Genomic DNA, 72,089 nt, shown 5'->3' on the forward strand with positions numbered 1-72,089 from the left:
AACAAAGGGACAGCATAAAGTTCACTATAATGGGATAGAGGGAAGGAGGAGGATTGAGGGACAGAAGGTCAGAGGAGGCCAGAGATGAACCTCAGACTCCTCACCAGTGTGAAACTCACAAATTTTGGGGGGGTGCACATGATGAGAGATTAGGATCAAGTGCTGGATTCTCCCTGACACCCTCTATGGAGGCCATTTACAAGGCTGTGAAGATCTGTGCCTAGTGTAGGCACATATGCCCCAGCCCTTAACAATGCAAAGTCCAATGATGACCCTATACTAAGGCCAAATTCGAATGCCGCCACCTCTGTCAGGCCACCTGCTCACAGCAAAGGATGCAATCTCTCCACTTATTCATCATCTCACCATAGTTTCAACTGTGTTTCTTGGAACCCATGAGAGTCAGGAGGGAGTCCCAAGAAACTCCTTAGTGAAAGGGTAGAGGGCTAAAAGGGGAAGGGATCCCATTACAGCTCAAACATAACAACTTCATTTTTGCCTATTACATATATCATGGTCCTTCTTACAATTACATTTATTTATGTATGTGTTTTTTTGGGGTTTTTTGTTTGTTTGCTTTTTTACCATACCCACAGGGCGTGGAAGTTCCCAGGCTAGGGATCAGATCAGAGCCAGAGCTACAACCTACACCACTGCTATAGAAATGCAGGATCCTTAACCCACTGTGCCACAGCAGAAACTTACAATTCCATTTAAAAAGAAAAAAAATTTAAAACTAATGTATAGTGAAATATCATTATTACTGGGCCATTCATCCCAGATAATCCAGATGGTGTCAATTTAGATACATGTTGTCCCATTGTCAGATGACATATCAGAATATGTGTCCCTATTTGGCATTTGGAAACATCATGGAGTTGATGACATTTATCATATATTGTCTTATATTACAGTTACTTGTGTGTTTCTTTATCACTTCTACAAATTTTAAACTGCGTAAGTGCAGGAAATATATTCTTCTTTGCATCCTTTAGAGTACCTGTCACTGTGCCTTACACTTTGGTGTTCAACAAATGTAAGTTGTATAACAATAAGAATGTTAGGTCACATTCCATAGCCAGCAGATATGTGCAGCAGGTCCTGAGAGTTACAACATAATGGAATGAATGTGCACAATTCTTATCTTTGCTTTCTAGACAGATTCACAACTAGAAACAATTTAAAGATAGGACTTTACAAACCAAAAAGGAAGTCTTAGACCACTCTAGGATCTGAGATTTTAATATATGGTCACAAAGGAATTAGCTACTTTTGAAAAAGAACAGCTCTCAGTGTCCATTTGTGTAAATTGCACAGCATTTCTGGGCTTAGGTACAAGCACAGGGTTACCATGTGTTGATTTTTGTGGGTACTTAATTTGCATAACGTGTCCTTCTGCTCAGACGAGTGACTAGACCACAGTCACTCATCTAGATGTCCAGTAAGGTTAAGATGAAGGCCTTTAGAACATTCTTTTTATATGCAGTCAAGCAGGTTTAGAAAAAACGAGAGAAAGGAGTTTCTGGAGTTTCTTGATTTTCTGAGAGCAGTGCCAACATTATTGGCCCAATTCCTTGGCACAGAATGGGCCCCCAACAAATACAGGTTGAATGTGTGAAATTGCACCACTCCGCTCGTCCTCCAGTTTCTCCTCCAGTTTAGTCAGTAGTCAGGTAACTCAAAGCACTCCCAAGCGAAAACATCTACCTATTTTCCTCCTTGAAGAAAATACCACAACCATTGTTTCTAGTGCATTGAAGACAAAGGCTAACAAGCAGGCTTCAGAGTATCCACAATGCCAGGTGGGAGAGGTGTGCTTAGAATCCAGTCCATCAGCAGAGTGAGCCATAAATAGTAAAGTGAGCCCAAGACTGAACCTAAGCCTAAGCGACCTCAGAGCCCTAAAAGATTATCGTCAGATGTGCTTTTCAAACATCCTTATGGAATGTTCTCTGTGAAGTAAATGTAAGAATAGCCCTGGGTGTCCCCCATCGCACATTTTCTGATTTTTGTGTAGGAGTCCAAATTAAGTGACCTGCAATAAATCCCTCAGGAGTCCTTTATACACAGGGACTTCTGACATTGGGTAAAACAAGAAAGGTGGACACAAGAAAGGCAGAGACGGGGAAGACGTCATGTAGGAGTCGGCAGGAGAGGAGTATGTTTGGTACATGTGTTGTGGGGAGGCATATGGGTACCCGCTGTCCCACGTAAGTGTATGAATGCATGTAGAGAAGAGGAGAAACGGGGTATCATTGCAGACCTCTCTCTTCCCCTCTCTTTTCTCATCTTGTCTCTCACTAGCCTAGAACATTAACAGACATAATCTTACTGCCTGCTCCTCTTATAATCATTGTCATAGCTCTATAATGTTCATTTTGGCAGGTACAAAATTGGACGAATAAAGAAACTTTGACAATAGAACAGTCTGGATTTGCTACTGGGTATACAAATGAAAAGGGGTCAGAGAAAGAATTTGCGGAGATTGAAATCTATACAAAACAAATTATCACTGTTTGTGTGACCTTGAATGAATCACACACCCTTCTCTAGTTCATTCCTTACAGTACTGTTTTATTCAACAAACACTTATTATGTGCCAGGTATCTGTACTAAGTACTGAGAACATGTTCCTCTATGCATTCAACAAATATTTATTAAGTCCCTACTATGTGCCAAACACTGATCAAGGTATTGGGATGCAGCAGTGAATAAAAAAAGCAAAGTTCCTGCCCTCATGGAGCATATAATCTAGTGATGTGAGGCAGAGGAGATAATAAATAAAGATACAGTATGTTGAATGGTAAGTGCTATGAAGAATAAACAGGGGTAGAGGTGGAAAAAAGGGCCATGAGTGATATTTTATATAGTCAACCTTAGGTATCAGAGGGAAACTGGTGCCAGGACTCCCTGCAGATACCAAAATCCCAGGATGCTCAAGTTCATTATATAAAATGGCATAGCATATGCACATAACCTATATGCATTCATTACTACATTTTAAATCACCTCTGGATTACTTATACTGCCTAATACAATGTAAAATCTATGTAAATAGTTGTCAGTGCTTGGCAAATTCAAGTTTTGCTTTCTGAAACTTTTGGGAATTAAAATATATATATATATATATATATATATATATATATATATATATATTTCAAGCCATGGTTGGTTGAATCTGTGAATGCAGAATGTGTGGATATGGAAAGCCAACACATAGGAAGTGTTGGAAAGCCTCTGGAGAGCTAACATTTAAGCAAAGGTTTGAAAGAAACTAAGGAGGGAGACATACAGATATTTGGAGAAAGAGCACATCACAAAGAACATAATAGGAATGACTCCTCATTATACACAAAAGCCTTTTAAGTTGTTAGAATCGGGAGTTCCTGTTGTGGCTCAGTGGTTAACGAATCCAACTAGGAACCATGAGGTTGCAGGTTCGATTCCTGGCCCTGCTCAGCAGGTTAAGGATCCGGCGTTGCCGTGAACTGTGGTGTAGGTTGCAGTCTCAGCTTGGATCCCGTGTTGCTATGGCTCTGGCACAGGCCGGCAACTACAGCTCTGATTAGACCCCTAGCCTGGGATCTTCCATATGCTGTGTGTGCGGCCCTAGAAAAGACAAAAACAAAAAACAAAAAAACAAAAAAACACACAACCAAAAGTTGCTAGAATCCCTTCTAGAAAGAGACAAAGTGTAGATCAATCCTAAGGGCTTTACTTATCCAATACGGACAAACAACCTAAAATGAAGAAATGAGATGAGTGTCAAAGGTTTGTTTTTGTTTTTTTTTTTAAAGCCTAAAAGTTATTTAAATGTTAGGTAATGCTATTTGTCACTGGTTTTCATCAACAATCAGGACCAAGTGCACATCTGTATTTGAAGGTCTTAGCCCCAAATAAAATTGGTGCCACCTGAGTTAAAAAGCAAATTCAAATGCCAAGAGTTCTAGGAATTGGTGGTTCACTGTCAAACCTGCTCAGAACTACACCCTAGGCCTGCAGCCTGCATGCTCACACCGTCTCATATATATGATTTCCTGCTGCATTTGATTAGGCAAAACTGAAATTTCTAACCAAGATGTGACCGGACATTCTTTACTTACAGGGAAATCACTGGTTAAAAAATTCCTTAGCTTTTGGCAACTGTTCAACCAAATTCACTAGCACAGGTTAACTTTATTTCCAGGACTGGTGCAATTCTAATTGGGTAGCAAGAAGGGGAATCCTCCAGCTATAAGGACATTCTTGTTCGAAATGTACTAATCTTCCAGTTTCTCTTACATTTTTCCCTAAATCTAACTCAGGAGGCTAATCGAGAACATACACATACAAATTCAGTCTGAATGTGGCATTTTGGAGAAAAACCCCAGCTGAGTACACACCAGTGTGTTTCAGCTTTGCTACAAGAAAAATAGTTATGCATTATACATGGACTATAAAGACATTTTTTGCAAGCCTTATTTTAAAATGTTTGATTTTTAGGACTTAAAATGTTCCATGTGTTTAGTATTTCTTATTCAGCTAGACTAAAGAAAAGTGGTTGAAAATTCAGTCTCGGCATATGTGTGGTATATTTCAGGAATGTTTAATATATTATTATTTCTAGAGCTATGGAGTTTGTGAACACAGCTTTCACATTCATCACTGGTTGCAGTCAAGGGGTCACTTATTCAATATATGTTTATTGAGTACCTACTATGTGCCAGGCCAGCAGCTGTAGTTCTGATTAGACCCCTAGCCTAGGAACCTCCATATCCCATGAATGTGGCCCTAAAAAAATTTAAAAAAAAAAAAGGCTGAATGTGAAAAAGTTTGTGTAATTCTCTCTGTGTGTTTTTATGACAAGAATGTTCATAAGGCCCATGAGATTTTTAAATGAATCTGTTATTTAAGACTGAAAACCACTCCTCTTGACCAATGCTTCTCACACATCAAATGTACACAAGAACAATCTATATTTCATTGGAATGAAGATTCCAACTCAGTAGCTCTGGAGAGAGGCTTGGCGCTGCTGGTTCCGGGACCATACTTAATGGCAAGAGGCTAGAATATTTTAGTCTGCACTTGTTTGCATACACTGGCTTGTTGCTCTCTGCCTCCTAAATAGATTGCAGGTTTCTACTGACACTTCTTGGCTCTTTTCTCACAGTCAGGACTAATAGGAAAATAGCCCACCATCAGGCCTGATAGATGCTCGCTGTATACATATGAGTGCATTAATTGAACCTAATTAAGATATCTTCTCTAGATACACTTTCTTAGTCTTAGGCTTCTAAGGTTTTTACTGACTTTTCAAGGTGATAAACTTTTCTGTAACCCAGAGTAGAATCTCAGAACCTCTAAAATCTTCCTAAAGCAAAACTTTTCTCTCTCTTCCACAGTGAAATCAAAATCTAGCAAACCTAAAAGCAATTATAGTACAGGAAACACCCTTGTTTGGAAGGATAATCCACTATATAGGGGCACTCTCACTCCCTGGAAATGTTCCATACCAAGAAGATGTTCGGTGCAAATAAATAACATGAACATCAAACAGGCATGGATAAATCAAATCGGCACCACTAGGCCCCTGAAGGAGTAGGTTTTGGATAAACTGTTTACAGCCCAGAAGTGAAGTCTCATAAAGAAAGGACAGAGAGGGAAAGTCTCTAGAAGTTGAGGAATGGTATAGAAAAGTGAAAATGGAGTTTGAGAATAAAATTGCCACCTCAAACAACTTGCCCCTCTTATGTTTACACAAGCTGTAAAATAAGTAACTCAGTTATATGGAAGTAAAGTCTCTAACAGCAGCTAACAATAGAGCAAATGAAAAAAAAAATTTCACACAAAAGACATGCATAAAGAATGTCTGTGTGCAAAAGGAATTTTTCATGTGGTATTTAATAAATATATATGCATACTATTTGTACATATAAAAACACCATGTGCAATTAAAGCTATGCATAAATATTTATAAAAATACTTTCATCTAAGTAAGCCAGTAACATTTAATATTTTTCAATAAATTCATACATAAAATACATACATTACTGCCAAATGGAACATATATTTTGAAATATGAACCCCTGGTAAAACACTCAGGAATCTGGAGTAAAATTCAGGTATCTGCCAAAGGAAACTTCAGAGTAGTTGTCATTTGAAGAAAGGAAACAATGCTGGGTCTCTTATCTTCACCGACTGTTTTGCTTGTCAGATTTCTAACATCACTTCAGCTGAGTTTTGTATTTGACTTCCAACTTCATGGCCATTTGACCTGCCAACTATTATTTTCTTTTAACACTCCACCCAAGTATGTTGCTTTCCAGAACGGTTGTGTCCGTTTCCTTTTCACTTCACCTTAACATCAGCCGAGGGTTACAACGAAGACTTAATGTGCACCCTCTAAGGTTTCAGATTAACCCAGGGGCATTACGGTGACGACCTGATGCTGATATCGCTCTGGAAAGTCAAGGTTCTCCTGGAGGATCGCTCTTTGTGCCAGGATTTCCATTCAACCTGAGAATCCCGGGGCTGGGGCCAGGCTGCGAGTGCCTCACTCTCGCAGGTTCCAGCCCCCACCCCAGGCCGAACGTGCGGGCTGGGACCTTACCGCCGGAAAACGCCGCCCTTTCCTGTCGCCTACTCATTCCCCAGGCCGAGAACTCCAGGAGGAAGAGACGGAGACGGATTAAGAAAATTAACCAGGTCGACGCTCGGCCTCGAGGGAAGCAAGGCGGGGCGCGCAGCGGCGGTGGCTGGAATGACCGGCGGGCGCAGGTGCTGCCCAGGGCGGAATTTTACGCTCCTGGGCCGGCAGCTGCGGTACTTGCGCTTGTCTAGAGCAGCCGCCACCCGCTTCCAGCTTTAGCCAAGTCTCTTTGAGGCACCCCGCAGGAGAGGAAACGCCTCCCGGTGGACTGGAAAAACCTGCAACATCGGCTGTTCGCGTGCCCACTTGCTCAGCCGGCACCCCCGGGCGTCTCTTGTGCGCCAAATCCACTCTCCGGGTTTTGGCGACAGCTCCAAGGGGTTTGGGCTGGAAACTGACAGAAGACCCCCCCCCCCCCACCCCCCGCAAACTGGAGCTGAGACTGGCCCGGGGACCCAAGGCTCGGCCGGCGCGGCGCCGTCAGGTGGCCTCTCTTCCCCAAGAATCCCCCTCCCGCCAAGCCGGAGCCTTGCTGGGCTGGATCGACTCGTTGGGAGGAGGAGAGGTGGGCGTACGAGGTTTGTTACAGGTGTCCGGGGTGCAAGCAGAGTCCCTTTGTCCTCTGGCACCCAGCAGCCAGTGCTTCTTTGAACTGGGCGTCCCTGCGACCTTCCTTTGTGCCAAGGGAGCGGAACACATCTTCTCGGAGAAAAGCCCCACCCCTGGAGGTGGCGCTGGGGCGGTAACAATAAGCGCCCATTGTCCTCCGGGGGCTTTCAAGCCCGGCAGCTGGCGACCGGGGTCCACCCGCCGGGGGCCGGAGCTCAGGTACTAAGGCAGGGTGGTGCGGCCAGTGACCCACGGCCTGCGCCCCGCCCCGGCCCGCCCCCCGCGCCGCCGGCCCCGCCCCGGCCCGCCCCGCCCTTCGCAGGTTCAGCCCCGGCGTCCGGCTGCAGTGCTTTCAGTATAGCTCGCACCTTCCCTCTCCACGGTGGCTGCTAACAGCGGGTTGCGCAGCGGAGGGGCCCGAGCTGGGGGCAAGCCGGGAGTCCCCGGCCTTGGGCGCCTTCACGCAATCTCAGAGCGGATAATGCTGTGAACTGGCGCCGCGCCCGCCGACCCTGCTGGATCTGCGCGTGGCGGGCAGGGACTGCGTGCGCCCTCGGAAAGTGTCGGTGCCGGGCGCCTGGCCCCGGGGCCAGCGGCTGGGATCCTTGGCGCCGCTGGTGAGTTGCCGTCTGCCCACAGCTCCTTTTCTGCGCTTCTGTGAGTTCGTCCGACCCGCGGCCGTGGCCGCTTCCGGCGTGCGCGGGGTCTAGGCTTGGAAACGCACGGGGAACGGTTATACCGAGGGCATCACCTTCCAGCTGGTGTCCTGAGGACCAAAGGCTGTATAAAGCAAACTGAGGGGGTGCGGGCGGCACGACCAGGACGCAGAGCGCCACCGTTTGTGCCCACCACTTTTCAGGGTGGGGCTGCGCGGCTACACTGCCCCCTCTGAGCCATTGACAGCCATTCTGGGCGCTTATTGCATTTTTCCATCTGAGAACAAGCCGCACATGGCTGCCGCTCCCCTCCCATCGTGGACTGGCACCAGGGCCACACAAGGGTGCACCGCTAAGAAGTGGGATGGCAATACCCGCTGGGCGTGTGTCTCTTCTCTTGATGGGGGGCATTGTGGCAGGGGCTCCAACCTGCAGATCTGGCAGTTGCTTTTTTTTTTTTTTTTTTAACGGTGGTTTCTGAACAGCTGGATTGTTTCAAGGTTTGCTTTTCGTTTTGTTTTTCCCTTTTTCCTTGAAACTGCCTTGATACAGACAAGTATTAGACGTGTGAGGACGAATGGATGTGGCCAGTAATTTTTTCATTGTGAATTATTATACTCCATCCCCCTCTCGACTTCGGGAGGCATGTGTTTCATCTTATAAATAGAAAGTAGCATATTTTTTGGCAGGACCTCCTTTATACTGTACAGTCTAGGAGAGGTCAGTTTAAAAATAAATATGCACTTGAATGTTACGTTACCGAGAGCCAGGCTGTGGCTGGGACAAGCTGCGTGGACAGCAGCATCAAAGCCGGGAACGCAGCTGTGTTAAAAGGAGTAAAAGCCCCAGAGTGCAACCCAGGCTGACAGTCAAGTAATTACATTTTGTTAAAAAAAAAAAAAAAAGTGAGTGAATTAAAATGAGGGCAGCAATAGGAATGTCAGGAGGGTATTGCAACATGAATCTTTCCAGAGTTGGTGTATTTGGGGGGAGTCAGTGCTGATGTTTGCTGAGGGTGCAGGGGTGGTGAGGAGGGAGGTGCTGAGTAGGGGGAGGGAACTGATGAATGTGTTAGGGAGACAAAGATTTTCTCCCCAACCCCCAGCTCTTAGGCTTCACAGTATCCTGGAGTTTCTTGGGGGTGCTGCTTTTAAAAAGAACAGTCTGAATTTGAATAGCAGAGCCTTCCTTTGGGACTTCTCTTCACCACACTGGGAGACAAAAGGCTCACCTAGAAGCTCAGATCCCTAAAGCAATTTAAAGGGCTCCTATAATATTCTAACTTCAAAAAGATCTTTCATCTAACAACCAGGAAATGCAGTTTCTCTTCTTCTCTGGACAGTTCCTGAGGTCCTCTTTTTGATATCAGCTGAAATTTGAATGAGCTCTTGTTGACAGCTAAGAATAAGCTACACAGGTATGTTTTCAGATTAAACATCCAGAGATAAATTAGGACAGTTGTGAAATGTTTGGCATTGTCACATGTGAAATAAATGATAAAGACCAATAGTCAAACAACCAAGGAAGGGTTCTTCCTTAAGTCTCCTAAAAAATGTCGGTTTCCCAATAGGCCTCAGTCATTGAATAAAACATTTATCTGAGCCCCTGGGGTCACAGATAAGAAGAGAAATTTGGAAGCTTTTCTGGATCCATGGCAGTTTTTCCTTTCCAGTGGTTATCATCTGCAAGAGATTTTACATTATGAATTCCATGATTGGAACATGGTGCTGTGGCTGTGGCAGCAGCTACAGACATGAAATAAAATGAGCAGCCCCTTCTCTTAAACTCTGAGCCCCTTCTCTTAAACTCAATGGAACATGTAAAGATAGCTAGAGTAATGAGTGTTGCACTTTTTTTTTGCTTTTTACTATAAATTTAAACATGGTGCAAGATGAATAAATACAAAGCCGTAAGAACCATTGCAGAAGTGCTCACATGAGCTGGTTTGTCCTATCTGCTCTCCAGCTTTTCCTTTAAAGTGGTTTTATGTTCAACACGTTCACAAAAGCGACCCCTTTTCACTTCTAAAATTTGTGGTATTCAACAGCAATGGGGATAAAGTTGTTTTAACCTACATCACCCAAAGATTTTTAGCACGCCATAACTTTTTCACAAGCTCTTTGCCCAGAGTCATAACATTTATCCAGTAAGTGGACTTCAATTCATAGCCTGAAAAACCTCCAGAAACACTGTTCTGATTTTTTTTTTTTAATTATTACAATTCTTGCTTTCAGTCTGATTTTATTTAGGCCTGGCCTAATTTCTTTCTAACCAGAATCCTGTGGACCTGTTTATTCATTAATGGAATAAAAACTTAAATCTATTATTTAAATGCAGTATGTTTGCCAGAGAGCAAGAACAGTATGTATAATCATTTGAAACTACTAGATTGAGCCAGCCACAAAATCTTTACCAAGCACTGAAGCCCAAGATTTCTCCTGATATATCATGCTATTCGATGACTTTGGATGTTAAAGGTACTTCCTACATGGAGCCTGCCGTAGGTGCCAAGCCCTCTTCCTAGCCCTTTACTTTGATTATCTCATTTATTTCTAATAATCTATGAAGAAGGCACAATGTTTATATCCCCATTTCACAGGTGTGGAAACTGAGGACAGACCTCTTCTATAACTTGCCCAAAATTATACAGTAAGGAACATACCTAAATATTCCTACGCAGTGTAACAGAACAATAAGTACATGTACGAATGGCTGTTTCCCACAAAGTTCAGCACCACCTTCATAAGGAAATGAGAAAAAACAAACAAACAAACAAAAAAACACCTGAGGTTAAGAGCCTCTGAGTCAGGCTGTCTGGTTACATATCTTTGTCCTGGTGCTTAATACTTATGCGACTTGAGGCAAATTACTTAGCTGGTACATACTTCAGTTTATCAGTTACAAAATGTAGATTAAATGAGTTAAAAAATAACGCACTCAGGACAGGACAGGTCCAGAGTAGACACAATAAAAAAATGACGCTTTCATGATGCTTTTGCTGTTTCCCTAGGTGCTTAATGCTTGAACTATTAAATATTAATATTCACAACTACCTTTTGAGATGGATAGTATTGTTCTTATTTCCCAGGTGGGAACACAGGCTCAGAAAGATTTAGTAATTTGGACAAGATTACACAGCTAATAAGGAGCAGAATCAGGTTTAAAGTCAAGTTTTTGGGGCTTTGTGCTAAATAAATACCTCACCTTCACCACCAGAGAGAGGACCAGGGAAGCTATTAAATCTGACTCTTGTAAGGGTTCTTGGCCTCTGGCAGAGAACTCATTTCAAAGTACCCCACTGTGCAAAGGAGGGTGACAGTAATTGCTGGTCTTTGGGAATACCATTTATTTACTGAAGATAGTTCAATCTCACAGGTATGGCCCTAAGTCATCTATAGTGGATCCAGTATCAAACTGTTAGTGGTAACCTGATCAGTTTAATTTATACCATAAACAAAGAGATTTACTAGGAATTTCAGAACACAAACATGAAGTAGAGTTCAGTGTGTGAAACACATCCTTGCTGTGAATTTCTAGAGGGTCAGGGGTTGCAGGGTCCAGTAACCCATCTGAATGGTCATCTCCTTGAGATCAGTGTCATATCCACAGTGCTTAGCCCTTCAGTCCCTAGCACTCTGGACATTTAATAGATATTTTATAGTGATGTTCCTCCAAGAGGAGCTAAAGCAAGAGGCAAAAGCCATGAATAAGGTGGGCAGGAAGGCTCTGTCCTTGGAGGAAGTCAGGTCTCAATACAGTTCTAAGTTCTGCACTAGCCCCGGACCCTGCCAGATAAGCTTCTGGTGTGAAAGATGGAGCAAGAGGTCTTTGAAACTGGGAGGGGTGTCCAGGATAACAGAAGGGGCCTGCCTTTGATACTGTGAGTTTGTGATTAGCTATGGGAGGCTATTCAGACTGAAGTGGGGCTTCTGGAAAGGATATCTTGGCCTGAAATAACCCAGGTTGTCTCAAAACCAAGGGCAACAGCTTTAGGGCTGGCCACCTCCATTTGGAATCTTCCCTCCTGCCCCCACACTTTAAAGGTTACGAATTAAAATGACATCCCACAAACCAGAATAAATAGTATCAGTAGCCAAATAGTTCTACAGCAACAGTCAGGTATGTTCTTTCCTTTAGAAAACATGCCTTCCTTGGCCTTGATGTACTTCAATTCCAAGTTTTACCAGTCTCATGATGATGGACTGAGTTCAGTAGTACCTCTGGTGGAAGAGCAGTTTTAAAAATTAACTCATACAATTTTATAATACAAAAAGTTGCTAATTCTGAATAGCCAAGAAAAGTGATGAGTTTGAGGGCTGATGAGTTTAAATTAGTATTTGTTTGATTGAGTTATGAATTAATAGTAGAATCCTTGAATCTCAAATTTTAAACTTTTAAAAACCTGGGTTTTCTGTGATTTTGGATTTATTTGCATATTTGAGAAAGTCACCTTTAGCCTTCTAGTCTTTGAGTCTTTGTTAAACTGTGTTGCAGAGAGCACACACCTGTAGTTGGCTAATATGGCACCACCTCATCTGAACCCTGAGACATGAATAGCATCAGAAAAGGATTCTTTGGGAAACCTGTTTGACGCAAGTCCCTTTCTGCAGGACTTTTCAGAGCATTTAATATGTCCCTGTGTACAGTGAATTTCTACAGGGAGATAGTCTAGCGAATCATTTTGCCCCCAGAGCAGCTGCTGGAATAGTCTGACAGGAAACACTCTGGGAACCATCCAGCCAGAGGCACATACCAAACACTGTAGTCTGCCCTACTGAGCTGGAGGAACTTAAGGACATTTCAGAGAACCACAGGGTGTATAGGAACAAAGCCACAAGAACATGCTAGGAGATCTGGCAAACACCTCACCGTTCTGCTATCTGATAAAACTCATGCAGCGTTAAGTGGAGACAATCAGAGGGACTAGAGATCAGAAAGCAGGTTCTCATCTTAGCTATGACCCAAGTTGTGCAAACACAGTTCTCAGGGTCTTATGCTCGTCTCTTAAGAGGAGGCATTTGGTGCTAGGTGATTTCAGATAATCTCTAGCTCTAGAGTCCAGTGAGCCAGGATTAGTGACACCTATTAGCATAGCAGTCTCACTACTAATAATGTAAAACACTGTATTGAAAAACAGACTGAGTGAAGATTCTGGCAGAGCAGCCCCAGCCAGCCTGGAAGACAGAGAACTTCAAAGTCAGGTCTCTATTTAGACAACATATACATTTGGGAATCTGTCATGTTCTGGTGATGATTTGAAGGTCATATTCGTAGATACATCATTCCAGTGATAGATGACTTGTGTGTTTAGTTGAAAAAGACCTGACCTGTTCTGTTCAAATCCATTATAATCATTTAGGCTACACACAACTTTTTAAACAAGCAAAGGCATTTTTTGGTGAAATGTGGCTTTGCCATTTCAGAATACATGTGATTTTTTTTCCCTTTTCATTTATTTTTTTAAACTTTGTTTTTTTTGCCAAGAATCAGTTAAGACAGGTAACATTCATTTTTAATGGAGCAGGAGACAAGGCTCTAAGCCTTTGACTGGTCAGCAGTGTCACCAGGTGACTCCTTGCCCTTCTTTGGGTAGGATCTGTCTGTGAAGATGTGAAAGGGGAGGGATGGCAGTACAAAGGAAGCTGATGGAAGTTCTTCAAGCTCTCTCCTAGCTCTAACTGCTGTGATTCTATTACTCCCCCGCACCCCTTGTATCTGAGACATTTTCCATAGCATCTTATACCTTCACCTGTTTTAACATTTTTTGTGTCTGTTTAAATTAGCACTTACTGACCCTCGTGGCTGCCTAGAGTACTGGCTCCTTGAGAGTTGGGAGTGAACCTAGTTTAGCTTGGTATTTATCATTTTTACAGTAGGACTTAATGATAAAACAATCTAGTCCTACCAATGTTACTGGATTCTGCCTAGGGTATCATCTTCTCTCAGCTTTGCTAAACCAGAAATCATTTTCAGTTACCCAAGCTCAAGTTGGCTGTCTGTATCCGTGGGTTGGGTATCTGCAGACTCAACCAACTGCACATCAAAAACACTTGGTGGGGGGGGGGGGGAGAAAAGTTCCAAAAGCAAAACTTGAATTTGCCATACACTAGCAACTATTCACATAGCATTTACATTGTATTAGGTGTTATAAGTAATCTAGAATGACAAAGTGTATGTAGAGGATGTGCATAATTTATATGCACATACTATGACATTTTATATAAGAGACTTGAGCATCTGTGGATTTTGGTATCTGTTGGGAGCCCTAGAATCAATCCCCTGCAGGTACTGAGGAATGACTATACTTGGAACCAGACCATTTGGGGTTTTACATTATTTAAAACAAATCAGTTTAGGTAGCTAGATCCCAAGGTCTACAAAAATAATGTTGGGAAAAAAATCCCCACAGTGAGCTTCCAACCTGTCTTGTTCCTTATGCAGCTCCAGTTTTTTGGAATAATTAATAATAATAACTGCCCCTCCCACTGATTGTAAACTCATCAGCTAACAGGACTTTGTCAAGCACCTTATGGGCATTGTCTCCTGCTTAAAAAATACCATCACGATCGCTACTCTAGAGATGAGCAAGTTGAGGCTCACAAAGAAAGTCACTGGCATTGCTTTCCATCCTTAATATCTGGAAGGATGAAAAACGATAATGAAAATTTTAGAAGCTGGTAAAAAGTATTTTGATTCTAACATAATCTTAACATCATTTAAAAGTATTACCTTTTTCCCCTTAAAATTTCCTTAGAAGCTAGATGTTTCTGAAAACGTATAGAATCACAGAACCCTAACATTTGTTTTCTTGGCCCCACCCTCTCATCCTAACAGGATAAAACTAAGGTCCTAAGAGTTTGAGTGACAGCATGCATCCTCCTTGTTGGCCCAGTTCTTTCAAACTTTTTTTTTTTTTTTTTAAGGCAAAGAAAGAAAATGTTAGCATAAGCCCAGTATATTAACAAATAAAAACAGAATTTCTTTGGCTAAGGAGGAGGTGGGGGGAATGTTTAGGCCCTACTTTTCTTTTCTTTCTTTTTTTTTGTCTTTTTTGTTGTTGTTGTTGCTATTTCTTGGGCCACTCCCGCGGCATATGGAGGTTCCCAGGCTAGGGGTTGAATCGGAGCTGTAGCCACCTGGCCTACGCCAGAGCCACAGAGCCACAGCAACGCGGGATCCGAGCCGTGTCTGCAACCTACACCACAGCTCACGGCAACGCCGGATCGTCAACCCACTGAGCAAGGGCAGGGACCGAACCCACAACCTCATGGTTCCTAGTTGGATTCGTTAACCACTGCGCCACGACGGGAACTCCATAGGCCCTACTTTTCTACTCTTGTTTTCCTTCACCAGTGTCCCAGGGGTGTCTTCCTAGAGCCCTGAGGGAATGTGGTGTGAGGGAGCACTGTCCTATACTTTGTAATATTAAGTATAAATGCATCTCAAACACAAATCTGTGATTCTGTCACCTGTCTGTGTGTACCTGTAGCTTGCATGCCGGTACCAGGAACTGCTACTTGAAATGAGGAACATGGACTAGCGGCTATCTCCCCTGTAACTTCTCTCCCAGTGCAGGAATGTTCTCCCTCTCCCTCCTCTCTGGCATCCGGATGCAGTTCTGGGCTCAGCTGGAAAGCATCCTGTGATGGGCCTCTCCCATTCTTCAAGCTGATTAACTCAAGTTGGTTAGACTTCTTCCTACCAAGCCCCACCTGGCCTCTCCTTGAACTTTAATCACACACCTAATTCTTTTCTTGAGATCACACTGATTTCTTCTTACTTGAGAGCTTGCCAGATATTTAAAGAAAATAACTTTATGCCTTTAAATTTTTCTTTACCTGACAGATAATGATTGGTTGTAATTTTCCCAACTCATAGGAGTCCCATTTGTTCTCAGGGCTGGAAGAATTGCCCTCCTGGAGATAAAAGATGCATGTACATGTACAGAAGTTAGCTCAGAGTCCTGTGGACAGAAGGAATTATTCTCTGATTAAACTGGAGGTAAAAAAAATCCCTTCCACTTGTGGAGATTGTTCACAGTCTGGACACAAACCATTTTAGACCCATTTGCAGCGATAACGCTGGTGACTGCCACAGACCACATTTAAGGAGAAAATGGATGTGGTTATTTTGGCAGTTAGAATGGTCCCTCTCTGTTAGATAGTATTTCAGTAGATGTTCTGGTTTTTCATTTCTGATAAAGATATGCTTTGTGATTGCACAGCACTCTGTGAAGATTTTCACACTCAGCTCTTATAATCTCCTGAAAGATAGGCAGGTTTGGGGTATTTCTCTCCATTTACCCAGGAGGTAACTGGCACCCCTATGGCCTGGAGTTGTACAAGGATCCTACAGGGCTGGATCAAAGTTTTACCCAGTTCTTTCCTCCCCAAAGGCATAGACAGAAAAAGCAATGAGAGTTCTAGTTGCTGTTTTGCTTGTCCGTGTGTTCATTCATTAAATAGGTGTTGTTTTTCAAGTATCTAACTAGTCACGCACTGATATTCAAAACAATCCTTTTCTATTGAGTGTCCATTATAGTCTTGCAGGTTCTCCTGTGTATCTTGGGCAAAATAATCTAAGTTCCCCCTTAATCCATTTCCTTTTGAAAGGAAAGGTCAGAGGAGTAACTCGTTTCTCCTGGGCCTCATTCTTTAAGACTGACTTAAATTTAACTAGTAAGTCTGCATTCTGGGAAATGTACTGTCGAATTTTTCTCTCTTAAGACTCTATTTGCACATGGCAGTCATAGATGGAAGTCATTTCCCTTTGAAACAGCCTGTCAACAAATATTCTTTGCCTTAATCCCAAAGATCTGTATGAGCCTGTAGAATTACTGTGACTTGCATTGATAAACTGTTAAATTCTTACCCTGCACAGATAAAGGAAAAATGAAAGTCTTTGCCATAGAAAAGAAGTGACAGCTCCTAGCTAGATGATTTTATTTATTAATTTATTTTCCCTATAAGAGTCACAGAAATGCTCAGCTTTCATTTTCAGCAGGGCAGGAAGAGGAAAGAAATCAAGGCAATCTCAAACTTTCTCATTTGTTCATTCAACAAACATTTATTCAGTACCAGCCAACCATAAGTTAAATATAGTTCTTTCCCCCAGAGAAGACAGCCTGGTGAAGTAGATGGTAGTAATTGCAGTGTAGTGTGAGTGTTGGTCAGTTAAGATGTAAACAAGGTAGTAGGGGTCTTGAGGAACTGGCTGGAGATAGAGCTTCAGGGTTGGGCGAGACCCCAGTTGCCGAAATGGGCCCCATAGGCTATCTTATCTCCAGGCTGTAAGGGTGGGCCTGCTATTGAAGGTTAAGGGAGCATTTGAGGTGGCTCGTTCTGATAGAGATTGGAAGATAAATTGGAAGGGGATGATGAAAGCAAGGAGACAGGTAGGGAAGTAAATGCCCTTGTGCAGGAGAGACATCAAGAGGGCTAGAAGGCTGAGGGAGTAGGATGGACAGGAGACATATAATAAGACTCGATGGGCAGAATGAGGCACAGGGAGGAGGTGGTTGTGACAACTGGGTTTTGGATTTGGGTGACTTCCTGCCATTTACCAAGAGGGAGAGGTACAGGAGGCACATGCTGAGGGCAGGTAAGAGGAGGGAAGACAGCAAATTCCATCAGGGATAGGTTGAATACAGAGTACCAGAGGGAAACAAAGCAGAGAAATCTAGAAGACTAGGGGAGAAAAGACAAAGTCTAAAAGACTAGCGATTCTTTCTGTGAAGGACCGGTGTTTTTTAGTGTTTTGTTTGTTTCAATGTCCAATCTATTGTATACTGACACTACCAGGCAATGAGTAGCTGTTTGGACCACACCTGGTTTCCATGCAAACCTCATGATACACAGCTTCCCATCAGAATCACATGCTTGATTATGTCAAAAAGTTTCTAGAAGTTTACTTTCAGTTTCTTTACTTATCACATCATGGAATGTTCCTGGTCTACAGACCCACTTTGATGAGCCCTGGTCTAGACTGAGGTATGTGTAGCCTGAAGACACAGATTTGGAAGTTAGCATTAGAGGTGGTGGTTGAAGCCACAGACAGGGGTATGATTGCAGGGGGATTGTTGAGGGCTGGGGGATGGACAACCACCATCCAACCCTGTGAAAATACCAGCAAGGCAGGAATTCAAACTCGTCCCCTCAAGAGTCAGTTCAGTATTTTAGGTTTTGATGGCCACCGTCTGTTACTACTACCCAACTTTGATCTCATTGTATGAAAGCAGCTCTACGAGGGTTTCCAAACCTCAGCACTAGAGAGAATTGGAGCCAGATAAGTTTTTTTGTTGTGAGAGGCTGTCCCGTGCATTGTAGAATATTTATCAGCATCCGTGATTTCTGCCTACTAGATGCCAGTAGCACCCCCACCCCTAGTCATGAGAATAAAAAATGTGTCACAATCAAATATGTCTCTTTGCCAAACGTCATGGAGGGGGCTAAATTACCCTCAGTTAAGAACTACTGAGTTGAAGATAATACATAAAAGAATGAGCACAGGTGTGTTCCAATAAAACTTTATTTATAAAAACAGGCACAGAGCCAGATTTGGCCCACCTACCATAATTTGCAGACCCTGATCAAAGGGATGGGTAGAGGGAAAACCAAAAGGTCTTAGTCAATCAAATTTGAGGGTCCTTTGTGTTCACAGCCAAAGAGGAGGCTTTATAAGTGATCCAATATAAAGAGAAGGGGATTGTTGTCAAAAGTTGCTCTTTTTTAATATGACCTTTGCCTACCTTTATTCTTAGTGAGTTTACACCTCCCAGGAAATATCAGACACAAAATCACAAAATCAGAGAATAGGAAAGGAAACAAATATAAGCTCTACAGGAGCCCTAAGAAAACCTCTAAGCAAGGCAGTAATGACCCTGTATTGCGTGAGGTGAGTTCGAGAATTCCTCCAGGAAGGAAGTGACCAAAGCAGGTCTTGGAGGATGTTATGAATAGTGGTTGATGGTAAGGAGGTGGGAGGACAATTCATGTAAGGAACACAGAAAGTTAGGAGGGAAGTGAAGTGTCAATAGCAAGGGAAGGGAGCTATTGTCCCAGTAAAAGCCTTGTGGGTGTACAAGGTGCCCCAATGCACAGCCACAGTGCACGTGTTTCCTTTGAGAAAATAATTAATGGCACTTAACACTTTTTTCTAAGAACAGGATGTTTGTTCTTCTCCTTGAGACTCAGGGGGCTTTTATTACCTCAAAATTTTAATCTTTTGGCTTTTCTTTTACACAAAGTCAAATCCCTTTTGAGATTCTCTTTGACAAGGGCAAAAATATTGAAAATTCCTAGCGAGTTAGAATTGGGGGGCCTGGTGTCTGGGATCATTTTATTCATTCTTAGTTCCTGACAAAGCCAAGCTGCTTCTCACTGATATTGAGATCATAGTGTGTCATTTCCTCTTCGTGCTGTTGGACTTCATAGTCTGGAATGGCCATTCCATTCTCAACCCACTTCCATGGCCACCCTCATGTTAGTTATCAAATCAGTGGTTAAAAGCACAGATTATGGAGTCCAGCCATGGCTGAAATTCTGGCTCCTCCATGTTTTGGCTGATGGGCATAAAACACGGGCTTAATCAAAGACTGATTCCTAAGAGATGTGTTCTAATACTCACCTGCCTGCCCCACAGCAAGCATTCTAGCCATTGCTCTTCACAGGTATAAATTCTTTAGAGAACTAGTTATTTCAAATTTGCTGCTTTCTACAGATCTGGATGAGGGGATGGTTCATAGAAGCAAAGCAACTCATTTCTCATGATGGAAGGTCCATCAGGGGTTATGGATTTAAATAACACTTAAGTTGAAGTTCACTGTTTGCCATGTGTTGTGGGAGACAGAAAAGATGAATAAGACCCAGCTCACAGTCACAGCAGAACTCTCAGCTTCGTCCAGAAGGGATATTCATTCATGCCTTCAACAAATATTTGTGTATATATATTTATGTACAAATAACACAGGGGTGTCTGCCATGGAAGTGGGTGGAATTCATTGGCCACTGCCAGGTTCCAAATATACCCAGTATTGGTGTGACACAGAGAAGCCAAGTTTCAGCCCATGAATGATTGTCAAGGGCCTTAGAAGGATGGGAAGATAGCACAGAAATCCCTATCTGTCCCTTCACCCCATTACGGAAATAGAGAAGCCAAGGGACCTTTGAGTGTGTGCAATAAAGACAAGGTGGGTAGGGGGAAAGTGACCATAGTCTGAATTTCTGGACACCTTTCAAACCTGTTTGGATCATTTGATATTCCTCTTGCTGGAATAGGAGTTTTCATAGATTAATTGCTGACTTAAATATTAGTTTTTGGGGTGTGCAACTAAGCAACTTCACAAGTTTCTTGATGTGAGCAGAGTTCACATATTTGAGCAAATTTCTGGCTGAATATTGCTGACAACTTCAGGGTCAGTTTCTCTTCCTGTATTGATACTGTCCTTGCAGTTTTGCAAACCAAGTCAAATCCACTAGTTCTAGAAGCACGGGAGCAGTTTGAGGGAATGGTCTTATTTGGTTCATACCCACCGACTAGAGCATCCTTTTGACCAGCCCTAAGGCTAAGTCCCTTGTAAAACTAGTCATAATAAATGAACCAGTCCTTTCTCCTGTATTTTATAACTGCCAGGGACCTACAACCATCTTAGTCCTCACCAGTAACATTTTAATAGGGAGAAAGGGTGTAATGACCTCTCTTCAAAAGTGCAGGGTCGGTACTTTGAGGTGGATGTTCTGTCTTCCAATTTTGTTTCTAAAATCCCCTTTCAATAGTACAATTAGAGCCTATAAATGTGAGGAGTATATGCACATTAGCAGTGAGTCTCCTGTATGGTATTTGTGGGTCTATATAATCAGGGTTGTAAAAGAAAAATAAATACAAGCTGTAGCTGAATCAGAAACAAGAAGTCCATTTACAAATAATTGAGGGTTGAGATGTAGCATGCATATACTTTCTGAGTGGGTCTATAAACTATTGTCTGCTCAATCTGGCTATAAGCTCATTTGCATGAGAGCTGGGTGGCTGGGAACTGAGATATTGGCGTTTTATAGCCTTGTAGCATATATAGCCATGTCCTCAGTACAGATAATATGGGGAGAGGATAAGAATCTAAAAATAGAAAAGGCATCTTATCTTCTCATGGATGGAGTAAAACAGACTAAAAATATGAAAAGCATCCCTTCAGGATGCCATCTACCCGGATATTCTCTGGTTACATTTATTTCTGCCTTAGATTTTCATGTAAGTTCTATGTTGAATCTCTGATGGTATTTTTTTTTTCTCCCTGAATTTGAAAACTCTTTGATCCAGAGAAGTGCTCCCACAGAGCTTTGCAAAAGGACTAGCAAGAGTGCCCTTACTGTAGTAATATTTTAGTATTTCTGATACAGAAGGTTGTCTCATCATCCCTACATTAGTAAAAACTTGCATCTTCAAAGGGAAAGTATTCTAGGAAAAGTCTGTGAGTGTTTTTTATAGGTGAGTGTGATGTGGGATGATAAGGAAATGGGCAGTGATAGTTTTCCCAGGTAGGAGATGTAAAATAAACAGGGACAAAACCCCACCTGCTGTGCACATTTCAGAGGCCCAGAGTCAAGGCTGCTGCCCTGTGAGGTCCTCAGCACGTGCCTGGTACACTGCTCCCTCCCCATAGCAACCCATTCTATCTTTACAGAACCTTGAGTTGTCCCCTGGAGGATCCAAAATCTGTTTCCGTGTAGCTTCGGCTTTTGTAGCCCCAGGGCCTCATATAACAAGTTAATCCCTTTTTCATTACAGTTAAATGACTCCTTCAGATCCCTAAAGATTCATTTTCCCTCAGTGCTTGAGTTTTGTTTAAGCTGCTCCACTCCACCTTCTCACGTGTCTTGGCCGAGTCCCTTTTGTCTCCTGGTTGGACTCCTGGAAACATGTGGGAACATGTTCTAGGCCACCTTTTTCCCTTTAAAGTGTGGAGTCCAGAGTGAAATAGACTTTTCCACGGCTTATCACAGTGGAATTGTCTCCCCTATGTGGGCAGCAGAGATGGCAGCCACAACAAAGAATGGTTGTGGGTGGGGAAGGGGTGAGGGTTCTTGGCCACATTTCCATTTTTCCCTGGAACTGTTGGTTCAGGCACGAAAAAGGATAATTGAGTATTTTTGCTTGGGGCCCAGATGGTGCAGCGGTGCTGCATCTGGGTGCTAGGAAGAAGGGCACACTGAACTCTGGGACAAAGAGAAAAGTGATCAGAAGCTTGGGGGAGCCTGAAGGATGTGACAGCTAAGGGAGAAAGGAAAAGTCTGGCACAGATACTTCCTGAAAGTCGAAGAAAGGAAAAGGCCACAGGTCCCTTGGGACAGTCACACTCCCCCTTACCTGACGCCTGCCCTGTTTTTATACATGTGTGTTTTAGATTAACACTGCAACTAGTTGTGTAGGATGCAAGAAATTTTTTACCCTCTCTCTCCCCTAAGAATTAATCTAAAAACAATTAGTAGACAAATCAAGCATTCCTTTCTTAAATGAAATCTAAAAAATTCTCAACCCCTTTTGTTCTTTACAGAGCCCTGTGAGTTGCCAGTACAGTCAACCCTGGTCATCTAGGGACAGATTTTTCATTGTGTGACTTTTTCATAACCTTTTGTTTCCCCCCCCACCTCCTGCCTGCTGCCCTGTTTTGGTCTTTTCACCATCATTCTCTATATTGAAAGGATGATAAGGAAATGAAGCGAAAGGTAGCCACTTCAGTTTTTTTTTTTTTTCATTGAATTATTATTGCTGTGTTGATTTCTATTGTTAATATGGTCACTTGTGCTTAAATCAGTCACATGTAAGAAACTGGAATTGTCTAGCCTAGTGCAGAAATGACCACCTAATAGTCTTATCAAAACCATGCCTTTAACTTCCTCTCAAGTCCTTTTGTGTCTTGGAATCCTTGAGCGTCTCACAAATTCCTGTAAGTGGGAGCCTGTCTTTGCAGCTGGACTCCGTGTCCACACATCTGCCGGACATCCTCTCTAACCTTGAGAGAGGGTGACAGGCGACTGACTGGGGAGTTGAACCCTTTTGTTGGCCAGTCTATCCTCTCCAGTGCCCAGGAGCTGGAACCTTTGTTTTCAGAGGAATCTAATTTCCCAGATGAATATTATCTCAAATCTCATCTAAGAGCTGGTGTCGGGGGTTGGGAAGAGGAGCAAACAGTGATCCAAGAACTCCTGGAGAAAGGGATTAGCAATCTTGGAGGATTCAGATTTCAGGGTCAGGGCAGGGTTTTGAGAAAGATCTACACCTGGGATGATTTCTTTTTCTTGTTCTTTCCTTCCTCCCTCCCTTCTCCCTTCCTCTCTTTCAATGGTAATGGGAGCAGAGGAATGGTAGCAATGCAGGAAAGCTGGAGAGCAGGAAGGCCTGAGTGTGGGCAGCTGTCAGTACCCAGGAGCTATTGGTGGTGGAGTCCTGGCCAGTACACCAAGGCTAGAAATGCTCTTCTCTCAGCTCATGGAACACCCAAGAGGGCTTGCTCACCACTTCTTGTCAGGCTTATCATTCCTCTTGTTTAGCTCTTCCTCTCCTCTTCCTACTTCCTCCTCTTGGGTGGCCACCTGCCTCAGGCTCTCCCTCTGATTCATCCCATATGGGTCAGCCACCAGCATTCTCTGGGAGCCCAGGTCTCCTTTTCAGAAAATGGTGAGGAGAGACAAGATTTTGTGTTGTGGTCTTTGGGACCATCCCACCACAAAATGCTGCCCATCTGTGCCAGCATCATTTCAAACTAGAAGCTATACCCCCAGGACCCCAGCACCTCCACCTGCCTGTACTTCCCCCCATGTAGTACCTGCCACCCATCATTCCCCCAGCAACCTGGGTCTCTTGTCTCTTCTCATTTCCTTCTGACAAAAGACCCTTCTCTTCTGAGACCTCTTCCATTCTGTGCATACAGAGTGGCGGAGCCTCTCCTATGAAGACCTGATCACTGCTGGAGGAAGTCATCTGGCCCTCTGACAGGCTCAGGTGAGACCCGCTTCCAGTCCAGATTTGGGCTTTGGAACCCACTTTCCCATAGTAATGTTTGCATTATGATCAATCAACTCACGGGTTCAGTAGGCTTTTCAGGACCTATGTATAAAAACTGTCTCTGCAGGATAGTGCAATATGAGCCCTAAACTACCTATGTACTTATTTTTTTAAAAATAGCTAATTCATTCACATGGTTCAAAAATCCAAAATTGTAAAAGGATACACAGTGAAAAGTTTACCTTCCACCCTTATCATCCCCTTCCATCTACTTCCTCTCCCCTGGGCACTGACCATTATTTCCTGTATATGCTTCTAGAGATAGCTTATCAACAGACAAGCCAGTACAGATGTTATCTACACACTTTTGCACCTGCCTTTTTTTTCCTTTGACAATATCTTTGAAACTCTTTCTATATCAGCATATAAAGAGTTGCTTCATCCTTTTGTAGACCTGTGTAGTATTCATTTCTATGTATACACCTTAATTTGTATAACCAGTCCTCTAAAGTTTTGTAGAAGTTCCCAGGCTAGAGACTGAATCCAAGCTGCAGGGACAAGAATTGAACCCATGCCTCTGCAGCCACCCAAGCTGCTATAATTCTGTTCTTGATCCCCTGCACCATAATGGGAACTCTCTGATTTGTTGTTTTGATAAATTTCACCCTCCACTGAGGTTGGACCTGTGTATGCTTCCCTACCCTTAACAGCACAGCATATTATCAATTATACTTTAAACAGGCTTGGAAAGCACCCCCTTTGTCATTGGGAGCTGACTGAGTTCCCAGAAAGTGTGCTCCTTAAATGTAAAGACCTCAGTGTCTGGAGCCCAAGATCAGTCACTTGGCTTAGTGCTGGTAGCCGTGTAGCTTTGGCAAAGCCTGTGCCTCGGGGCCTCATGGCTAAAATGGGGACATTAACATGGGTTCTTGTGAATGAGCTAGTGCACATCAAAGGTTAGAACAGTGCTCAGCACATAGAGACACTCTCAGTAAACATTTCCTGTCATATGAAGTGTTGGTGGTTCCCAGTAGACACACACATACCCTCTGAGGACGCATGCCCTCCCCACTTTGTTCCCAATGAAGAAACTGCCTCTTAGGCTCCTGCATTAACAACAGCTGAGATGATGTTGCCAGCATTCAGCCTGGGAAAGGAAAGGGGTGTGGCTGTCCACTGACTGATAAGCCAGGGAGCCCAGAATATTCAGAAAGGAGGAGAGGAAAGCCAGGGTAAAGTCATTGATACTGGATTATCTCTTCTGGGATCAAGCATGGCTGTCCCTGAGCTGGAAGAGGGAAAATAACAGATAAGATAGAGGGATAGAGTCAGAGCTCTCAGATATTTCCCCAGCATCATATCACAAACATCAGCTCGTTTAAAGTTATAAAATTGTTATTTCTTCAGCAAGTTCCCTTTTTTTTTCCCTTAAACTTCCAATGTACTAGGGGAGCTCTTACCCCTGGCATAGTAGAAATTCAAACAAATTATTGTTTCCAAAGTCCTAGAAGCCTCCATCCTGTCATGCAGCAAATACTATGTAAATATTTGTAGAAAGAAAGAAAAACGCCTTTTAAGGTATTTCCATTCTCCTACTCCTGAGAATCTCACTGCCTGAAGCTTATCTAACCTCTACTCACCAACTGTTTTCTTCGTTTTTTCTCTATTTTTTTGTTGTTGTTGTTGTTGTTGTTGCTTCTCTCCCACCTTTGTGTCCACTCCGCTGACATAAAACTCAACTTCTACCAGGCTGAGCAAGTCTCTGGTGAGGGGCCTGCAGTGCCCATGGCCATGGATGTGGCCAGGCAGGGACTGAGGACTGGGCATTCCTCCCCTGGGCCTTCCAAGTATAGCAAACATATCCTCTACCTTCTCTCCTCACTTTTGCTCCCCAACATCCCTAGTCACTGTACAAGTAAAGGGTGAATGTGAGTGATCTAGTCAGAGAAGCAGAGAAGCACTCTTGACTACATCTTCATGGTATTTTTACTTCTCTAAGGGGTTTGAAGTGAATGCCATGCCTTGGTTCTGGCCTTGCATAACCCTGGCTCCACCAGCTGACCACACACCGCCCTTGCATGCCCTAGAGTTATGGTGGACACACTGGTTTGTTCCATGACAGCTGCCCTCCTGGCCATGTATGCTGAGGACATGGCTCTAGTGGGCAGCTGTTCCTTAGGGTGCCCCCCACCCCCACCTTCTGCAGGCCCAGCGTCTCAGCTGTTCCTGCAGGCAGTCATCACGCTATGCCCAGAGGGGCAGGGAGGTGATGTCAGCCACCCTGGGTGGCAGGACCCTGGGCTGTTGTACACTTAGAGGGTAAAGACATTCTGATGTTTTAGCAGGAAGACCCAAGACTTCCACTTTTGTTACTATTAAGACCCAAATTAGAGTTAACGCTATGAGAATGTCAGGCTCACAGGCATGCCTTACTGTGCTAGGGTTCCCCATCTACTTGCTTGGTATCAAGCGTCTCTTGATAACATGGTATCTCTGTGTTGGGAAGGCAGACTCTCCAGGCTCCTCTGGGGAGTGTGTGGTCTTATCTGACAGCTTCCAGGTTAGTCTGTTCTGGGTGCAAACCCTCATGCAGCACTAGCCTCCTCTCCACTCCCAAAATTAGGGTACAGTGGTCTCTCCACTTTTCCTCTGCCTTCTCAGGCCTGGGTGCCTGCTCCTTCCCAAAGAGAGCCAGCTGTTACCTTGCCAGTGAGTACTAGAGCACAGTTATCGACACCTGCCACAGGCAAATGAATTTAAAACTCTTGTTGAAAGGGAAGATAGATGGGGCATGGGGCACATGCACACAGCCTCCAGCTGCTACAAAGCAAATGTGGCTCTCAAGCCACCATCTAACCCAAGCCTCAGAGTAATTATGTATTTATTGGCTCTGTGGTCAGGGGGAGGAGAGCCCAATGGGAGAGGTCACAGCAGAGCCATTTTAGGAACTCCCACAGTGAGGAAGGTTTTAGCTTCTCCATGTTGGCTGATGTGACTGAAGAGTTGGAGGATTATTTTCAAGAGGTGAAGAGTGTCTCATATTTCAGATGAGAGCCCTCGAGCCTCCATGTAGCGCATCATTTCTAATTGTGTAATGTAGCATGCGCAGGGAAGGTACGTTAATTTTCTACAGGCAGTGGCTTCCCCCACCCATTGTCTGACAGTGTTTGCAGGTCAGGAGTTCCAGCAGAGCTTAGATGCATAATCTCAATAGGCTGTAAACTAGGGGTTGGAGCTAAGTCCTCAACTTCCCCTTGGACACTTCTGGTTCCAAGTGATCAGGAAGATCCACTTCCAGTTTCCCTCAGGTTGCTGGCAGAGTTCATCTCAGTATAGTGGCATCCTTTTTTTTTTTTTCCTTCTGCTTTTTAGGTCCACACTCATGGCACATGGAGCTTCCCAGGCTGGGGTCTCATCGGAGCTACAGCTGCCGGCCCACACTACAGCCACAGCAACGCCAGATCCAAGCCATGTCTGCAACTTACACCCAGCACACAGCAACAGCCAGATCCTTAACCCACTGAGTGAGGCCAGGGATTGAACCCGCCACCTCATGGTTCCTAGTCGGATTCGTTTCCACTGTGCCACAATGGGAACTCCATATAGTGGCATCCTTTTTCAAAACCAGTAAAGGAAGTCTTCCTCTAGTCCGCTAAGATGGAATGTTTTATTTTTATTTATTTTTAATTTTTGTCTTTTTAGGGCCGCAGCCACAGCATATGGAAGTTCCCAGGCTAGGGATCGAATTGGAGCTACAGCTGCTGGCCTACCCAACAGCAACACGGGATCCAAGCCATGTCTGTGACCTACACCACAGCTCACAGCAATGCCAGATCCTTAACCCACTAAGCGAGGCCAGAGATCGAACCTCCATCCTCATGGATGCTGGTCAGATTAGTTTCCGCTGAGCCACGACAGGTACTCCTGGAGTCTTTTATAATGTAATCTAATCAGGGTTGTGACATCTCATGACCCTGGTTAGCAGCAAGTCACAGGTTCTGCCCACAAAAGCATTAGTACCAGGAGGCCACATACCCAGGTTACCTTGGAATCCTGCCTACCACAGGGGAAAGATACAAGCTTATCAGCTAATGTTTCAAAAGAACTCTCATGTTAAGACCCAGCCTATTATATATGATCACACATTTTTCTGTGAAAAGAAGCTGTTTTTTTCTTTTCCTTCCATTTCAGAATGCCTCCAAATCCTGACATTTTTAACAGCCCAGTTCTCTCTGCTACAGCTTGGTTCCAGCTCTAACTTCCATAATGGCTGTATGTTGTTGAGAAAGGGTGTTCTTTGTTTTGACTCCTGAATCTCAGTTTTCTCACCTGTATGAATGTATTTTCTCTGAGATTTTTTTGGACACTAGCATCACTGTCGCTTAGGAAATGGTATTTCCAGCTTCTTTGCTTATAGGACTTCATTGTATTGGATTAATTTCATTCATATAAAGAATTCAATCAACAACAAAACATTCTTAGTCTTGCTTGCGTGAATGCCAAAGCAAAAGAGAAAATATATCTTAAAACAAATCCAGTTGTGTCTAAGGAGCTGAAAGCACTCAGGTCATGTGCTGGCAGCTGTTCTTATAATAGAGGAAAAGGACTAAAATCTTAGACATATCCATAAAATTGTGTCCATAGCCATGTTTAAAAGTATTGATGTACTAAGTTTGTTTTTTTTAGATCTTTATATTTTTTTCCTTTTTTTTCCTCTGAAGTAAGACTAAGATTAGTGGACCCTTGTTAAGATTAAATTTTTTGTCTTTTTTAATGGAGGGAAACCACAAAATACAGCCTGGCTTCAAATGGGAACTGGTCCCACCATTATTTACAGGCTCTTGTCAAAATGTCAGACCCAAGTGATCTCTGAAGGGTCAGCTAATTATAACCTGCTTTGGTTTCTCTCCCAGGTTTCTCTATGCTGTGGAAGGGATTGGTGGATATAACAGGCTCTCCAGAAAGTTCTGCTTGGTTGTAAGTCCAGAAGGCCTGTTAGACCTCCGTCTTGTTTCAGAGTCACTTCTGAAGCTACTTGAGAAAAATAATGTGACAGTTCCTATCAAAAAGTATACTGGGAAACATAAAGCCTTCGTGAAGAAAGTGGCCCTTTTTCCATTTTGCAAAATCAGTGTTCTCCAATTCCAAAATGCCAGCCAAGACCCCAATTTACCTGAAAGCTGCCAATAACAAGAAAGGAAAGAAATTTAAGCTGAGGGACATCTTGTCTCCAGATATGATCAGCCCTCCCCTTGGAGACTTCCGCCACACCATTCACATCGGCAAGGAGGGCCAGCATGACGTCTTTGGAGACATTTCCTTTCTTCAGGGGAACTATGAGCTTCTACCTGGAAACCAGGAGAAGGCACACATGGGCCAGTTCCCTGGGCATAATGAGTTCTTCCGGGCCAACAGCACCTCTGACTCCATGTTCACAGAAACACCCTCGCCAGTGCTCAAAAATGCCATCTCCCTCCCAACCATCGGAGGGTCCCAGGCACTCATGTTGCCCTTATTGTCACCAGTGACATTCAATTCCAAACAGGAGTCCTTTGGCCCAGGAAAGCTGCCCCGGCTTAGCTGTGAGCCAGTCGTGGAAGAGAAGGCTCCAGAGAAAAGCAGTCTGTTGGAGAATGGGACGGTCCACCAGGGGGATGTCTCATGGGGCTCCAGTGGGTCAGCATCCCAGTCCAGCCAGGGCAGGGACAGCCACTCCTCCAGCCTCTCTGAACAGTACGCCGACTGGGCGGCTGAAGATATGTTTGACCATCCCGCCCCATGCGAGCTCCTCAAAGAAAAGACTAAATCAGAGGAGTCCCTCTCTGATCTCACAGGTTCCCTCCTCTCCCTGCAACTTGATCTTGGGCCCTCATTTCTGGATGAGGTGCTGAATGTCATGGATAAAAATAAGTAACAGGACTCTGCAGGCTCTTTTCCATTGGAATAAAATGTATCAAAAAACCGACAAAACTAAACCGTTGAAGAGAAGAGCTTTGCAGGCTGTATTTGTTGTCATGTGATGGGTTTTCTAAAATAACGTTCCTATAAAATATTTTTTTACCTGGTATGCCCTGTTTGCAAAAACAGTTAAAAAAAAAAAAAAAAGCCCATCCTGGCAAAGAGGAAGTGAATCAGAACCCATTTCTGGCAGGCACTGGTGATGTACAGTTCACATTTTTTGTTTCCAGACACATAAGAAATCTGGCTTGGCCAGGATTGGCACTACTTAGCTATGAAGGGCTGTGCCAATCATATTAAGGACTTTTACAGTACTCATGTTCTGAGCAAGAGGAAATCAACATTTATTTAACACCTAAGCCTTTTTTCTAGACTCTTTTTCTATATTGTATTGTTTGGACTCACCAGAGCAAATTCTTCAGTGTTAAAACTTTTCTCTGTTTTCACATTTGAACAATTTTATGGGTTTTGGGGATTTGCTTGTAGCTCTTATATATCCCTATATATAATATCTATATCGTGAAATTTTGACTGTCAGCTACATGTTGGTAAGACACAAGCAAAGTATTACTGTAACTAAGTTATTTTTAAAGTTAAAATATATTTTTATGTGCCTTCAGCTTTTTATTGCAAAGTCTACATTTTATAGATATTACATCAAATGTGGTCATTTGACTTCTTTCCATTGGGGTTCCATTGTAAGCTGTGTATTAGTGTATGTTTGGAAAGTGTATTCATACTTAGCTTTTTTTTTTTCTTCATCTGTTATCATACTTTTCACAGCAGCCAACAATGGACTGTAAAGTGTAAAGGCACAGGTTACTCACGTTGCTTCTGCAGAGACTGTGGGCTACACCACATGATGTTATTTGGAAATGTGGGTATTTTAGTTCAGTACATACTTGCATTACATAGGTACTTCATACAACACAATAAAGAGTAAATGTTAAAATCAACTTGCTTGGTTATAGTAATAAAGAAAATCATAGGACAATAATTATATTTTCTTTTAAGTCCAGGGCTAGAAAACTTGCTTGTTGAAATGTACATGAGCCTTTAAAATTAAGGTAAGAGGTGATTTCCACCTACTCTGTAATTCTGATTATTTCACAAAGCTTTGAAATTCCAGAAACAAGGCCCCTCAATTTTAGGAAAAATAAACATGTGAGATGAGAGTTGTTTTTTTTTAATAAGTCAGCACTGATGCCAACCTCTCAAAAACTATTTCTGTGAATCTCTTCCCTTACTTTAACCAGCAAACTCATGTAACCCAAATCCTGTCCCTATAAGGTAAAAGTTTTCATGCTGCAGCTTTCACATAGACAAGATTAAGTAGGCCAAAAAGAGAACAGAAGAGAGCACTTACCCCCAAGGAGCCAGAGATGCCCTGAGGATGTCGGTTAAGGAACAGGAAAAGGAAATGTACACAGCAGTTCCTGTCCCATTGTCGACTACCCTTTCCCCCTCAAAGACTAACACTAACACAGTAACTTTCATTCCTCCTTAAAACATATCCCTGAAATGACTTTCTCTTCCAAACACTTCAATGATTCTCAGCATGTCTGGAGTTGTTGCAATTCCGTCATCTGATTATCTGAAATAACTTCTGAACTGTAGGTGAAACGCAATTAAGATGACTAACCAAGGAGAAGAGGAAACAAGCTTTGTTAGAGCACTGAGTTCCTGCCTTAATTTCCCAGATGTGCTTCTATCTCACAGTTTTCTTTTTCTGCTCCACCACACCCCACTCATAGTTCAATGTTCCAAAGAGAAACTTCCCAGTCTCTTCTAAATCTTGTGAATGAGGAAAAGTCCCATGCATGATGATTTTTAAGCAGACTCTCAACATGTTCTCCATCTTAATTCCTTCCTTTCTTTCTTCCACACCCGTGGCATATGAAAGTTCCTGGGCTAGGGGTCGAATCAGAGTTGCAGCTGCCTGCCTATACCACAGCTACAGCAACACAGGGTCCAAGCCGTGTGTGACCTGTGCCAAAGTTCATGTCAACGCTGGATCCTTAAACCCATTGAGCAAGGCCAGGGATTGAACCCACATCCTCATGAGTACTAGTCGGGTTCTTAACCCGCTGAGCCACAATGGGGTTTCCCCCATCTTAATTTCTATTAATCACCTTTTCTCATTTTATTCTTCATTCTACAGCATGACCACAAGGAAAAGATTAAGCTATTAGGTGAGATGAAGAGGAATGTCTGCCTTTCCTTTGCCTCCTCTGTAAGTAGGGAGAACAGCTCTGCCAGTATTATATTTGTTTGATAGAATCTAAGCAATAATGCATCTTTGTCGGTATTTACCCACTAGACCTTCTCTGCCCTTCCCATTGAGTTAGGTATCATTGAGATGGCAAGCAATATGCCCCGGTTAGAAAGGAAACAGCCACATCTGGCCTATGAACGATATTGTTGAGTCATTTCTCCTGTGGCCGCCCTTATAATACCCAGTTCCTTCTCCAGGGAGCATGTGAAGAGCTGGTAGAGGATTTCTCCTGCAAAAAGGCTCTTCCAACCTGCACCTGCTGAGAGTTGACCATTCTCCTACTTTGAATCTAATTTATAAAGTCGCACTTTATTTGCAAATCCAGAAAGATGAAACGACCAGAAAAGAGACCACACAATTTGTATAAGTGGAGACCGTTAGTGTTGTGGTAGACAAGGTTCTTGTGGGTAGTCTTTTCCCTTTGCAGTGAGGCCTAACAAAGGACAAGGTAGATTATTTCTACCTAAAATTATCTGCTGAAAAATATCAAAACATCAAGGTCTTAGGTCTGTACAAATGTAAAGTCATTAATTATCACATTTCAGTGAGTCAGAGTCACAAAGACTAAACTGGTTGAACATAAAAAAAGAACCCGGGTTTCCAGAGTCACGGTCTATTCCTTTTTTATGTTACTGAAAGTTACTGTTTTTCCTCCACACAGAAATACCTGAAGTCATGGCACAGAGGAAGTTTGTGAGTTCATGAATTAACTTGATAAATATTTTCAAAAAGAGAAAAGAAAATTATACATTAAGTGATGGTTCTCATCCTCTTAATGTGAAACCTGATGAGATTCAAATGTACTAAAATATAACAACTTAAAAGGGCAAGTCAACAAATGGTTTCTCTCCAATAAGAGTTTTTCCTTTGGAAATTGTGTTCCCAATCTAGTGCTAAATTTAGCAGGTCTAATAAGGAAAATCCCCAGACTTTAAAATGAGTCCCCCAGACTAATATGAATGAGTGAACTCATTTTTTTCTTAGACAAGTCAGCAAGTCATATAAATGGGGTTATTGGGTGCTGCTCTGTGTCTCTCCCCATACCTTGGGCCAGATCCAGCAAAATAAGAGAAGTTTCCAGACGCCAAGTGAAAAGGTACCATTGACCCAGATGGGTAGACTTCTAGTTTGGTTGTATTAGACTTGAGAATGTCACAATACTCAAAACTATACTCATATTAAACACATTGGTTCTGGCTATGGAGTTCCCGTCGTGGTGCAGTGGAAATGAATCCAAGTAGGAACCATGAGGTTTCGGGTTCCATCCCTGGCCTCGCTCAGTGGGTTAAGGATCCAGCGTTGCCATGAGCTGTGGTGTAGGTCACAGACGGGGCTCGGATCTGGTGTTGCTGTGGTTCTGGCGTAGGCCAGCAGCTACAGCTCTGATTCGACCCCTAGCCTGGGAACCTCCATATGCCGCAGGTGTGGCTCTAAAAAGACAAAAGACCAAAAAAATAAATAATAAATATTGGTTTTGGCTAAGCAATACATTTATTTTCTAAAGAAGAAAATGGTCTCCCTTGTAGATTTTTAAGATGCATTTGTTTCATCTGATGATAACCTAGAACGTCTCATGCTTTATTCTGATGGCACACCAATTCAGACAGCCAGCCCTCCTTCTGAAAATGTTTAATTCTCATCTTATTCTTAGAGCAAGTGCTTATTAAAAAGTAAGCCTAGGAGTTCTCATCATGGCACAGCGAAACAAACCCAACTAGGAAACATAAGGTTGCAGGTTCAATCCCTGGCCTCTCTCAGTGGATTAAAGGATCTGGTGTTGCTGTGAGCTGTGGTGTAGGTCGCAGACACAGCTCGATCCTGTGTTGCTGTGGCTGTGGTGTAGGCCAGCAGTTACAGCTCAGATTAGACCTCTAGCCTCAGAACCACCATATGCCATGCATGCAGCCCTAAAAAGAAAAAAAAGTAAGCCTAAACATTTCTTACTTGAGTTGTTAGGGAGTCTCATTATTCTGAGGTAAACCATAAAACTGCTGCAAAAAAAGTCATGCGAAAGAATGGGAACTATGCTTATTTTATGAAGTTATGTATAGCACAATAATGTCCATTTTACAACTATAGTACTGCATTTAATTATCTTCCATTTTTACTGAAAAAAAAAAAAAATCCAATAGTGAATTCACTTCCCATGGCTTCTAAGGGAGGTCAATAAAATCTTCATCCTTGAAAGGCTGGCCAAATTTCCTTCATGGGAAGCAGATTGACACGAGTGGGAGAGAGATTTTTTAAATCTGCCCAAATCAAAGCCACTGTGCATAATAGAGTTGATATTTCAGAGACAACATGAAGATGGAGATGTCTGCCATACATAAAAACTAGTGATGCTGAATACATGAAGTATCAGGCTCCACCATGAAACGACTGACTGTAGGAGTAAGTCATAAGGTATGTGCATGAGCCATTGCCAAATCACTGGGGAAACAGCTTTGAGTGCTGGCGAGGGGAAGACATGGGATGGCTCCATGAAAGAGCAGGACCCAAATGGGGCATTGAGAGACTGGCGAGATTTTTTTTTATTAGGGAAATGTCCCTAAACCCCACATTTTAGCAGGGTTTCTACTCAAATGATCCAGGCACAGGAATTGAAGTAGAAAATGCTCAGCTCTAGGCCTGAGAAGTATCTCCCCATGGACTAAGAAAAAACTCAGGAATTTGAGACTGCTGACTGGGTGGGCCTCAGGGTTGGAAATTTGTATACAATAAGCCTTGTGCCTGTCAATGCCTAGGCTGTAACCCAAAGCCGACAGTGTGACTCTCGGGTGTTGGGGAAGTCCTTTGTGAAAATGAAAGAAGTGAGGGGGGTGAGTTTCTCCTGAAACAGAATCAGGTAAACAAGTTCATATTCTGGCCCCTGGACTGAACACACTTGGGCAGCTATCCCACCAGCAGGACCTTTGGGGAGTTCCCTCATGCCCCACCTCATCCTTTCATGGGCTGGGTTGTAATTTCTGATTGAGCAGCCCCAGGATTTGGGAGAAAGTGCCTTGGAAAATGGGAAAGTCAAAATGTCACTGAAGGGTCTGTCTGAGCTGGAGAGAAAAAGTAAACAGAGTAGAAGCAAACTACCCCTGAAATGCTCTCAAACTCAAGTTCAAATTCACAAACCTGAGGCCCAGAGAGAGACAGAAGTCTGTACTTCCAGACTCTGTTTTCTTGTCTGAGGACCTGCATCTTCCTAGGGGTGATGTCTGGGCTGTACACCCCTTAGGAAAGACCAGATCCTCTCCTGGTGTGAGCCTTTACCCTATGAGATACTTCAGCACAGCACAAAGCCCCCAATATCTACCCCAACAAATACCCACAGTGAGAAGTGGACAGAACCTTCCATTACATTTGGGTCTTGAACAGAGGGACCCTTGAGGTACTGCTTCCATGGAAAATTCCATCTTCAATAGGAATCACAAGAAATATGTATTAAAATCCCCAAAGGCTGTTGTCCCCATACCCAGAACCAGCCTTGTTTGTACTAAAATAGGCAGAACCCAAGGGACCCTGAAAAGACAAAACCTCTCAAAATAATTTCTCCTCTGTGCAGCTGCCCCAGGGTGAGAAAATCTACCACTGGAGACTGGGTCCTTTGCACAAGACATTATGTTAGGTATGGAGTCCCCTTAAAATACTCTCAAGAATATCAGCATCTTAAAATCATCAACAACAGGATGTGAATTCACTTATCAAATGTCTATTCTAGGAGCACAAGCCTCTAGCAACTGAAGAAGTAGAACGCAGAAAGTAAGCCAGACCAGGAGAAGCATGAAGAGTGAGTTCATGTAATGTATTATTTTGCCTGAGACCAAAAAAAAGAAGCAGCAGGGAGACAGGCTCTTCCAAAAGATTAACATGTTACCAAATGGACCTTCCTCAGAAGAGATAATAAAGGTTATAGTTGGCTGATGTCCCTGGTGCCGGAGGAGTAAATGCAGACATTGCAATTTTGCATTTTGAATCAACACAAGTTAGGTAGTGCAAGAGAATATTAACATAAAGCTCTCAGTGACTGACATGGTTTCATTCACCCTACAGACCACCAGGCATCAAGGCATTAATGTTGGTATTTCTGAAACACTGTCTAAACTTCTCTCTGCTTCCCCCCAATCCCCATCACCCCTTAATAATGGCATTTTAGGGAGGTTCCTTCATGGCTCAGTGGTTAGCAATCCCAACTAGGATCCATGATGATGTGAGTTCGATTCCTGGCCTCCCTCAGTGGGTTAAGGATCTGGCGTTGCTGTGAGCTGTGGTGTAGGTCACAGATGAGGTTTGGATCTGGCGTTGCTGTGGGTGTGAAGTAGGCCAGTAGCTGTAGCTCCAATTCAACCCCTAGCCTGGGAACTTACTTCCACATGCCGTGGTTCTGGCCCTAAAAAGAAAAAAAAAATTGGCATTTTAGTGACATGATTCCCTAGAAGGGATTATGCCTTTTTCCTCAAGTCTCCTTTATAATAATTTTTCTGCATTCTAAGGTAAACCCTTAGCAATTCCCCAGAAATATATGAAACTTTGAAAAGCCTGAAACAACATTAAAATTATAAATTTAATTTTTCAGAGTAAGTGGTAACATTCAGACATAGCTCTGTAAAGTAAGCAAAGATGTTGTAAAAAGTGGGGGAAGAACATTGCTAATCATTTTCTAACCCCTCCTCTCATTCCAAGAAAATGAAATTGGGATGGGACTAGGCACAAGAAGCAAAACATTTGTGGTGCTCTGGCCTCAGATTTTTCACCATAAATGGCAAGAAGGAAGAGCAGTTGAATACAATCTTAGATGTTAGATTAGCATCCAATAAAGTCCTCTCGTCCTCATAGTGGACCACGGGTCCTGTGACCAAATAAAGCTCTGTTTGTGAAGATTCACCCTGCATAAACCTTCTAAAACTCACACACACACACACACACACACACACACACACACACACACACACACACACACACACACACACCCCTAAAGTGGTACTTTTACTATTGATTAAAACTGCTAATTTTCAACACAGTTGCCTCTCAGAACTTCATAAGCACACTGAAAACTGATCAGGTGCTTTAGGTAATTCAGAGAAAAAAGTTATACCACGACAGGAGACCCCAGAACAGGGCAGAGCCTGTTATGCAAGAGGAAGGGAAGCAGTCTTACTGCTCAAGATCCCATCCTGGAGATTGCTCTAACTGAAGTAAACAAAGTATTACAAGTGAATGGCTTCCAGGCATGTGATGACCCCCCTCAAACCAGTCACAAAATAGGAATGCATAGAAGATGCTCTCCTTTCTTCCCAACCCTAGTCATCCCTGAGCATTCTCTCCCCAAAGAGATTCCTCAGCTTCCCAGCCTCCAGCCCTTCCTTCAGGTCCCAGGAGAAGGCCACAGCAAAGGACAGAGCCATCTGCCTGGAGGATGGTGTGGTGGGTGTGATCCTGCCTGGATACGCCCAAGAAAGACATCCTTAAGCCTCTTGCTCTTCCAAGACCCCCTCCCCCAATTGGCTGACTCTGCTACTAAAACACCAATGATAGTATATGAGCAATATCCCTGTGGTAGGCTGACCCCAAAGATATCAGGTTCTAGTCTCTGGAACCTGAAAATGTTACCTTATTTGTTAAAAGGATCTTTACAGATATGATTAGGTTAAGGATCTTGAGATGGGGAGTTAGCCTGGATTACCCAGGTGGTCCCTAAATACAATCTCAATTGTCCTCATAAGAGAGAGATAAAGGAAAAGTTGATACAAGAGGAGGATACAAAGTGAAATACAGGGGCAGAGATTGACCTGATGTAGCCACAAGTCAAGGAATGCTGTTAGGCACCAAAAGCTGGAAGAAGCAAGGAACAGATTCTGGAGTAAGGTCCTGCTGGCAGCTTGATTTCAACCTGATACTGATTTTGGACATCTGACTACTAGATCTGTGAAAGAATAAGTTACTGCTATTTTAAGCCACCAAGTTGCAGTAATTTGTTAAAGCAGTTACAGGAAACTAATGCAATACCCAAGCACTAGAGAGAATGCAGAAAAATGGAGTGTGTTATGGACTGAACTGTGATCCCCTAAGATTCATACATTGAGGCCCCAATCCCTAATGTGACTGTGTTTGGAGATAGCACCTTTAAAGAGGTAATTAAGGTTAAACGAGGTTTTAAAGTGGACCCTAATCCAATAGGATCTGGGGATTTATAAGAAGAGAATGAGAGAAAACTCTCTCCCTCTCTTTCCCTCCCTCCCCCATCTCCTTCTCTCCACATGCATATGCACAAAAAAGGCCATGTGAGTTCAGAACAAGAAAGTGCCATCTGCAAGCCAAGAAGAGACCTCAGAAGAAACCAGCCTCACTGGTACCCTCAGAACTGTAAGAAAATAAATCCTGTGGTTTAAGCCATACACTGTGTGGTATTTTGTTCCGGCAGCCCAAGTAGCTAATGAAGAAGACCTCCTGTAAGAGTTAGGTCCTTCAGGGAGATAAAACCAAGATGCCCACCTCCCCGGATATCAGTCTCCCCTGTAAGACAAGATTTACACATATTCAGTGGTGGTGAGGAGGGGGAAAACATTCTAGGCAGGAAGTCAGCAGGAACAAAGTCTAGCCCTGAATTAACATTTTCAGAAAGCATTCCCTATGGAGTTCCCACTGTGGCACAGTGGATTAAGGATCTGGAACTGTCTCTGCAACAGCACAAGTTCAATCCCTGACCCAGTGCCATGGATGCAGCCAAAAAAAGGATCCCCTACAAGTGCAGGAGAGAAAGCTGCTCTCATGCACCACATGTTCACAGAGGGTAATGCAGTGTCTAATCAGACACAGGTGTGATGTCTTGGTCCATGCGGGCCAAGTGGGCTACCTTCAGGAAGGTCATTGTCACTCACAATTGATTGCTGCTGGTGTAACACAAGTCAAGTGTATGCACGGTGGGCAGAACTGGGGGAGCCGGAGGAAAAGAAAAGATTTAAGACATGTTTTGAGGCTTGTTTCCAGCCCCAGACAGCATTTGATGTGGGCAGGGGCCAGATTATCCCTGTCATCTGGATAACAAGAGAGAAGCAGAGAAGACAGCAGAGGGGCTCTGAGTTATTGCTCAGGAGATAATCTTCTGTAGCTCTTTGCCTCAGAAGTGTTTCTTCCCACACAAATGTCAGGCAAAGTTAAACAGGCCTTCCCAGTGTGCAGGGGCAAATGAAAGAAGAGACCAGAGGGTTCACTGAGACCCTTAAGTGACGTGAGGGGCATTATAAATATCCTTCTGGAAGCTGACTGGAAGAGAGACAGAATGCTGGAGATGGAGCCCTGCAGGGAGCAGCTTCCCACATCAAGGCTCACAAAGATAATGGAGATGTTTGAGGGACACTCCAGGGGAATGAGAGGACTGCCACCCCCTGCCCTGCAGCTATGGGTTCAATGCCCCAGTGCCCTTGTAACGCACTTGATGCCCAGCAGCTGGGTTGTAAGAAGTCCCACCCCAGAGTACCTGCAGTTTTACTGGCCCCTTGGCTACTTGTGGGACCACACTGGGCTCTTTGAAGGATTCAGAGTCCCGACTCTCATGTGTGGCACAAGTGGGTGAGCAGAAAGTATGGTTCTGGAGGGGATACTAAATATGGCACAGGTGAGGCCTGACTGCCAGGTGGCCGTGGGGGCAGCAGCATCAGGGGCACAGCAAGCCTCTCATCACTGACAGTGAACAGGGAGCACACCTAGGACTGGGAGCCCAGGAGACATCTAATGCGTTGGGAATGTGCCCAAAATGGTAAACGTATTCCATCCGACAGGAGGAGGAGAACTGAGACTGCTTCTGACCATTGTGGCTGAAATGATCTGTCAGTGTCATGGATTCCTGGAAAATATGAGGCAGAGAATGTACAAGTCTTGCTCACTAGAAACCAAACAGCCTGCCTTGAACCAGTTACCCATATCATGACCTATAAAAGGGTAGTTGATACCCATGTCCCCAGTTCCTCACCTCGCGATCACTGAGCCAGTGGTAGGATCACTGGCTTCCACTACCACCACCCCACTGAAGCTCCAAAAAAGTCACCAATGAACTCTGTTCCTAAAGTCACAGACGTCTCCTATCCCACCTTCCTTCCTTCTCTACGGGCGTTGACTCCACTGGGTAGTGCCTGTCCTCTCACACCCTCCTCCATCTCTGACTACCCACTCTGGATCCTTCCTGGCTCCTATTCCTCTATGTACCCCATCACTACTGCACACTTTGTCCCTCTCTTGGTCCCTCAGTTTGGTTGTATAGCTTCTAACTGATGACTCCTAGGTCTGTGTTTCCTACACAAACTCAAGTCCTGGGCTTCATACCTGAATATGCAACTGAGGACCATACATCTCTACCTGTTTGTCCTGAAGGACACCCAAATTCACCACATTCCAAACACATCTCACCATCATCAATAATACACTGCTATCCTTCTGCTTTCCTAGTCAATGATTCCACCAGCCAGCCAGCTGCCTGAAACAAAAGTCTGGGAATTGACTCCTCTCTCGCTATAACCCTCTCTTTCTACTCCCTTTATATACTTCATATCCAACCTCTTTTCTCCATTCCCACTGCTGCTAACTTTCAGATCCTTGACATTCCTTGCTTCCATTATAGCTAAAGATCCCTAACAATTTCCCTGTCTTCAGTATGAAATTCCCTACCAATGTATTTTGTTTCATTTTGTTGATGGTGGATATTTTTCAAAGATTTCAATCCTATTAGATGAATGAATGAATGAATGGATGGATAAATGAATAAAAAGTAGACACTAAAATTAATGCTCATCAGAAGAATTTTTTTTTGGTTGTTAGTCCACAAGATACAAAGTCCACAAGAAGTTAAGACTGCTCAGGAGGCTTAATTGGATGAGAAAAATGCTATAAATCCTGAAAAAGCATTTTTTTCTACTGCTCCCACAGCATGCAGAAGTTCCTTGGTCAGGGGTCGAATCCACACCACAGTAGCAACCCAAGCCACAGCAGTGACAATGCCAGATCCTTAACCTGCTGAGCCATCAGGAAACTCCCTGAAAAAGTAGTTTTGAGGAAAACAGGGTACCATTCATGTCTCCAAAGTATTCAAAGGATGTAAAGACTAATAGAGTTGAAACCTTTCTTTAAAAAAATATACTTGCAAATGTTTCAATGCATCTGGATTGTTTTACATATTTACACATTTTCATTATTTACCTTATAGAAGACATAAGCCTATAGAAATTTATTATTGTTTGCTACAATAAGACCCATTACAGCAAGATTTTAAATGTTGTTGGTTTTAAAACACAAGAATGTGACTTGGAGCCTGTAAGCACTGAGAGTCCTGAACAAGCCTAAACAAACATTTTTAATCAGCATTAGTGCTTTATGAAATTTTTAAGCTGCCACTTAAGAGATGCTAATGTACAAGCTGGCAAAAAAAGATAAAAAAAGCCTGTCACCTTTACCATACATTATCTAAATGTGCTCAAGCAAATGCATTTCAAGTGCCCTACCCTGATGCTGCATGAACACATAATAGGACAGGAAGTCAGCAGAAACTGATTTTACATTCTAATTGGTGGCACTGCTTATTTCTAGAACAGCCAAATAGTGTCAAGAATAAAGACATAAATTATTCATAGTAACCAAGAGGAACAACATGTAAAAATTGACTGTATTGTCTCCTGGTAGAAAGCAAAAGCTGTATCTTAGGCTATTCAAATATTTTAAAATTATATACAATGTGATTTTAGTTTACTAGCTCTCTATAAGAAAATATAGACCCATAGCCATTGAATTACACATAACACCCCATTATCTCATCCAACACTGCAGCTGTCACAAGTCACAGGACACTTGATCTACAGGCAAGTTAAGATTTAAAGAGCTAGGTTCTAACCACAGACAAGAATACACAAAAGGGCATCTAAAAGAATTCCCACTTGTGCCATCCTGGACATCTTGTCATTCTCAGCATATGATGACCTGATTGTCCAGATGCCAGATCTGAGAATGAGGATAAGCAATTCTGGACTCCCTTTCCTTTGTCAAATATGGAGCTCTTTGTTCAATGAATCTCATCATTCCTAAAGCAAGGGACAAATAATTCCTAAACGTACTGCCTATACATTAAAGCAATACATTCACCAGCTATGTGTGTGTAATTGTGGTATAATGTGTATGTGTAGAGAGAGAGAGAGAGAGAAAGTGTGTGTATGTGTGTGTGTGTGTGTGAGACACAGAAAGAGAATGACTGAAAGACTAAGACAGGCAGGTGATCAAAGAGACAAAGAAAAAGAGTGGCAGTATTATCTGCTTGAAAAGAAGTTTAACTGTATTCCATATTACAAAGTATAAGCTGATTTATAAAAAGGAGACAACAAAGGAAGAGCAACCTAAATAAGCAGAAAACATACAGGAGAGCATAAACTTGAAGAGAGAGCAGAGAAAATATAAATAAAGAAAGAGTGCCTTAATAGGAAAAAAAATAAGATAACCCCAAGGATGACTGTCCCTAGGCTGTGTGTCCCCAGGCAAATGTTTTTTGCAGGGTCCTTACAATCTGACTTTTTAAGTATTTTACAAAATTCATTGTTCTGTGTGAAGCATAATGATTTATTGATGGAGATATAGAACACTGGGTACAGAAGATATATTTTCATATTTGTTTACTGTCCAATGAGTGTGAGTGAAGATTATTCAGTGTCTAGGCATCATTGCTTCCTGAGCAAGTACCAGAACTACCTCTTTGTGTTCTTTATTGTTAGATGTGCTAATTTAACCTTTTCACCAGGAGAAGAGGCTAAGAGTGCCGTTATTACTCGCAACATCATGGCTCTTCTGAACATGTTTGTACTGAAACAACATATCTGCTTGCCTCTGCATTTCCCTGATACCATTTACGTATTTAATGCTGGTTATGTCACCCAAATTGCCAGCCATGAATCCCAGATTCCAATGGCTCTCTCAAGGGTTGTTAGGCTTTGTGGATATTGACAACAAAGGCCAGCCTTATCCAGAGTATAAAGGAAAATGTGAATGTTAATTTACTTTCTGATCATGTTAAATTCACTGTTTGAAACTGTCAAGAATAAATCTAGAATAGCACATTTCCCAACCCTATCTTCTCTTGAACTCCTTTGGGGAATCACTGAATTTCCTAGAATGTGACTTTTCTTCCAGTACTGGCAGCACCTCTGCCTTCCTCAGACCACCACTGAGGGGGAGGGGTGGAAAGAGGCCAGAAATAGACAAAGATGAGTGGTCCTATTTGTGCAAGGAATGTTGGTCTCTCGCTTACACAGCTTAAACATGGAGTTCAATGTCAACAATATTTGGAGCCTAGAGAGGCTCAATCAGAAGGCTCTATAGGAATTATAGACCAACAGCTCAAAAGTTCTCTGAGGAGAATGTACAGACCTCTGGAGGATTGGGCAGGGAGGCTTTTGACCACCTGATGCCAGTGATGGGAAATATACAAAGTAAAGGAAGTATGATGCCAACATTGCTGCCCTGGTGGGGGGTGGGAATGGGCATAGACCAGAGGTTGCCATGTATCAGAACATGGAGGGGTGAGAGCTGACACAGGGACCCAACATGTGGCAGCCCAAGGGTTGGCAAAGGGTCAAGGGTACCCCAGAGCCATGAACTTGTGTCTCCTATGTGTGAGTCATCAAAATCAGTCATCTGCACTTGTATGGTGGCTCAGTCTTATGAAATATTACTGGAGAAGACAGGGCTATGCTGAGGAGCAACTTCTGTTCAGGTAACCCTCCTAAAGTCAAGGCCAGGCCAGGGGTCCTAAAACTATCCCGTAGATATGCTGGAGTTCTTTGGGGCATCTGCTCGAATCAACATGGAAGATGGGGAGTAGAGATCCAAAAGCACCCCAAAGGGGAGAAATGGGGATCAGGGTCCACAAAGATAATGGTTCCATCACCCTGCCCAGGTAACACTGCTACTCTCGCCGTTCCCAGGATCTGAAGGGAACTTTGAAAATGTTGAGGAAATCACTCCAAAGCACAGGAAGCCCTGTGACACAGGACTGGAATGAACACACTAGAGTCCAAGGGCTGTGCTGATATCAAAGATGACCAGCAACATCCATTACTAACTAGAAGAGCTGTGGGGAAATCCAAGATACACAGCAGTTAAGCAAAATGTCTACTACTAAGTGATGTACTGCTAAATGTAGCTACTAAGTGATGAAGTCTGACTTAAATCCAAACAGTCTGACTCTGGGACCTGCGTTCTCTGCTGTGAAAATATATAAAAAAGATATTCAGACAGACCCGAGCCTGAATCACTACCCTGACAACACCAGCATGTGCCCTTGGCATCAAGTGGGGATAACAGTAGTTACTCTGCAGGATTTTTTTGCAAGGATCAGCTAATTTTTTTCTATAAAGCATCAGTTTATAGGTTCTTTAGGCAGCCCATATGGTCTGTTGCAACTACTCAATTCTGTAGCATGAAAGTTGCCATTGACAATACATAAATGAATGGGCGCTACACTGTTCCAATAAAACTCTATACAAAAACAGATGGTGGGCTGGATTTGGTCCACAGGCCTTAGTTTGGCAACTACTTGTTTTGAGTATTAATTCAGATAATGCCAATAAAAGTTTTATAATAGTTACCCACACTCAATAAACATTCAATAAATATTAGCTGCTATTATACCAACAAAATCACTACATTTTAAACTTGTTGGCTCAAGGTTCTAGTGTTCCTGCCACCTTTTTTTCTCATTATTTTACAGTTACAGTGTACATACTTAAGGAAAAATGATAAATAAATAAATATTTAATTACTTGAGTTCTTCCTCTTTACCATTATTTTTCAAAAGTTCTTTTTATATTTATTTTCTACCTGAAAACCATCAAAACTATCATTGTCTTTAAAATGTATGAATCAAGTCTTAAGTGTAGATTTATCATATATTCAAAGCAAAAACTTTCTGTTCATATTTCTATTTCAGAAATATAAAACAGTAGGAATTCAAGATGCTACAAATCAAATTTATCTTTGAAACCTACATTTCAAGACTACATGTCATGAATAAATAATCAGCTTTACCATCATTTATTTGTGATTTCCATAACAATTTATAGCATTATTTATTTGGAATCTACACAGCTCTTTTCTGCACTTCTTTTACTTAAAAATGGAAAAAACCATTTTTTAAAGTTTTATTGAAGTATAATTGATTCACAAGGTTGTAATAATTTCTGCTGTACAACTAAGTGATTTAGTTATACATAAACACATATTCATTCTCTTTCAGATTCTTTTCCCACATAGATTATCACAGAATATTGGGTAGAATTCTCTGTGCTATGCAGCAGGTCCCTGTTGGCCAATAATTCCATATACTATAGTGTAAATATGCCAATCCCAAAATCCCAGTCCATCCCTTCCACCCCCACCTGTCACCTTTGGTAACCATAAGTATGTTTTCAAAGTCCGTGGGTCTGTTTCGGTTCTGCAAATACATTCATGTATATCCTTTTGCTAGATTCCACATATATATGATATCATATAATGTTTGTTTTTCACTAACTTCATTTAGTATGATAATCTCTAGGCCATCCATGTTGCTGCAAAAGGCATTATTTCATTCTTTTTTATGGCTGAGTAATATTCCATTGTATGTATGTACCACATCTTTACCCATTCCTCTGTCAGTAGGCATTTAGGCTCTGCACTTCTTTTATAAATAGCATTTCTTATCTTTGGGAAGTAATCCCTTCCTCCACTCTATTAATGTGGTTTAAAATAGCTACCATCAATGTCAACTGGTTTTAGGATGAGCTCTGGATCTAAGCTATGAGCTTTGTGGGTTGGTTGCCTCTGCTGGTCTTATTTCCAGCTGTCAGGAAGACACTTGTCAGAAACAACAGAAAAGAAGAGAAGAGGCCAGGGATGGAGGAATAGTGGCTTATGATTGTTGAGTCCTCATCCCCTTTACCCCTAAAATCCAGCCATACTCCTGTCCTCTCGTGGTTTGGTTCTGATAAACAATGAATTCCTCCTTTACCAAAGCAAGTTTCAGTTGATCCTGGACTATGACATCACCCTTGGGTGATGTGCATCATCCCCACTTGGCTTATCCTGAGGGGGAACTTTCCCATCTGCCACTCACCAGATGTGTGGCTTTGGCATCATAGAAGGTAACTTGCAGAGAATATAGCTCATTCAAAGGCATTTATTTCATTCAGAAGACCAGAAGGAACCAACTTGGTCAAGAAGAGAATTATTTTAAATGACTGTGCATGGCTTTTGCATTTTTAAAAAATAACTAATACATTTGGGAATACTGTATCCAATTAGGAAGGGAGGGAGAAAAGGGAAGGGTTTCCTTTTTACTCAGAGTTCCAGAGCAAAACAAAATTTTAAGAAAACCTAGCAAAAATGGAGCAGCAGAATTTCTCTTTTTTTTTTTTTTCAGTTTTCTGTTTTTTTCCCTAGTTCTTCCCTGGTTTCTTGAGATTCATCAGGAGAGCATTTGATAAGTAAACAGATATGGCTACACATTGGCACAATGGTCCTTGTTCTCACTGCATTCTCCTGAATTAGTCAGCTTGGGCTTCCATAACAATATACAACACTCTGGGTGGCTTAAACAACTGAAATTTTGTTTTCTCATAGTTCTAGGGGCTGGATGTTTGAGATCCAGGTGCCAGCACAGTCAGGTTCTGGTAAGAATACTTCTTGGCTTGCCGGCTTGCTGTGTCCTCACATGACTCAGAGAGAAAGAGAGCAAGCTGTCTGGTATCTCTGTCTTAAGGGCACCAATCCCATCATAAGGATCCCACACCTGTGACTTCATTTATACTAATTACCTCCCCCAAAGGCCTCATCTTCAAGTATCTTCCCACTAGGGGTTGGGACTTCAACACATGAATTTATTTGGTGGAGACACAATGCAGTTCACTGCACCCCCCTGCTTAGCAGATTGCTAATTTTCAGAGATTAACCTATTCATTGTCCTAAAAGTTGAGAAGAACAAAACTACCTAAAAACATTTTCACCTATTGTTTGGGCAGCAGCATGGAAAGGAATAAGCAAGGCCTCTCAGAGCCAGATCTGGGTTCAAGTCCTGCCATGCTATTTATCTCAGTAGGTTGCTTACATTTATTGAGCTCCAATTTGTAAAACTGAGATGGTACAATTATATGCCTCATAGGGATGAACAAAAGATAAAATATTGTTAACCACTTAGCTTTAAAAGGTCTTCTCTAATGAATAACCACCTTAACTTTATAACCCTCCAAGGGCACCAAATATTCACATATATAGTGTGGATTAATCAGTCTGTGTGCTTATTCTGGGGTGAGTCCTGAGAGAATGGACATTCTGAAAATGTGGGGGCAGGGGTCATTTTGGAAGGTGGGCTATAGAGTAAAAGGAAAGAAGACTTTCATCATATTCCAAAGAAAGATTAAACTGGACACTTAGTAGGACAAAGGGATCTGCCAATGGTGGGGATAAGAGTGGTGTGGAGGAAAGGGTCCTGAAAGAATATAGAAGAAGAAGATGGATGCGATGGTAAACGGGATTGCTTCCCTAATTTCACTTTCTGATCTTTCATTGTTAGTACATAGAAATGCGGTCGATCTCTGTGTATTAATTTTGTATCCTGTGACTTTGCCAAATTCATGGATGAGCTCTAACAGTTTTCTGGTAGAGTCTTTAGGATTCTCTAGGTATGGTATCATGTCATCTGCAAATAGTGATAGTTTTACTTACTTCTTTTCCAGTTTGGATTCCTTTTATTTCTTTTACTTCCCTGATTTGCTGTGGCTATGACTTCCAGAACTATGTTGAAGAGTAGTGGCGAGAGCAGACATCCTTGTCTTGTTCCTGATCTCAGTGGAAATTCTTTCAACTTTTCACCATTGAGAATGATGTTAGCTCTGGGTTTGTCATATATGGCCTTTATTATGTTGAGGTAGGTTCCCTCTACGCCCACCTTCTGAAGGGCTTTTATCAGAAATGGGTATTGGATTTTGTCAAAGGCTTTTTCCACGTCTATTGAGAGGATCATATGGTTTTTATTCTTCAGTTTGTTAATGTGGTGCATCAGAATGATTGATTTGTGGATATTGAAGAATCCTTGCATCCCTGGGACAAATCCCACTTGATTATGATGTACAATTCTTTTAATGTATTGTTGGATTTGGTTTGCTAGTATTTTGTTGAGGATTTTGCATCAATGTTCATCAGTGAATTTGGTCTGTAATTTTCTTTTTTTGTGGTATCTTTGTCTGGTTTTGTTATCTGGTTTTGTTATCGGGGTGATGGCGGCCTCATAGAACGAGTTTGGGAGTGTCCCTTCCTCTGCAATTTTTTGGAATAGTTTCAGAAGGATAAGTGTTAGCTCTTCTTTAAATGTTTGATATTCAGACTACACTACAAAGCAACAGTTATCAAAACCATATGGTACTGGCACAAAGACAGAAACAGATCAGTGGAACAGGATAGAAAGCCAGAATTAAACCCATGCACCTACAGCCAACTCATCTATGACAAAGGAGGCAAGAATATACAATGGAAAAAAGACAGCCTGTTCAATAAGCGATGCTGGGAAAACTGGACAGCCACATGCAAAAGAATGAAATTAGAACACTCCCTAACACCATACACAAAAATAAACTCCAAATGGATGAAAGACCTAGATATAAGACCAGACACTATAACACTCTCAGAGGAAAACATAGGCCAAACCCTCTCTGATATAAATGACAGCAACATCTTCTCAGATCCATCTCTTAGAGTCATGACAATAAAGACAAAAATAAACAAATGGGACCTAACTATACTTAAAAGTTTCTGCACAGCAAAGGAAACCCTAAACAACACAAAAAGACAACCCAAAGAATGGGAGAAAATCTTTGCAAATGAATCGAATGACAAGGGATTCATCTCCAAAATTTATAAACACCTCCTATAGCTCCATACCAAAAAAACAAACAACCCCATCCAAAAATGGGCAGAAGATCTAAACAGAGAATTCTCCAAAGAAGACATACAGATGGCCAAAACACACATGAAAAGATGTTCGACATCACTCATTCTTAGAGAAATGCAAATCAAAACCAGTATGAGGTACCACCTTACACCAGCCAGAATGGCCATCATCAAAAAGTCTACAAACAATAAGTGCTGGAGAGGGTGTGGACAAAAGGGAACACTCTTACACTGGTGGTGAGATTGTAAATTGGTGCAACCACTGTGGAAAACATTATGGAGAGTCCTCAGAAAACTAAAAACTACCATTTGATCCAGCAATCCCATTCCTGGGCATCTATCCAGAGAAAACTATGACTTGAAAAGACACGTGTACTCCAATGTTTATTGCAGCACTATTTGCAATAGCCAAGACATGGAAACAACCTAAATGTCCATCAACAGAGGAGTAGATCAAGAAGATGTGGTACATATACACAATGGAATACTACTCAGCCATTAAAAGGAATGAAATACCGGCATTTTTAGCAACATGGATGGACCTAGAAATTATCAAAAAGTGAAGTCAGTCAGACAATGAGACACCAACATCAAATGCTATCACTGACATGTGGAATCTGAAAAAAGGACAGACTGAACTTCTTTGCAGAACAGATACTGACTCACAGACTTTGAAAAACTTATGGTTTCCAAAGGAGACAGGTTGGGGGGTAGGGGGATGTGTTGGGGGTGTGGGACAGAAATGCTATAAAATTGGGTTTTGATGATCATTGTACAACTATAAATGTAATAAATCCATTAAGTAATTAAAGAAAATAAAAAATAAAAAAAGAAGATGGAGGTTGCCAAAGATCAGCCTAATAGTTTTCTTTCATTTTTAATTAATTTATTTTTTATTATTTATTTTTCTACTGTACAGCACAGTGACCCAGTTACACATACATGTATACATTCTTTTTTCTCACATTATCATGCTCCATTATAAATGACTAGACATAGCTCCCAGGGCTACACAGCAGGATCGCATTGGTAACCCACTCCAAATGCAATAGTCTGCATCTATTAACTCCAAGCTCCCAATCCATCCCACTCCCTCCCCCTCCCCCTTGGCAACCACGAGTCTATTCTCCAAGTCCATGATTTTCTTTTCTATAGAAAGGTTCATTTGTGCCGTATATTAGATTCTACATATAAGTGATATCATATGGTATTTGTCTTTCTCTTTCTGACTTACTTCACTCAGGATGAAAGTCTCTAGTTCCATCCATGTTGCTGCAAATGGCATTATTTTGTTCTTTTTTATGGCTGAGTAGTATTCCATTGTGTATATATACCACATCTTCCGAATCCAATCATCTGACAATGGACATTTGGGTTGATTCCATGTCTTGGCTATTATGAATAGAGCTGCAATGAACATGTGGGTGCATGTGTCTTTTTTAAGGAAACTTTTGTCTGGATATATGCTTAAGAGTGGGATTTCTGGGTCATATGGTAGTTCTATGTATAGATTTCTGAGGTATCTCCATACTGTTCTCCATAGTGGTTGTACCAGCTTACATTCCCACCAACAGTGCAGGAGGGTTCCCTTTTCTCCACACCCCTTCCAGCATTTGTTATTTGTGGACTTATTAATGATAGCCATTTTGACTGGTGTGAGACGGTATCTCATGGTAGTTTTGACTCGAATTTCTCTAATAACCAGGGATATTGAGCATTTGTTCATGTGCTTGTTGGCCATCTGTATATCTTCCTTGGCGAAATGTCTATTCAGGTCTTTCGCCCATCTTTCTATTGGGTTGTTGAGTTGTATAAGTTGTTTGTGTATTTTAGAGATTAAGCCCTTGTTAGTTGCATCATTTGAAATTATTTTCTCCTATTCAGCCTCATAGTTTTCAAATGTCAGCTCTGGGGACTGGGCTCCTGACTTTCCAGAAAAACCATTATGTTCCCTTCCTTCCCCCTGTGACTCAAAAGAAGGCAAGAATAATCCCTGTCAACTTCCTAATAATCAGTGTATCTGGGGCAGGAGAAGTGAGCAGTGATTAAAGGGTCCTACGTGGCTTAAGCCCGTCTGCACCACAATCACACCTGACCCAGAAAATCAGCAAGCCCTGCTCAGGGCTGGCTATAGTCTGCCAAGCTATTGAGCAGATGCTGCTGACCTGGGGTTTTCTGAGAGGCACTGCTTCTAACTTTCTGCCAGGAAGTACCTTTGGAAGGCAAAGAAACAAGAGACCAGACACCTAACTTCATAAAAACTAACAAGAGCCTGATCCTCCCAGCAGCTTGCTTGTACAGCTGGAGCAGCTGCTCATGACATCTCTTTTACCCACATGCTTGCCAACCGTAATACACAAGGAGAACTCTCTTTCCTAAAGGGACAGAGGGAACCAAACACTACCAGGGATTCTTTCCAAAAATGATTTGAGAATTCCCTTCTTCTCAAGATTATTTGACCCAACTACATTCATCTTGCTAATATTCTTCAGTCATAAACTGAATTTCAGATGACAAAACTCTATTTTCTGGAATCTTCCACATTGTAACTTCCTATTAATTACCTTTGCTTGTCAGCTGGCCCCACACACACAGCTTAAATGTTTAGTCTGCAGTTTGTGTAATCATTCTCCTGCTTCATAATTACTCTCCAGAATTACTTAGCTCTGAAGGCACTACCACAAAATCTGTGCTTTCCATATCCTTATAATAATGCATTATCAGGTCTGTATTCATGAAGCCTCGCTTGAGTTGAAATGAATCTTGATGCAATACTTTTCCTTTGAATGTATTCTCAACTGTACACCTATTTCTTGAGTTCTTGGGTTAGGTGCCAAGTGCATGGGTCCTGGGGGTGGTAAACAGGAGAAGCCCTCTCTTTCCACTCTGCACATAGAAGGAATTTCTACATATCCAGAGGCTAGAAGACTGTACCACTCCATTTTTTTTTAAACTGGCAGTGTCCAAGTTGGAATAGTAATGATATTTAAAGAGTTCCTACATAGCCTTGAAACTAACCTGCCATGCCTACACTTGTGTCAAACTTGGACCACTGGAGCCAGGAAGGGCAGGCCTATCCAATAAGAATGGACCCTTGCCTTTAAGGTTAAAGCAGAAAGTGAAAGAAGGCCAAGATGGCTTGGAGGGGAAAGGGGATTCAGAGCTAGTTACCATGTCAGAGCAAGTCTTTCATGGTATGAGGTAACCCTCCTATCCCCAATGGTCAAGGCTCTCTGTAATCCAATACACTGGCTATCTCCAATTGTTTATCATCCTGAAACTTCTTTTTAGTCAGACTGGCTTACTCATTTCACTCTTGTGTACACGAACCTTTCACCATCACTGTGACTTTGTTCATGGCTTCTGCTGCCTGGAATGCCCCTTTCCAACACTCAACTCAAACCTACCTCTTCTAAAAAGATTTTCTTTTTCTGCTAGCCCCAAATAACCTCTTACTTCTCTGAGATAATACCACACATTCCATTTATACATTCATCTCTGCCTCCCTTCTACTGCCATATTCAAGTGTCATTCACATCTTTTATAGTCACTTAACTTTGCATGGATGTATCATCTTTACAAATGCAAGTTCCTTGAAGGCAAGGATCTTGTCATATTATCCTCACACCTCTCAGAGCGTCAACAGCAATAGTCAATAAATGTCTCTGTTAGACTCATTTCATTTGCTGCATCACACTCAGAGTTTAGAGATTCTTTGCCTTCCTAGGGAAAGCCAGAGTAACAATCAGTGGACCTGTGATTAAGCCTCTTTAATAACAACACTCACTTCATTTATTAATTGTTACTATGATTTTAGGAGTTGCATTTGGTTGTTTACTCCTGCATTCTAATTGCATGCCTACTGCCAGAATGTGCTTAGTAAACTGGGGTGTGTGTGTGTGTTTATTAGACTGAGCACCAACATATTCTCTACTCTCTGTGAAAAGAGGAATTAGTCATGGTTACTGAAAAGAGGAGAACATATTCAAAGTAAATATCAGTGCCTGAGATTGCTTTTCACTCAAAGTCTGAACACCCACATGAGACTGAATCTGTAAATATTTACTGTAATTTATGGTAAAAAAATATTGGCTTCCTAAACTATATTGCTGCCAAAATATTTCTTTCCCACATGCCTGCCCAGTGTGCTGGCCTGTGGTGGGCAACGTATCCTCTGTCGTAAGTTAAGCTTCTAGTGTTGTAAAGTTTTAAGCATACTTATGAAGACTTTGGAAAAATAGAAAAGAGGAAGAGAGAGTGTCAGGGAGAGAGAGAAATGGGGGTGGGTGGAGAAGAAAGATAAAACTTGAAAAAGAATCTAAAAGTAACAAAACTAATGTCAAATGTATTATTTCTCATGGTGTCTGAAATCGATCATGTGAGTTAAGTAAAACATTGACCTAACAAGTGCAAGCATTTTATAAAAAGCCTAAGCAAAGATGATGAACCCCAAAGCTGACAGGTTCACAGCTTATACAAGCTTCACTGTGCTCACAAGAGTGCCCACTACCTCCACGACTGTCTGGGGCCACAGATACTCTCAAGACCTCATCAGTAAGATCACGGCAGAACTGAAATTTTCACTGAGGCCACATCACCCAGAGGCAAGTCACCCACTGTCAGTCTTTCCTCTGGTACCTGAACCCATGCGAACAATTTTATTTTCATGTTAAATCAACATGGATTCAGAAATTGGCATTTTTTTGAGTTCCCAAAGAAATCCACTAACACAAAACCATGCAGAGCAATATCATCTTACCTAAAGATGCTATAGAAGAGTTGGGGAAAGCTAGGTAGATTGCATTGCACATTAATAGCAACAACTGACCCCATTAAGTACTTCTGGTTTACTGAAGACCCTTCCTTAGCCAATTTACTGCTGTGAATTATTCTGTTTCTCTCCCAGCAGAGCCCACCTCCTGCTGAAGGCACCACCAGTGCAAGGATTATGCCAAAGAAGGGACTGAAGAAAAACCCCACCCCCATTTTAGTCCTTCCGGGGTGATTGCTCTGCATTAATCTAAATGGTCTCAGTAAGATGGGACTTTAGACCATGGGGAGATGTCTAGGGACTTATTCTTTCTGTTTAAAAAATCAGACAGCTGAGAATCTTCTGCCCGTCCTTCTACCAGATACTCTCAATAAGACTTAAAGCCAGCTGAACCTGGCCTCTAGGTTCAGGCAGAAGCCAGTGGAACTGGAGGGAGGTAAGCACTGAGAAAGATTTTCTTTGGAGCACTTCCTTCCCCAGTCCCCTTGGACCTATGTCTAAAGGCTCAGGAGCTGCCACTGACTTCTGGAATCACCTCATGTTTTCGAATCTTCAATACATCTTTCCAGTTTCTCCACCTTCTCTATCAGGGTCCCTCCTCTTCACACACATCCTCAGCCACCTCCCTTTACAATGGGCTAACTTAAGCCACTTTTCTTTCTGGCTGCACCAGAGGCATGTGGAAGTTCCTAGGCCAGGAAATGAACTGGTGCAACAGCAGCGACCCAAGCCACTATAGTGTCATATCCTTAACCCACTGCACCACAAGAGAACTCCTCAAGCCACTTATTTTCTGAAAAGCTAACTCTTCCTCCTTCCTCCAGGGGGAAGAAAAGGGCCAGGATCTTATAGGAGAAGCCCTCCTGGCTGGATTGTGGGAAAGGACTCCTGAGCTGGCTAAAGAGATCCAGAGTGTGAGGAACAGTCTCTCTCCTTCCTCTCTGGCCAGTCCCTCTGTGTCAGTCTCCCAGCCTGACATGATTCCTGGCAAGAGTGGATGGATATAAAAAAGGACTCATTATATAATTTGCAGGCTAAACATAAAGAGAAAGTGTAGGGCCCCTTATTCAGAAATTATTAACAATTTCAAGACAGTGACAGCAGAGCATTTAACCAAGTATGGGCTCTCCGGAGCATGGGGCCCTGTGGGACTACACAGCTTACATGCCCGTGAAGCTGGTTCTGACACGAAAAGTCATAGAAACTGCAGCCATTTCTGTGAAATATGTGCTATTTGTGGTCAATTACTGTGCAGAGTAATAACAATTGTGCATTTCATAATTATGAGAGTGAAAATATATAATCATTACATAAACACTGCTTTGTAATAATACAGTGCCAAGTACTGTTTTTACTATGCACAAGATTTACTTTATCAAATGGTGTATTGATTTCAGAACCAAATCTTGTTCGTGTGCCCACAGTCTTAGGGGTGGGGGTGCTGTGGCAATTCCTCCACCTACAAATTTTAATTTGAAGAAGATGTGAATGAGGTGACCCAAAAGGCACTGCCTTAAACAACATCAACCAAGACCAGCAGTAGTGTATTTAGGAACTGAAAGTAAATCTCCTTCCTTGTATTTCATTGAGGACAAACTAGCTCATTGAAATCATACATAATTACACATTAAGAGAGGTGGTTCCTAGAATTTGGGGATTTATACACCAATGAAATTTCCAAGAAATTTAGGAGAGGGACAATTTAATTTTGCCATGGAAGGACATCAAAAAGAAACCATCTATTCATAAAAGAAAGGATATTTTTAACAGAAAGATATACAAGAACATGATTTTAAAATGAAGACAATACTTTAAATTAAATGAATTTAGTGTTATAAACAACTTATACCATTGCTGTTTTTCCTCACTTAGAAGCAGGTGAACACTTTTTCTGTGATCAGTAGACTGACATTTATGGACTGTAGGTCAAAAGGTCTGTGGCTATAGGAATGTCTATAAAGAGAACTGAAGTGTCATTTTGCTTCAACACAAATGATTCCTGAAGAATCACAGCCAATTATTTGCTTTGGAGGAACAATTCATTTTGATATTGTCATCCAGATGTCAGCTTCCCCATCCCTCAGAGATGGGATAAACTTTAGAGATCTGGTTAAACCTAGCCCAACCCAAAGCGACATCTTCAGACACCCAGAAACCCTTCTCTGGCTCTCTAGGAGCACACGTGCCTTGCTTTCCTCTTTTCTGCCCTGTTCTAGGATTTACATAAAATGACTCTGACTCAAGTCCATCCATTTGTTTCCATTAAAAAAAAAATCGGAATTCCCATCATGGCTCAGTGGTAACAAACTCGACTAGTATCCACGAGGACACAGGTCGGTTAAGGATCTGGTGGTGCTGTGAGCTGTGGTGTAGGTCGCTGATATGACTTGGATCCTGCGTTTGTTCTGGCTGTGGTGTAGCTCCAATTTAATTTTAAGCTCTTCGGGATTTAGGAAACTTTTTTTTTGTCTTTTTTTAGGGCCACACTGATAGCATATAGAGGCTCCCAGGCTAAGGGTCCAACCACAGCCACAGCAACGTTGGATCTGAGCCGCCTCTGTGGCCTACACCACAGCTCATGGCAATGCCGGATCCTTAACCCACTGAGCAAGGCCAGAGATCGAACCTGAGTCCTCATGGATACCAGTCAGGTTCGGTTCATTAACCGCTAAACCACAATGGGAACTCCAGGATTCAGAGAACTTTCACTGAGATCTTGGGCTTGTGGTCTTCAGCCATCCTCCTCAATCCACCCCCATTCTCTCCTTCCTCATCCCTTATTGCCCTGGGACTTCAAATAAATCCCCTTCCTCTAGGAGAACAGATCTGCCCTCAAGCAGATTCTTTGAGTACTTAGCAGTACTTTGTGTCTACAACAATGGAGCTTCCAAACCAATAGGGATTTACTCCTTAAGGGAATTCTGGTGAATGTAAGGCCCCATGCCTCATTTCTTTTCATTAACAAATACCACACAACTCACTGATCTTTCCCTACTTACTTAACCTTTCAATGATCTTCTGCTCATAAGAATTTGTGCACTGGTAAGGGGCTGTACGTACCATGTCACATAATCTATTGCCCTGTGTACTTTGGTAGCATTCCATGTTTCTCTCTCATGCCCCTCAGTTAGGTTGTAATACATCTGCAAGTCAGGGCAGTAATTCTTACACCTTTAGCCATTTCTTCACAAGGAAGCCTTTGAGTGTCTCCATGTGCCAGGCACATGGCAACACCTTCCCTCGAGAAGCTCTTGGCTTAGGAGGAGGCAGAAGCAAATATACAACGAGATGAATTACAATACAGTGTGGGAAGTGATATAATAGCGATGGGAACACAGTCTATAGGAGCCCAGAAGAGGAAAAATCAACTCTACCCAGGAGAAAAAGAAAATGCCTAGAGAAAGGGCATTCTAGACAGAAAGACTAGAATATGTAAAGGAACAGAGATAGGAAAAGGCAAGTTACTAATGGAAAAAAGTCTTTAATTCAATGTGATTAGAGCATGGAGCTTCCAGAAGGGATGGGAAAGAAGTAAGCAGAGGTTGTCAGGACAGACTATAAAGAAGCTTTCTGAATTTCTCATAGCCCCTGGCCTATTGCTGGCCATATGGTCTGTGCTTAATAAATAATAATAGTATCCTCTGCAGAACACTTTACCATCTTTAAAGAATTTTTACATCATGATCTTTGTTCTCACAACCCTGTAGATAAATATCTCCCCTCAATTTACAAATAAAATTAAGCCTTGGAGAGTTTTAGTGATATGCTACAATCTCAACTGAGATTCTAATTTAGTTACCTCTCCTAATTCTAAGTTCAAAACTCTTTGCACTACCCAGATCAGAGATGAGCTAGTCCACGGCCATTACTGTTACAAAGCCCTATAGAGGTATGTGCAGTTCAAGAGAATGAGCTTTAGAATGGTAACATGCAAGTTCAAGTCCTAGTTCTATCACTTACAACCCATACAATCTTTGGAGAGTGACAAAATCTTTTAGCCTCTGTTTTGTCATTTGTCAACTTTACATGAGAAGCCTTCCTCACATAATTGTGGATGAGATCAAAGCATACAATCCCTCCATAAACTAAAAGTCACTTTATGAATGTTTCAAAACTATTTTTAAATGACTATTCAACAGAGGAAACTTTAATTGTATGTTACCTTTCAAAAAATAAATATAGACTTATTTTAAGTTATACCAAATATTTTTATTTTGGCCCAAGTAGTCTGATGTGCCCTTAAAGCTATTCATTCTTTCTTATTTTTCCTGGACTGTACTTTACAGGCTCAGCTTTATTTCTAAAATGAATTATAAACTCACTTACATATGAATCATTTGCTGTCCTCATTTCACACCACCGGGTCTATTTTTGGAGGGTTGGAGGGAGAGCTGACAGTGATACAAACTTCTGTAAGAATTTGTTATTTTCTCAGATAAAATGACTCCTTTCTCTATGTACTTCACTTTGAAAGAAATTGATTAAGAAATGGTTTCCGGGATTTTTGTGCCATAAAATTACTGCCACTAGGGTTCAGGGTGAGGGAAAAGGACATAGGGAAATGCCATGCAAATGTCAGTCAGATCTGTCAACACCCACCCCAGTGATTCTGTGGATCTGTTAGTCAATTTTTCCTCCAAGTGTCTACATTCAGAAAAACTAAGCAATCTACTTAAAATTAAAAGTATTTCTAAGACCAAAATAATAGTGAAGTAATGAGATAAAGGAGTGAAAATAAAATACAGACCTCCATGCTATTCCAAAATCACATGGTCTGATTTTATCCCTTCCTCTCTGGGCCCCCCTCCCCTCAAACAACCAAGCCCTTCCATCAGTTAGTGCCATCTAGCATGGAAAAGGCAAAAAAAAAAAAAATCACAGCCGATATTTTCCACTGCGCCAGCCACACTTTTATTTTTTTTTTCTTCCCTGAGGTTAATAGTGAAAGCTCTGTTTGTTTCACAATGCTTTAATTCTTAGTGCTTGCAAGAAATTATTTTTGGAGGTATCATATTTTAATATAAGTTTCCATTAATCTTTCCACATGATTCCCTTGCTTTTAAGAACTGCCCTCCCAACCAGGCTCACCCAACAATGCCCATGCTTCATACGCTCTCAGCCTTGAGACAGGCCAAACACTGTGTTCATCGCCTGGAACCCAGCCCTGGGTGCTGGTGGAGAAGGAGGGAACATTTGCAACCACACTCAAGTGTCATGGTGGTTTTCAGCTGGCAAAAGCATCTGAACATAAGCCGTTGCACTTTTCATGCTCATGAAGGGATTTTCTAAAAATCTAAGCTATGTTTTGAAATCTACATTATTATAGGGTCTAACTCCCTCCACTCCTCTCCTTTCTCCAGCTCTCTGCTTCCCAAATGGTTCAGGGGAGAACTTTTGAAAACACAGCCAGGGTAAAGACTGGCTCTTTTTGTCAAGGACTAAAACAAGAGGCTGATTAAAGGAAAAGTTGCATTATATTCTTTTTGCATTTTTGATTAGCCTAATTATACCCAATCGTGTTTACTGACTCTGTTCTCCAGCCATAATTTGAAAGGATGACTGCAAATGAAGAAAGTCAGTCTTAGGACAGGAAAGCTCCAAACACACTATATCACCCTGCATGGAAGGCCACTGACTGGTACCTTTTTTTTTCCTTCTAAAGTCCAAAATACATTGTTACATTTAAAAAAATAATAATAATAAATTTAAAAAGCACTCTTTCTTTTTTTAAAAAAAATTATTTTTCTACATACCACACTTCTATCTATTATACTGGGACCTTGGAAATAGAATGACCTGTGTTTGAATTCACCCTTGTCATTTTATTGGGCTAGTTAGAGTCTCTGAGCCTCACTTTTATCTCCTGTAAAATGATAAAGATACCAAGCTGATAGGTTTTGTTACTGTGATGATGAAAGAGAGATCACAGTGGCATGGTACGTGTTCAATAAATAATAGATATCATTACTATTACTATTATTACCAAAATAGTAGGCTGTTACATTGTGGCCTTCCCATTTGCACTTACTGGTATTCACCCCTTTGTAAAGTATACCCCCTGCCCCATTGAAGCTGATGTTGATCATGACTCGACTTGGCCAATGAAGCTTTAGGATGTGTGACACAAGCAGGGGCATCTACACAATGAGGTTTGTTTCTGTCCAAATACTCCCTCTTGGACCCCAGCTGCTATGTTGTGAAGAAGTCTATCCTGCTGGAAAGGGGCCACCTGAGAGGCCATGGAGGATGAGAGAAGCCATGTAGAAGAAAGCTAAGGTACCCTAGCTGAGCTCCCATCCATTGGGGCCAACACCACAGAGAGTGGAAGAGCTGCCCATATTTGTGTGAAAAATAATAAATTATGGTTGATAAATAACTGAAACACCTGGAAAGGAAAAAGAAAACAAAGTTAGAAGATGAGTTCCATTCAACTGACGAAAACTGCAGGATCTGAACACCCATAGGTTGATTCAATTACAAACATGTGACTGTGAGCAAATTAATTCTCCTCTCCAAGCCTCAGTTTGATCGTGTAGGCATGAATATAATGGTAGTTACCTCATAGGGTTATTGTGAGGATTAAAAACATGATCCCTATAAAACATTTAGTTCAGTGTCAGGTACACCACTAGACTTTAAAAAGTGTAAGCAATATTATCATTGTTTTCCTTGAGGAAGAAATAGAAGCACAGCAGTTTTGTTTGAAATACTGGTATTTCTGCCCAACTTTGTGATTGCTAAGGACACACTGACTCACTAAAGCAGCTAGTCATTGATGATACCCAGGTCATCTCTGCTATGGCAGCTGAGTCAAATGACCTACAATTGTGTACATTTTCTTTTTCTTTAAAGAAAATACTCTGAGTTTTCACAAGTGCTTTAAATTTACTAACTGGGCCCTTTTATGCAACTACCTGTCCTTGTTTTTCTTTTACACAGGGAAGAAGAGACAATGCTACCTCGGCCAACTTAATTTGGCTCCAGGAATCCAGTCCAGGAGAGAAAGAATATGCACTGCCTTTTTACCAAAAATTAGAAAAGTTCATCAGAGTAAATACACCAAGACCAGGTTTGGGGCAATTTAAGTCCCCAAGCACCCATTAGGGCAGTCAGCCTGGTTTTGGCCGTAACCAAAGGCTAGGATTTATAAAAAATCCAAGCATTCCTGCAACCACCTAGTGAAGGAGCTGAGCTCTGTGTGAAAGGCAAGAGGTTGCTAGTAAACACAGCCAATTCATATTAGAAGGCACCTAAAAGATGTTATTTTTAAAGAAATCAGGCTGAAGTAGGGGTAGTCATAAACTTCAAACATCTGTTCCAGGGTCCATAACCCTACACATATTTAGAGGAAAGCATAATATTACTTTTGCTGGCAGCACAAGCATGCTGATTAGGAAAGGCAATGTTTTCAGGCAAAAAACATACTATCTTCTGAGTAATTTGGAAATTTTTAGAGGGCGTTGGTGAAATGGTTTTTCCCAGAATCCTAAGACTAGAAGAGATTAATAAATTGATATCCACTGTGCTTACTGTCTTGCTTGAAATATTTAAATGCTTTAGAATCTAATGGTGGCCAAGCCCTCCCCCTATGTAATTCCCTCTGGTCTTAGGACACAGTTGGGCACTTTGCTGGACCCTGTGGACTCTTGGCCCACCATGTGTTTCTCCTGAGCAACTTCCCTCTTCCAATCTGCCTGGTGGCATCTGTGCTCCTGCCCCTGTTCACTGGGCCTAGTAGATCCTTTCTTATGTCTACAGATCAGCTCAGGTAAACCTCCAGATGTCCCAGCAAACTCCCTTGGATGCAGGGATTTCTCAGGAAACCTTTGCTCCTTTGCTTAATTTATTTCATAAAGTTGTCCAAAACACTCTCCATATAGCAAGTGAAAGGGATAAATGTAGATCGGCAAAAAAAAAAAAAAAAAAGTTACAGACAGGCTGATGCCACTAAGAAGCCAAGACTCTATGAAAAGAGCCAGATAATGTGACCATACAAAGGACAGGGCAAAGGCCTGTGAAAAGCAAAGGAAAAGACTGAAAGCCAATGGCAAGGCAACAGAAGCAGGAAAGAGAGGTCTCTGCAGGCTGAAAGAGGGTAAAGCCCACATTTCTGCCCATACCCTTGTCCAAGCCCCTGGCAGCAATACCCCAAAGTCTCTAACACTGTACTCCTAGCATTCACACCCTGGCCACCGACCCTCTGCTATCAGTTGTAAGAGGATGTTAGCTGAAGCCTCTTTGAATTAAAAGGCAGGCTGCAGGTATAAGACTCCCAGACGTGCAACTTATGATAGAAATGTTGACTTCGATCATTTTAAAAAATGATCCCACTAGGAGTGCTTTCTGGAAGGGGAATGGTGACCACAGCAGGGAAAATTTAGAAGCTGTAGTTAGTGGGATCCTGCAGGAAAATCTCTCGAGAAGCCACTGCCAGAGAAGACCAGCACCAGATCACATGAGGACCACCAAACAAGAACTTTCCCAATCCCTCCTCTTTGGCTTCCACTTCCTCTGCTTCACCTAGGGACATCTAAGGCAGCCCAGTAAACACAGAAGAAGCCAGGCACCATCCCCTCCCCACTACATATATGTTTCCACACTAAAGCCAACCAGTGCAGAGGATGGCAGAGCTCCCACTCCAGTTGTGACTATTATACAGTCTGGGCATTTTAATTACAAATAAGATGTCTGTTTATGGCTAGGTACAACTGGAAGGCTTTTCAATTACTATCTATGAGTAACCAAAAAGATATGACTTCTACACATGAGATTTCATTCAAAGGTGGGAGTCAAAAGAAAGGAACCAAGACAGGGTTTGCTGAAGCAGTCATGAAAAAAGTATTCATGATCACACCAGATCAAATGCCACTTAATTCAATATATCCATTAGAGGTTTGTTGGTATACACAATCTTTGGTTAGCATCTCCCACCGTCCATCTAGCAGGAGAAAGGAATGGAAAGGCAGCCCAAGCTGGAGGATCAGGTTGGCAAGGTGCCATGATTTCTCTGCATGCTGGGGTGGGGTGACCAGTTCTTCACCTGCTTCACCTCTGTTCCCTTCTTTTCCCCAGAATCTCTTCCTGTTTAGTGACCATTCACCAACACAGCTGACCCCTTCGCTTTGCTGACAACCCCTCGTGCCTGAGATGAGAAGGTGTCAAGCTTTTCTAAAGCCTTTCTTCAAAGGTAATTATTAGAATTTTAGAGAATTAATACAAACAGCCCTCTTTGACCTGCTCATATTCAGAACCAACAGAAAGAAATAAATGCAGGAATCAGGCAGATGGAGACCAAGGCATTACTTCTATTACTGGTTAAGTTGTTGGAGACTGAAGCTTAGATGCAAGGACCAAATGAACATGCCAGTGTTGCACCTCCAAATTAAGGCTGTTGCATGGCAGAACTGGATACTCCCCAAGTGTCCCATGAGGGAGTATGACCTGGTAAACAGCAGCACCGAGGAGCCAAAGGGCTGGCGAAGGATGATCTCTGAGGCGGGCTGGTCCCAAAGCCGGAGGGGGCTGGCCTCTCATTCTCAGGGATTGCTCCCAAGTTCTTCAATCAGATCAGTCACTCCTCCTCCTGTGGGGAGGAGAGTAAGGGGCAGGAGTAGCTGAACAGCCAAAGGTCCTCCCACAGGAAACAAGGAGCAGCAAGTCAGTATGCACTTGCTGCCCTGCAGAAGCTTTACCTTTAAACAGACCAGAGCTGGGCCTCTCTGCTGGAAGAGGCAGGGGAAGGGATGGTGCACACACTCCACTCCCACCCCACTGTGCTGCCTGAGCGGCACTGGCGATTCAACTGAGCACTTCAGAAAACACCATCTCAGCCTCCAAGTGACAGCTTCCTTGCACAGACACAAAACGGGCAACCACTGTGGCTCCTTGGATGATCTGATTTCTGTGGCTTGACACTAAGCTCCGTGAGGCTTATGGTGCCTTCTGCCACCTCTAGCCCTGCACCCCTGCTACCCATTGACTTCTATGCACAGCCTGGCACAGTCAGCAGGCAACTCTGTGCCTGAAGAAACCAGGGAGGGAAGGAGTGAGGCCAGCCCTCTCCCTCTGTCTTGGCCTAATTCAGAAGCATGGTTTGCCCACTGACCTTGACCCCTCTCCTGTCATAATCTAGCTGTGGGCCTCCTTCAGGATTTAAAACCAGCCAACTGTGCCTTGCTTGGAACTGGATCCACAACAGCTATTCTTCTACTTGCCTGGTCAGAAGGACAATTCCTGGGAGACGCCAGGAGAAATGATGATGTTTACTGACTGGGGAGGAAGAATTGAGGGCAGAGCTGTGTGGATTCATATTTATTTCCTGGTTCCTTTAAATCAATAATGTTTAACTTTGGGGGAAGTGAATGGGCAAAAGGAGAGTCATAAGTCCTTTGGATAAATTAATGAAAGCTAGAACCACTCTCCTTCCAAAATGTACACACACAACACACATATATATATATGTAAATGTGTCTATATAATATATAAAGTATTATACATATCTATACATTATATGTTATATATAAAGTATTATATATGTATGCATGTGTTCATAAAGTTCACAGACTCCTTTAAACCTATATATATGTATTCCAGAATAAGAACTCCTGCTTTAAGTAATATAGTTTAGAAAAATATAGGACATTAAATATAGTTTAGTACAAAAGAAGGATTTCAATTGAACTGAAATGTTTTTACTTTTAATAAATTATACCCTATGCTCTTTTAAAAGTTAAATGCAGATAATAAACAAAGATAACTAAAACACTTAAAATATATGCAGAATTAATCATATTAGAAAAAAAATTGTTGCTGTAATTAAACTCAGAGTCTAAGCTTCCTGGTAGCCAAACAGAAAAACATCAAGCAAAACAACCAACCCATGAAGGATAGAGAAGATGTATAAGTCATGGTCCTTCTCCTTAAGGAGGAAGGAGTAATTTTCATTTAAAAAAATTCAGAGGCCCAAAGCAAAGGCAAGGGCAGGAATATGTGATGGTCCCACGATCCTGCTATCAATGGAGGTTAGGTGTAATAGAGAAAGAGATAGCATTACTTATAGGGAAATGTAGCTAAAATTCATGAAAAATATTAAAAATAGGCTTTGGGGAAAATCCAGTTTGTAAAAGGGAGGGGTGCCATAATGAGTTCTTGCAACAGATTAATGGTGTGCCTCCAGGAAAGGCCTCCATCTCTGGAAAACATGAATACAGTTAATTTTTTGCATTTTCAAGTATTTCTTAGTAGTACAAAGATAGCATTAAAGCCAAAATCACTCCTTCCTTAGAAGTATCAATTCCAGAAAGCTGCTGGCTTTCACATTTCCCTTAAGATCCTAAAAAATCCAGTTTCAGTCCCTCTGGTTTCTTACATTCTTCAAGGGAATCCTTGGGAATGCACCTTCATGAAGTGTCTCCATCTACTCATTCCATGAGATTTGGCTGCTGCCAAGAAGAGCACTTCCCTCTACTTTCTCTGAAAGCCAGGGAAAGCTGACCTGCTTCTCCCTGTGATCTGAATTAGTACCTCCTCATCTCCACCCCAAGTTCTCATTTAAAAAAAAAAAATTGCTTACAAATAGTTGGAAACAAGCCCTATAGACTATGAAATTAGACCTACCTAATATTTAATACTTTTTCCCCATGAAAGAGCATCCTCCCAGAAACTGGCCTGCAGGGAGGCTGTTCTTTCTGGTAGGAACTCCTGCCAGTGAGAGCTGTTGATCTTAAGGGGATTTCAAGGTACCAACAAGGAAATCAGAGGAGAGAGCAGGATTCAGCTCTGCTTGAAGCCCCAGGTTCTCAAGGCTGGCTGCACATTAGAATTACCTAGGGAACAATCACAATTTCTGATGCTTGGGGGCCCAACCTCTAACATTCCAATTTAATTGGTGTGCTTTTAAAAGTCCCTGGACATTGGGTTTTTAAAGATTCTACAAGTGATTCCAAAGTGTAGTAATAGTTTAAAAATTGCTGCTCTAAATTCTTTTTATTTACAGAAGCCATTTTCATTTGGTGATCAATTGCCTTTATCAAACAGAGTGATAAATTTAGCCCAGGCAGAGATTAACTGCGGATACTAGAAGCTGCCTAGGGCTCTGATTTTTTATTTTTTTTAAACAAGTCAGTACTCTCACTAAAGGGCCAACTACATAATTCCTGATTCGGATTCTAACTTGATTTTGGCAGACCACTGAAATTCTTTCATTGCATTCTCCAAATTTGGAATGGTTTGCATTACAAAAGGATTCTGTTTCACAAAGGAATTCCTGCAAGTTTTCTTGAAAGTGCACTTAAAAATAAAATCTGATTTGTACTAACTCATAAATTAAATTCTGGACCTTTGTGATGCTGATAGTTTACACAGCCCCTGACACTGGCAGAAGCATCTTTCAAGACATCAGTTTGTTCTCACTCTAAGCTCTGATCAAAACTTCCCTTCTGAGTTCCTGTTAATTCCACTGCCCAGAAAGCTGTGGTGAGTGATAAAACCTTCAGAAATCACTGAGCTGTTTTCCCAGCCCTCTGTTTCCAAAGCAGACATGGACACAATTAAAGGACAACTCAGCTGATAGTTTATTTTGCTAGGGAAAAGTCTAATCCAAGTTATTCATTCATTAATTTTCATGAAAGGTTCTTGAGCCAATTAAATGAATTTCACTCATCAGATTATGCTAGCAGAGATCAATCCACTTGCATGTTTTTCAGCTCACACTGATGTTCTTTCCTAGCATAAACCTAAAAAAGATTATTTGGGAAAAATTTAATAGATGACAGAATTACTTCATAAAAAAAGGATAAGATGCCCACATAAATTCAAAACTACAGTATAGCAACTGAAAACCCAGTTTGAGTCATATCTATGTACCAAACTGGTCTATAAATGCAGCCACTAAATAACAAACTCTTTCCTTACCAGCTCTCTACAGTTATATCTATATCATCCATATCTAAATTTATATCTATATCTAAATCTATGGAAAGACTTTCCACACATCTCACACTCTGCACCTTAACCCTTTTGATCTAGCATAAGGTTGACAGATTTAACAAATAAAATATCAGACACCCATTTATGTTTGAATTTCAGATAAACAATTAAAAGAATTTTAGCATCAATACAATCCAAATATTGCCTGTATTTTATCTGGCAACCCTACCCCAGCACCCTCTCTGAAGAACTAAGTCTGGAGTGCTTATCCTTTTCCTGCCTTGTCTCAGCCAGAAGGCATCAGAGAGCTACTATCAAAGCAGCTAGGAGTTGATCCGCCAAGATTGTAGAGAAGGACACTGAAGTGAACCACACATTTAGTGATTCTTCTCCTCCAAGACATTTGTCAATGTACAGACATTCACAGGGAAGCTGAGAAGTTAAGCAGAGCTTTCAGCATTTCAAGGGAACTGGGGACAAAAATGAATCTGGGAGCTCATAGAGAGAGAAGATTCCAGACAAACCAATCAGCCCAGGCTTTCAGATAACATCTCTGAAGGGCTATTCCTTAGGAATAAAGGTGAACTGGAAATACACTCACCCTTACTAAGACCAAAACCTCCGAATCAGAATAGTCCCAGACTGGATTAAGATTTGAAAACCTCTCTAAAGGAAGAAAACATTATCTAAAGCTTCAAATTGTCACTATAGTTTTTCATATGTAACATCTAGCATTAAATCAAAATAGGCAAAAACACCCATCTCCTTGTCTTTCGCCAGAAGGGGTTTGAGTGCACAGCGGACACTTTGCTCATCTTCTCCCCTCCCCCAGCTTACAGCTAAACCATTAACCAGTAGCAAAATGAAAAGGCAACCTGTGGAATGGGATAAAGTACTTGCAAACCATATATTCAATAAAGAGTTAATACCCAAAATATACAAGGAACTCATACAACTCAACAGCAATAAATAAACAAAATAATCTGAATTTTTAAATGAGCAAAGGACCTGAATAGACATTTTCCTAAAGAATACATACAAATGGCCAACAAGTACATGAAAATTTACTCAACATCACTCATCATCAGGGAAATGCAAATTCAAACATGTGCCTCATACCTGTTAAGATGGCTATTATCAAAAAGCAAGAAATAACATATGCTGCCCAGAATATGGAGAAAAGGGAAACTTGTGTTCTGTTGGTGGGAATGTAAACCTGTACAGTCACTATGGAAAACAGTATGGAGTTTCCTCAAGAAACTTAAACTAGATCTACTACGTGATCCAGCAATTTCACTTTTGCCAAGGGAAAAAAAAAATCATTATCTCAAAGAGATATCTGTATTCCCATGTTCACTGCAGCATATTCACAATAGCCAAGGTATGGAAACAAACTAAGTATCTGTTAAATGAAAAATGGATGAAGAAATGTGATAACACACACACAAATGCACACATACACCCTGGAATATTGTTCAGCCTTAAATGAGAAGGAAATCCCGCCATTTGTGACAACATGGATAAACCCAAAGCACGTGTATAAGTAAGTAATATAAGTAAAATAAGCCAGACAGAGAAAGATACCATATGGTGTTACTTGTATGTGGAATCTTAGATAAAAGTTGAACTCAGAAACAGAGAGTAGAACGTGGGGTAGGGAACGGAAATAGGGATATGTTGGTAAAGTACAGTCTGAAAGAGAAAGACAAATACTTATATTTGGAATCTAATATATGGCATAAATGAAACTTTCCACAGAAAAGAAAATTATGGACTTGGAGAATAGACTTGTGGTTGCTAAGGGGGAGGGGGAGGGAAGGGGATGGATTTGGAGCTTGGGGATAATAGATGCAAACTATTGCCTTTGGAATGGATTAGCAATGAGATCCTGCTGTGTATGACTGGGAACTATGTCTAGTCACTTATGATGGAGCATGATAATGTGAGAAAATAGAATGTGTATATATATGTGTAACTGGGTCACCATGCTGTACATTAGGAAAAAAAATTGTATTGGGGAAATAACAATTAAAAAAAGTACAGTCAGAGGATCTGATGTATAACGTGGTGACTCTAGTTGATAATATTATATTGTATCCTTGAAATTTCCTAAGATAAATGTAAGATGATGAATATATTAATTCATTGGTGGGAATTCTTTTACAAGGTACATGTATGTCAAATCATTGCATTGTACACTTTAGATATTTTAAAATTTTATTTTTCAATTATACTTTAGTAAAGCTGAATAAGATGGATCAAGAAGGATGTGGAGAGAGGGATTGCAAAGGGAGTAGAATGTTGTGTATTTTGATGGCAATGTGTAGTATTTTGATTATGCTGGTGGTTTCATGAGTATATACATCTGTCAAGACTCATCAAATTGCTTATTTTCGGTAAGAGAAGTTTATTGTATATAAGTTTTACCTCAATCAAGTTTTTATTTCAATTTCAAAAATTGAATTTGAAAAAGAAAAATTAAAAAATCAGAGTCACAAATGCTGATTCAAAATGAATGCAATCTTGAGGCAGACCTATAGTATCAGAGAAGAGAAATATGTCAACTAGACAGTTTGGTGATGTCAGTCCAAAGAGACAAGACTGCCACCAAAGCAGTTTATAATTGCAAAGCACTACTTTGCAATTATCAGAATGAACTAAATTTCCCTCTTCTTTTATTTCCCCTGCTATTTTCTATTATTCTTGTATTCTCTTGGATTTTCTCTCCTATGGTTTCAAATTCTCATCATATATCTCAAATTCCTCCATATTAACTGCTAATGACATGGAATTTACATCTAAACCATCTGTTATATCTTGAATATAATTTTTTAATCCTGTCTTACCTTTAGGATTATAGACTGTAATTAAGTCACAATATTTCCCTTCTGAGTATCTAACACAATGAGAAAAAAATATAAAAAGCTAGGGGAAAAAATTATTAACAGCCACCAGACAAAGGCAAGTAGTTAGGTTAATATTACAAACTTCAAAAACTGACATATAAGAAAGATATGGATGACCATGAAATGAAACAGAGAGGTGCCATAGCTCTGTTTTCACCCTTGCCCAAACTCCTGCTGAGTTGATCAAATCTAACTTAGAAACCAACCCAGTCATTATCTTTTCCCTTCTCAAACTGAGTAATGGGGTACAGAGGCTGTTGCGGAAAAAGTATTAATACAAGGACTTGCTGTACTGAAAACAAAGCTCCATGGCTAGAGAATCCAAGGGCCAAGACTACATCTCCACAGGAAAGGAGCATATTCATCAAGCAGACCCTGACACAGAACCATTAACAAAATCTCAAAATAGGGAGTTCCCATCATGGCTCAGTGGAAACAAATCTGACTAGGAACCATGAGGTTGCAGGTTCAATCACTGTCTCACTCAGTGGGTTAAGGATCTGGCATTGCCATGAGCTGTGGCGCAGGTTGCAGACGTGGCTCAGATCTGGCATTGCTGTGGCTCTGGAATAGGCTGGCAGCAACAGCTCCGATTAGACCCCTAGCCTGGGAACCTCCACATGCTGTGAGTGCAGCCCTGAAAAGACAAAAGACAGAAAAAAAAACCCTCAAAATAATGAGCAAGGACTAGATAATCTAATAAAGACTGAAAACATCCAGCTGGACTCTCTCCTTCTGTTGCCATTCTCTTGGGTAACAGAAGAGAGTGCAGAACGGAAGGATACAGCCATCAGCTCATAGCCAGGAAGAGCAAACCAGTTCTAAATAACGTGAAAAAAAAAATCAAGTAAACTTCAGTGCATTAGAGAAAACAGAACATCTGGATGGAACCACTCAAACATGAACAAGATTAAAAGAAATGGCATGGAAATTAAATAAATATTATATGGTAAGGAAGGGAGAAAGCAAAGGAAAGACAAAAAACTAAATAATAAGAAAACATCAACAATCAGAAGAAAAATTACTTCACATTATGGAACAGCTTAAGTACATGGCCTGGATAAAACAAAGATTCAAAGCTTGATAATAACAACATACCTCATGGAAAAAGTGACTGTAGATTTAAGGAAGCAAGGAGAAGCCCCAAACAACAGCATTAAGGAATTAAGCCATAATTTAGAAACAATAAGAAACACAAATGTTATTGATGTAAATCAAATTACTGGCATAAAAGAATGATGTGCCAATGCTGATGAATAAAGTTAAAGATAAATGAGAATATCTAGAGATGAACTAATAGATGTGGAAAACAGATATGATCCAACATGAGGATAACTGGTATCCTTGGGTAGCAAACCCAACAAATAAAAAGAAAATTCAACCAAACATATGATGGAAGAGAATTTCCCTGAAACTAAGGATAGGGAGAAGCTAAATCTGTAGAAAGGGTCCTCTATTTTCCAGAAAATTCTGATACAGAGCACTACACTGGGCACAACCTAGTTAGATCATTAAAAGTAAAGAATAAAGAAATAATAACCAGTCAGAAAAGAAAATCATTAACATAGGGAAAAAAGCAGACTTCATAACAACAGTAAATGGCAGACAATGGAATAATGTGAAAAAGGTGTGATTTAAGCATGTGGTACCCAGTCAAGATGCTGTTTGACTAGAATGGTGATGGGTACCTCAAACATAACAGAATTCAGGAAATACAACACTCATAGGCACTTCTCAGAAGGGAAATATTAAAATATGAATCAAAACAAAGAGCATAGAAATAAAAAGTCCAGATTTTCAAGAATTTGATATGAATTAAATTCACTTAAGTATTGAGCTAAATACAGAATTATTTGAGCCTAGAGAATTATGGTTACAGGAAAATATAAATGTTATCATTTATAAACAATATAAAAATACTAACAAAATTTGGGATATAAAGGGAGAAAGTTATGAGAATGTTGTCAAAGATGACACATGCAGCTTAAAAATTATTCTAATTATTGTGGGTTTTTTTTAATTTCCTTTTTAAATGTAAGAGGAAACTTTTAGGAATAACATATCTTGTGTAAAGAAAAAATTTTTTTTTGGCCACAGCATGCTGTGGCTTGATGTGGGATCTCAGCTCCCAGATCAGTTGAACCCAGGCTGTGTTGGTGAAAGTGCCAAGTCTTAACCACTAGACCACCAGGGAACTCTCAAGAAATAGTTGAAGTTCAACAACTCTTTCAGTTTTTCTTCTATTAAATTTGAGTAGTTATACTTTATTTCATTAAATTGTGTTCTATAATAGCGTGCTCATGTTAATAAAAATTTCTAGTTGATATGGCTATATTTATGCATAAAAAGATAGATTGTAAAATGATGTTTATCTAATGTTAACAATGATTTTTTTTGGAGGGTGGTAGGATTTGAGGTGAATCAC

At 41.6% G+C, this 72,089-nt stretch overlaps 1 protein-coding gene and 1 long non-coding RNA gene across 4 annotated transcripts; both read left to right on the plus strand.

Annotated features, from left to right (window-relative positions):
• Nucleotides 1-7,522: 7,522 nt before the first annotated feature.
• Nucleotides 7,523-30,803, plus strand: CDC42EP3 (CDC42 effector protein 3). Of its 2 annotated transcripts, none has more exons than XM_047782269.1 (2): nucleotides 7,523-7,854; nucleotides 28,803-30,803. In XM_047782269.1, exon 2 carries the CDS (start codon nucleotides 29,039-29,041, stop codon nucleotides 29,801-29,803), a length of 765 nt encoding a protein of 254 aa, XP_047638225.1. In that variant the 5' UTR covers nucleotides 7,523-7,854; nucleotides 28,803-29,038; the 3' UTR covers nucleotides 29,804-30,803. The 2 variants fall into 2 exon arrangements, with proteins under 2 accessions (XP_047638225.1, XP_047638226.1); XM_047782270.1 differs by lacking the exon at nucleotides 7,523-7,854 and adding an exon at nucleotides 23,821-23,886.
• Nucleotides 30,804-34,004: 3,201 nt separating this feature from the next.
• LOC125128162 (uncharacterized) lies at nucleotides 34,005-36,037 on the plus strand. 2 transcript variants are annotated; one of them, XR_007135163.1, is made up of 3 exons: nucleotides 34,005-34,525; nucleotides 35,676-35,738; nucleotides 35,832-36,037. It is a non-coding gene; the product is annotated as an uncharacterized LOC125128162 (long non-coding RNA). The 2 variants fall into 2 exon arrangements; XR_007135162.1 differs by having other exon boundaries at nucleotides 34,005-35,738.
• The last annotated feature ends 36,052 nt before the right edge of the window (nucleotides 36,038-72,089 follow it).

The sequence above is a fragment of the Phacochoerus africanus genome, chromosome 5, assembly GCF_016906955.1.
Source record: "Phacochoerus africanus isolate WHEZ1 chromosome 5, ROS_Pafr_v1, whole genome shotgun sequence".
In the NCBI taxonomy this organism is placed as follows: domain Eukaryota; kingdom Metazoa; phylum Chordata; class Mammalia; order Artiodactyla; family Suidae; genus Phacochoerus; species Phacochoerus africanus.

Coding starts and splice junctions, on each gene's coding strand:
- CDC42EP3 (XM_047782269.1), top strand. CDS start 29,039: ATGCCAGCCAAGACCCCAATTTACCTGAAAGCTGCCAATAACAAGAAA.